A 60948-nucleotide genomic window follows, 5' to 3' on the forward strand; every position below is an offset into this window, starting at 1 on the left:
TTTAACATGATAGTCAGCTTACAATATGGTGAAGCTCAGGGCGAGTTATACTCATCAGCTATAAATTTAAGATGAAAATTTCAAAAACTCCCATAGCAAACCTGCAGTGCCTCTATGAATTTGCCCCAGAAGGTAGCATAACAAGGAAGGTGATGTGATCCTGGTGCATGCTTCAGAAGGAGAGAATGAGGCCTTTGAGGAACACGTAGCCCCTGATAGCTCTTGACCTTCTTGGGGAAAAAAAAAGACTCCTCCCCCCCGGGTCTCATTTATTGGAGGAAATAGCCATTTCCTCATTTCTTTAATTTTCTGTATTAATTTATTTTGCCTTATCTGTAAGAGGACATCCTTAGATTCTGCCTAAAGATAGAAACCTGGATCTGATCATCCCTTGAGGCTCTTCCCAGCACCAAGGTTTTAAGTCATTGTTAGCAGCAGCAGCAGCATTGTTGATACTTACACTGCACCAGGCAATGTGCTCGGCACTTTTACATGTATTGTCTCATTTATTCCTGATAACAATCCTAAAGTGGGTTCTTGTTCCCAGTTTTCAGACCAGGAGTCTAGAAGCTCAGGGAGATTAAGGTCTCACCACTAAAGGTCACACAACTAAAACCTGAGTCGGTATGAATCAAGGTCTTCGTGTTTCTAGAGCCTATGGTTTTCACAGAGCACAAAGGTGTGAGGTCATTGCTTTCCCAAGAGACCTAGAAGGAAGTATCTGAAATGAGTCCCCATTCCTATGAGATACAAGGTGATACTTAAGGGGTAGAAGCAGCACTCATTCTTCACTCCATTAGACGGACAGCTCCCTGAGGAGACGAGGTAAGTCACGAGGTCTCAGAGTTAGAAGGGATCCCGTTGCTCTTTAGGCCCTGGGCAAATTGGATGATTTTTCCAAGGTCAAAGTCATTGACTGAGCCAAGATCAGAACAGTAGGTATTCACATCTCCAGGGGGGCACCTTGACTTGTTTGCATTCACTGTTTCTTCTGCATAGTTCTTAGAGCCACTCACCCAGTCTCAGAAGTCCTATACAAAGAGACTGCTGTGAGGGGCTGGTGTTGGTGGCAATGGCTTTATTGTCATCATAGGATGATTAGCCCTTGTGTCTTCTTTCTAAAGGCGGTGGGAGAGAATTTACAAAAATAATATTCACTGGTGATAGCCCCGTAATCCCCAATTAAAGATAATCTACACGGCAGTTCTCATTAGTTTAATTTTTTTGTTCTTCTGAGAATTAGAATACATCTTTATTTTATTTTATTGCGGTACGCGGGCCTCTCACTGTTGTGGCCTCTCCCGTGTGGAGCACAGGCTCCAGACGCACAGGCTCAGTGGCCATGGCTCACGGGCCTAGCCGCTCCGCGGCATGTGGGATCTTCCCGGACCAGGGCATGAACCCGTGTCCCCTGCATCGGCAGGCAGACTCTCAACCACCGCGCCACCAGGGAAGCCCTCTTTTTTATTTATTTTTTAATTGCCTACTCTGACCCCCGGCAATGAAGCTGCACTTCTTTATGAATTCAGGGGACATCCAGCCCTAGAGATGCAGGAAAGTTAGCCGTGATCAGAGGCCACTCCTGGCTCCACTCCTTCCTTCACCCGTGGCTCTGAGTGTCTGAGGTTCTAGTTCTGCTACCTCGGTTATGTTTGTCCTAGAGTGCTAGACTTATCCCAAGTTTTTGACTTTGACCACAGACTTCTCTATCACACATGAGAAAAAGAAAGGATAATTGAGGATTTCTTTACTTCTATTGATAAATAGGTTCTGTTTGGTGCACATTTGAGCGGTTTATGCCAGTGTAATTCTGACTCTGCAGACCAGTCATCTGAGACATCAATCACTGAGCTTCCTTCCAGGGTCTCATTCTAAGGGAATTTGCCCCAACTTCACGAGCAACATTAGCTGCTTACTAAATGCCAAGTGCACAGTGGTTAAGAATCCGCCTGCCAATGCAGGAGACACAGGTTTGAGCCCTGGCCCGGGAAGATTCCACATGCCGCGGAGCAATTAAGCCCGTGTGCCACAACTACTGAGCCTGCATGCCACAACTACTGAAGCCCAGGTGCCTAGAGCCTGTGCTCCGCAGCAAGAGAAGCCACCGCAATGAGAAGCCCGCGCACCGCAATGACGAGTAGCCCCTGCTCGCCACAGCTAGAGAAAGCCCGCGTGCAGCAACGAAGACCCAACACAGCCAAAAATAAAATAAATAAATAAATGTATTAAAATATATATATATATATATATATATATATATATATATTTGGTCATTCAGATGTATTTCTCATATACGTTTGGTCTTCGTACACAGTTTCTGGCTCACAGCTCCCTAAACCCTCAGAATTTCCTGAAGGATAAAAACAATGGTAGCATCTTTTGTTATAATATTTGATCTTTTGTCCTTAGTTCCTGAAAATGCTTCAGAGCCATAACGGTGAAATGGGTGGCTTGTTATGAATAACAAGTGGCTTTATGTTAATGAGGTGACTTTTGGAAATCAACTAAGGATTGGGGCTGGTTGCCAGGGAAACCAACCAGGAAAAGGGGTGGAACTTTCAGTCTCTTCCCCTGATTTCCAGGGAGGGGAGAGGGCCTAGAGGTTGAATCAATCACCAATGGGCAGCGAGTTAATCAATTGTGCCTGTGTGATGAAGCCTTCATAAAAACCCAAAAGGGAGGGAGTTCGGAGAGCTTCCAGGTGGGTAACAAGAATGCTTCCATGTGCCACTGTGCTGGGCCCCAAACTCCATAAGAACAGAAGCCCCTTTGTCTGAGACCTCACCCTATGTATCTCTTCATCTGGATATTGATTCATGCCCTTTAATATCCTTGGTAATAAATCAGTAATCCAGTGAGTGAGCAGATTTCCTGGGTTCTGTGAGCCACACTAGAACGTTGATTGAACCCAAGGATGGGGTCGTGGGAACCTCTGATTTATAGCCAGTAGGTCAGATGTACAAGTAACAACCTGGACTTGCAACTGGCCTCTGAAGTGGAGGATGGTCCTGTGGGACTGAATCCCTAACCTGTGGAATCTGACGCTATCTCCAGGTAGATAGTGTCAGAATTGAGCTGACTTGTGGGACACGTGGCTGGTGTCCAGAGAATTGCTGGTGATGTGGGGAAACCATCCCATCCCCCCGCTGCTGCCCCACATTGGAATTGGGTTCCAGAACCATAGTAAGTTGATAATCCATTTAAAACTCATAATAATCTGATAGAACAGGTTTTTTGGGGTTTTTTAAATCTCTTTTTCACTTGAGGAGACTAAGATTCAGACGCATTAAGTAACTTACCAGGTATATTGGCCACAACGATTGGCCCTGAGATGGACATCTTATCAAGTGTCATCCAGACACACTGGCTAGTGACTTGCAATCTGGCACAAAAATTAGCACTGAGCCAATCAAAAGCCTTTCTCTGGAATTTGGAGTTGGAATAGCTACGGTAGGTTCTGAAGGGTGAGAGTTGTGATCTTGTGATGGTGAAAAAGACCTTAAAAACATAAATCACAAAGTGAAAATTTATGAAATTTATTACAAAATTCGAGATTTTAACCTAATGAATAACACCATTATCACAGTTAACAAATGAGTCGTATTTTCAAGTCTAAAATGAGCAGATTAATGTCTAAATATGCAAGAAATTCCTGGAAGTCAACAAAAGGAAGATGGAAAACTGAATAATGAGTAAAAGACAGATAGAAAATTCCAGAAGATATGCACCCTCACGGGAAGTCAGAAAAAGACAAAAATAAAACAGTAGTGAGAGATCACTTTACAGTCAGCAGGTTTCCAGAAATTAGCAAGTTTGATAGTACCTATTGTTGAGGTGAGGTGGGGTGTTATAGAGTCCAAGCTCCCGCTCACCACCCCACTACAGGCCGAGGAATCAGGAGGTGAAGTGTTGAGGCAAAGAATACAACTATTCGGAAAGCCAGCAGACTGAGAAGATGGCAGACTAGTGTCTCTGAAAAACCATCTTATCGGGGTCTGGATGCCAGTTTCTTTTATAGAATCAGAGAGGGAAGTAAAGCAAAAAGGCAAAATATAGAGGGAGAGGCAGTGGAGGAAGTAAAGTAAAAAGGGGCATCAGTCTTGCGAAACCTGTCCTGCAATGGCCAGCCTAGGTGAGGGGATGTGTTAATTACATCCATTTACAGGTGGGCAGGGTCAGATTGTCTCCTTGTGAGCTGAACAAAGGCACTTTAGTTCAACAGTCAGGCAGAGGAGCAGGGTTCCCTGAGTCAGGCCATTATGTGTGAAAGTCAAAGAAACAGATCCAACATGGAGTCTGATTTAGCTCTTCCCTGTTACAGGGGAGCAGAAATCTCAGAGCCCCTCTGGTGGAAGTGTAAATGGATATAGCCATTCTGGGGAGCAATTTGGTGGTAATTAAGGAAATTAAGTGTGTAAATACCAGCCATCCTCTCCTGGGCTGTATCTTAGGCTTTTACACGGGGAAGAGTATTAGGCTGTTCATCACAGCATTGCTTTTTTTTCCCCCCTCCACACTGCGCAGCATGTGGGAATTTAGTTCCCTGACCAGGGATCCAACCCGTGCCCCCTGCAGTGGAAGTGCGGAGGCTTAACCACTGGGCCACCAGGGAAGTCCATCACAGCATTGCTTGTTGTCATAGGCAGATGGAGGTAACCCAGAAGCCCTTTGCCAAAAGAAAATATAATAAAATGCGGTGATGTGTATTGTAGAATACGATTCTGCAATTAGAAGCTATAAACTAGATGTATATACAGCAACACAATTAGATCTTAAAAATCGTGGTACTGGGTTTTAAAAAGTAAGAAACAGATCTAGTGCCGTACTATTTATATATTCAAAGATCCCTCTGTATCCAAGGATACATGGAAAACACTAGAGAGTAGCTGCCTGCAGGGGTGAGGACAATGTGAATGAGAATTGGAGATAAAGGAGAAAATATAAATAAAACAAGAAGACCTTGCATGGGCTGATGATTATGTACCTAGAATGAAGGAGTATTATTGAGTTATCTCTAAACTGGAAGCCAGAATAAAAGAAAGAACTGAAGTGAGCAGGAAAATAAAGGACACGAGTAAAGCCAGCAAGTCCGCCCATAGACTGAAAAATGCGCCCCACACGCAGAGCCAAGCAAGTGGACCAGAGATGATGCATTGCCACAGCTCCAGTTCCCATCACACCCAGCCTGCTTTAATCACCGTTCTTGGGCTTCGGAGGGATGCCCCTCAAGTTCCCTATAATCACCCCCTCTGGTCCTCTAAGCCACCTCAAGTGTATGTAATCCAGCAGACTGGCAGCTCTTATGAGGGCTCTCTCTCTCTGTCACTTTTTTTTTTTGTTGTTGTTGTTGTATGCGGGCCTCTCACTGTTGTGGTCTCTCCCGTTGCGGAGCACAGGCTCTGGACGCACAGGCTCAGCGGCCATGGCTCACAGGACTAGCCGCTCCGCAGCATGTGGGATCTTCCTGGACCGGGGCACGAACCCGTGTCCCCTGCAATGGCAGACGGACTCTCAACCACTGCACCACCAGGGAAGCCCTGTCATTTTTTTTTATCCCAATCTCCCAATTCATCAACCCCCCTACACACACACACCCCTTTCCCCCTTGGTATCCATACATTTGTTCTCTACATCTATGTCTTTATTTCTGCTTTGCAAATAAGCTCATCTTTACCATTTTTCTAGATTCCACATATATGCATTAATATATGATATTTGTTTTTCTCTTCCTGACTTACCTCACTCTGTATGACAGTCTCTAGGTCCATCCACGTCTCTGCAAATGATACAATTTCGTTCCTTTTTATGGCCAAGTAATATTCCATTGTATATATGTACCACATCTTCAGAATGACCATCATCAAAAAATCTACAGACAGTAAATGCTGGAGAGGGTGTGGAGAAAACGGAACCCTCTTACACTGTTGGTGGGAACGTAAATTGATACAGCCACTATGGAGAACAGTATGGAGGTTCCCTAAGAAACTAAAAATAGAACTACCGTATGACCCAGCAATCCCACTCCTGGGCATATACCCAGAGAAAACACAATTCAAAAGCCTAATTCAAAAATATACATACACCCTAATGTTCATTGCAGCACTATTTACAACAGCCAGGACATGGAAGCAACCTAAATGTCCACCAACAGCGGAGTGGATAAAGAAGATGTGGCATCTCTTTTTGCCTCCTGCCCAGTAGTGGACAGAACACATCACTCTCACGTTCCCAGAAAACAGCAGTGCTAACGGAAGTATTGAGATCAATGGAGATTGTGCTGAGGAACCTGTAGAGGAGATACAAGGGCGGATTTACAGCACAAACACTCAGACCCTCCAGGGGGGCCACCAAATGGATTATTTTCCTCCAGGCAGCTCTCGGTCCTCATCCTTGGGTCTTGGCTACCCCTAAACCTTCTCCTCAGGCTTCTAAATTCTTTTTTCTTTATACAGGGCAATTTTATTTTGGCCCAGAGCCTCTAAATATGCATATCCATGTCCCTACGTTTCCTGGACCACCCTAAAATAAGTACTAGAGGCTTGGAAATACAGTGTAAGTCGTTCATTTGTTTTTTTCTCTTTCATACTCAACCAAAAAGTCTTGTCTGACAAAAACACTAGTTCAGGGCAGAAAAAATGAAACAAAGCCCCATCATGACCTGTTTGGAAAGTCTGAGCTTCTTCCTAAGGTCACTGGACTGAGGCACCAAGGACCAGGACCTTCGGATTCCACTTCCTGAAGATTACAAAGACCAGCTGGGAAACCTGTCAGACAAGTTCCTTTAACTTGTGCCAGTTTTCTCAACCACAGAACGAGAAAAACAAAGTAAGTCCTCTGTATTTCACAGGTTTGTTAAAAGGTTCAAAGGAAGATGTGTATTTTTGAAAAATAACTTTTGACTTGGGTAATGTTTGACAAGTGTTACAATGAGGCATGTGCTGCATATGGTTTTTCTTTGAGGGGGAGGATTGCGAAGAATATTTATGGTATAATCTCATATCTGTTAAGAAAAAAAAAAGCTAAATACACTTGTCTACAAAACTGGCAGGATAAACAAAAATGTTTTACCAGTGGTTTTCTACAAGATGTGATAAGAGTAAGTGAATTGGAGAGAGGGACTTTTAACTCTTTGAAAATGTTTGAATCTTTTTAAAACCAGGAGTACAGTATATACTACTTTTATAATAAACATTAGGCAATACTACTACTGTTACTACTACTGCTAGGTTGGACTACCAAACAATTTGAGACTTTTCTGGGTTAAACACAGCGTGGTTCTGCCTGTCACACAAGGTGACAGAAGAAATCCCAATACCTCTGGCTTCTTTTGTATCAAGGACTTCTATTTGCTCAGTTAAATTAGGGGTAATTATTCACATCCCAGTGATTCGTATTACAATTTTGTAATGAAATTCACATATGGTACCAGCGCTTAGAGTATCTTTAAGCCATCTGACCCCACACTTCAGGAGCAGGGCTCATACTATACAAAAGGTAATCTTGCACATAGATCTATACTAGAGGGAACCTGACTGGGGATGAATGTAGATTTTTTTGGAGCTTGGGGTGGGAGGGTGGGAATGTAAGTGTTAAACTTGAAAGGGAGCTAGAATCAGAAAGGGTGGAGGTGGTGTGAGAATCATCATTACAGAGATTCATACTTTGTGAAGGTATTTTAATGTGTGGTTAGTTTCTGTGTCCAATAATAGTAACAACAGTAACATTAATACATATTTAAGAGGTTAGTTAAGAAATGAACACAAGCCTCGTTTTATTGAAGAATGGGATCTGGCTAGACTGCCCTCAGGCAAGTCCTGAGTAAAAGAACCAGCAGGATGTATCTGGGTCACAGAGATTCCACTGGCTTTAAGCCTTTCCTTCAGCCCCATGAGCACTGATTAGACACATGAAACGCAGGGGTCTGGGTGGGTGGCCCACTTAATTAGAACATTCTCTATGAGAAAGAGAAACGAGCAGAAAGGAAGGTGACCTGGGTCCACCCGGGGCTGGATGAAGAGGCCCTAAGGTCTGTAAAGGCGGAAGTATCTCCATGTGTAAGCCCAAATAAAAACAGGCAACTGAAAAAATTAGTGCAAACTCCACAAAATTCTGCTTTTTCCCATGACGGTTATTCTGAAGCTTTAAACAGTTTTATTTTAGATTTTTTTTCCCCTTAAAGACCCACTGGCTTCCCAGCTTTGCTGGTGTCCTGGGCACAGCCCCGCCTGCCTCTGGTTCTCCACTCGGAGGTGCACAGAAGGCAGGAGCGTCAGCAGAGGGGACCAGGAACGTCAGGGAGTTGAAGGACATAAGATAAATAAAGTGAAAAAATTACAAAGCCACAGGGACTCGGAGATCCCGTGTCCTCCCGCCGTCTTGGGCACGACGACTCGCCCAGGGCTTGGAGCTGGATCCCCGGGCGCTGCACCGCCCTTCGGACGCTCAGCCTCAGCCTTTCAAAGTAAGGCAAGAACCTTTTCTCCAGACAGCGAAGAAAGGATAGACTTTGCCGGAGAAGGAGGCGGTGAAGGTGAAGATGGGCGCCTGGGTCTCGGCGTTGAGCAGGGCCAAGCGCCCCGCCTCGTAGTCCAGGGAGACGCCCACGAAGCGCGGGATCTCTCTCAGCGGCAGGTCGGTGCCCGGCGAGGTGCTGGCCCAGCACTGCTGGTGGCAGAGGATCACCGCCCAGACACCCTCCTCGGCGCTCAGACCCTGCTTCCCTTTCCTCCTCACCTCCTCCCCGACCACCCCCACCGTGCAGCCGCCGCCGTCCCCCAGCTGCACCTCCACCTGCCAGCGGTGGCGCCCCGAGGAGAAGCCGGGGGAGCCCAGCACCACCGGGAGACCCTCGAAGCGCAGGCGGCTGTCGGGCAGGTTCTGCTTCCGCAGGGTGTACTTCACAGACTTCCTGTCCTCGGAGAGGACCAGGCTCTGGCTGGCGGTCTGAGGGTCCAGAGTGACAACCCCTATTGGGAGGAAGGCGTGGCCATCAACAGAGCTGGCGGCACAAAAAATGCCCCTAGAGCACGTGTGCTGTGAGTGCAAGGCAGAAGGAGCACCGGCCTTGTGCAGCCTGCCATTGTCCCGGCTTCTCAGAACATCAGTTCCCCCTTTTGTTCCAGGAGGCAGAGGATGACAGCTCTACCTGACCCTCAAGTGGTGCTGTGCTATAATGCTTTGCTTCTCAAAGTGGGGTCCATGGACCAGGGGCATCCGCTGTGCCTGGGAGCTTGTTAGAAATGCAGAATCTTGGGCCCCATCCCAGGCCTAGTGAATCAGAATCCGCATTTTAACAAATCCCCAGGTGAGTTTTCTGCACATTAATTTGAGAAGCAGAATGAGGTGATGTTTTGGGAATAGTTTCTAAATTAAGCACCAATTTAAAAGTAAATGCTATTTTAAAAATTGTTCAATATTTGTCCAAGTCAATAAAGAGTCCAGCACAATGTTGGACAAAAAAACCCCAAGCACTTGATAAATATTTTTGAATAAATAATATCTATACAAGTAACTAATATTAATTGAGCACTTACTATGTGCCAGGTATCATACTAAGCTTTTTGCATACATGAATTCATTTATCTTCAGCTACTTGTGGGGTGGTACTATTACATTTTCTATTTTATAGATAAAGAAACTGGGACAAAGAGGCTTAATGACTTGTTAGTGTCTCATAACGAGCAAAAGCTGGAATAGAGAACCCAAGCAATCGGGCTCCAGAGTTCATATCTTTAATTGTTCTGTTTGCTGCCTTGGATTGAAAGGATGAATTCACAAACGGATAAAGGAAAGAACAGCCCCCGAAGCCCCCAAGTGTTTACCTGTATCTGTTTCCAGATGATGCACCAAGTTTTCTGAGGGAAGCAAAAATAGAAAGATCTGTGACTTATTATTTCTTATAGGCACCCAAAAGGGTGGTGTGGCCTGGGAACAATGTGAGATCAGGGACAGGAGAAGACTCGGCTTCTGCTATGAAAGAGATGCAGTCCTCACCTTCCTGCCTCTCAGTGCAGTGCCAGTCCTTGGGGAGAGGAGATGCTCGAGGGAATGGTCTCCCTGGGCAGAGTGGGATCACTAAAGGAGGGCCTAAGGGATGGAAGATGTCTTGAGCCAGGTTTGGAAGGTGGGGAAAGATGGAACTGGATGGAAGGCAGATGGGCAACTGATGGGAATGGGGAAAGCTGCTGCCCCTTCGGGTTTACCTGAGAATGCCCTCATCATCTCTGGGAGGGTGAGTATTTTCCTGTGGAGATCGCGGATCTTTTTGACAAGGTCAGGAGAAATGGCCTCTGGACTCACAAAAGTCTTCATCTCATACCTGCAGACAAGTTGGTAACCAGTTAGGTTCTAATTCCAAAAATAATGTTTGGGTCATCCAGACCCAATGAGGCTAAAATCAGACTAAAGAATCTTGGCATCTGTGGTGAATAATTAGATTGAGTATCATCCCTTTATCTTTGCTGGAAATGTGTAGCTACTAAAGCAAGAGCATTTCAGCTAGACCTAAGAGGAACAAATGGTAACCTCTCCTCAAGAATTAGAGGTAGGTGCTTTAAGAGAATGGACCTGTGGGGACCAAAAGGGAAGAGATCACTAGCCGCTAGAGGGCGGTACAGTACCATTTGAAAAACAGCCTTACACAGTCTAATTTGTGTGCCGTTTAGTACAAAGGGAAAGGGATTGAAAAAAGGAGATGAAAGAAATCCTATACTGCAGTGAAAAAGCCCTCAATTCTGGTTCCAGCTCAGTCTTTGCTTGTCAGTCTGTGTGACCTGGAGCAAGCACTTCCCCTCTAGGTTTTAGCTTCTTCATCAGACCAGAAGACCTTGAAGGCCCTTCTAGATCTAAATCTCTGACACTCTTTGAAAGTATGTTTAGAGAACTTCCTGATTCATGGACAGCTGAGTTCAGCCCCCCTACACATACATGGGCACACAGTATATGAGAAGTCTTCCCCAGCTGCTGTGTCTCTGCTCAGCCCACGGCAGACTGCTGATGCTTAGAAAGGAAAGGAGCCCTGCTATTAGTAATGCCTCTCAGCTGCTGGTTGCTGTCCTTTTATTGTAACATTTGCAATTTTGAAGAAATGGGAAAGTTGAGTGGGAAAAATGATTGAAAGAACAGACTGGTCCTCCCAAGTTTTGTGCTTATCATATTCTATACAAAATATTTCCCCTTAGGTTATTTATTTATTTATTTATTTTTTTAGACTGACATTTTAAACAGTGTTAAATACTGACTTAAGGGCTTCCTGGTGGCGCAGTGGTTGAGAGTCCACCTGTCGATGCAGGGGACACGGGTTCGTGCCCCGGTCTGGGAGGATCCCACATGCCGCGGAACGGCTGGGCCGGTGAGCCATGGCCGCTGAACCTGTGCATCTGGAGCCTGTGCTCCGCAGCGGGAGAGGCCACAACAGTGAGAGGCCCACGTACCGCAAAAAAAAAAAAAAAAAACAAACCTGACTTAAGCACTAATAATTTCAGGGATTAAATAAAATATTCCTGGATCAGCCTAATGTAATTATTATTTATAACTTCACTTCCCAGGGAAAAATGTGAGTCCCCAATACCAAACAATCAGTTTTAAAAGGAACCTTAGAATACAAACCTTAGTAAATTGGGGCTGTTTATGTGTGAGTGGATGAAAGTGTATGTGTCGGAGTGCTTTTGCTTTTCTGAGTAGCCACCTGTGGGGGCGGGGTGGGGGCAGTCAGTGAGTGCCCCTCCCCCTTCAGTCTCAATGTCAAGTGTAAAGCAGGTGGGACTGGGCAGTGGGCCCTACCTGCTCTGGTTGACTCTGACATCCTACAAAAGAAAAAGATACACTTAGTTTCCACACATCCTTCCCATCAGGGATTCTGTACATCCTTTCTTCCTTAGCATATCAGCTCAAAACTCGCCTCCTCCAGAGAGGTGATCTTTCTAATTACCTACTCATCAGACTGTTCATTCACATCATGCTTCCATACTTATGTGGGACTGTGTTGTCAGTTCATCTGAGCTGCTTCCTCTGTCTCAGCCTCATCCTAGGAGTGTGTTCTGCCTCCAACAATTAGGAGATGGTGGTTAGCAGGGACCAGGCCTTCAGTTATCAGACAGACCTGATGTGAAACAGGATAATATAATGATAATCACAACAGGCACTGTTTACTGAGTCCTTTCAGTGAGCCAGGGACTACGCTAAACATTTTGCATGAATTTTTTTTTTTTACAGTCTTTGCAACAACCCTGTGAGGGAGGTGCTATGACTATCCCCATGTTTAGAGAGGTTACAAGATTTGCCAATGTCACACAGCTAGATGAGCTGACGCTCAAGCCCTTGACTACAAAGTTCACTCCAAAGCCCTTGGCGTGACCATGGTGTGTGACACGGGAAAGTCATCCAACCTTTTTGGGACTACATCTCCGTAACCTCTCTGGGCCGAAGGAACCCAATAACCATCAGTCCCTCTCATTAGAAGTCATCTCCGCTTCCCTTTCCTGTCTTTCTCCAGCATCTTCCAGCCCCCAATATGGCGTCCCCTTCCTGTGGACTCCCTCTCCTTTCCCACGAGCTGGTGGGCGGTCTCTCACTTGTAGAAGCTCACTTGCTGGTTGCTGACATTTCTCCTCCAGCTCTTTGACCTGGGCTCCAAGCCGGGCAACTTCCTCAGAGAGCTTCGCGATATACTCGTCCCTCTCCTTCCAGATCTGCTGCTCCAGCTCCATCAGCCTGGCCAGCAGGAGATGCTGATGTTCCCCCAGCTCCTGCTGCAACCTCTCAAAAGCCGCTTCCACCTGCTGCTTCTTGCTTTCAATCTGAGTCTACGAGGGGTAGAAAGACAGGCATGATTAGGGAGAAGCTCACAGAGCTGGGCTCCCAGAGGATCATCTATGAACTTGATTAAAAGGGATAAGGAGTAACTAGTTCCAAGATTCATTCTCCCAAATAATACTGTGGTACAAGGAGGTAGGTGTCAGGATAAACTTACCAACGATGAGGGCGATGCTCTTGTCTCACCTAGAGATTCTAATAATAATGCACATTATACTCTCAGAGCCATGTTGAACTTTTCAAACATCCTTCCACATCTGCAATACCATCCTAACCCTCCCATACCATCCCTAGAGTCAGGTGGAGATGATCTCTTAGAGAGCAATTGAAGCGAAAAGGGCATTTTATTTTTTTTTGCGGTACGTGGGCCTCTCACTGTCGTGGCCTCTCCCGTTGCGGAGCACAGGCTCTGGACGCGCAGGCTCAGCTGCCATGGCTCATGGGCCCAGCCGCTCCGCGGCATGTGGGATCTTCCCGGACCGGGGCACGAACCCGTGTCCCCTGCATCGGCAGGCGGACTCTCAACCACTGCGCCACCAGGGAAGCCCTACAGGGCATATTTTGATGGGAGTTGAGGGATGCTGGAGACACCTTCCTGTCCCCAAACTCTGTCTCCTTGGTCAAGGGACCAGAAATTCCCACACTGTGGATTTCCTCCCGGAAAATTTTGTAGCACGAGAGAAGAGATGGGAGGGAGGCAGATATCACCTCACCATCAGCCTACTGTCCTCGGGGTCAGCCTTGTGGTCAGTACTGGAATGTGACACTGATATACACTTTCTGGCCCCAAGCTTCCTACATGCAGGCAATGCTTTCAGGCAGACAGACTGTAATGGGAAGAGCAATGGACTAAGGGTCAAGAGACCCAGGCTCTAGCCATTTCATTATGAGACGGCTTTGCCGTCTGACCTTGGGAGCAGCACTTTTCTGGACATCAATTTTCTGCTCTGAAAAATAATGGCTGGCAAGACGGATCCGGGAGTAGAAGATGTCAGAACCACTTCCAGCTCTCATGTTCTGGGATTCCATAACCTTGACCCCAAATGCCCTTCTGCAGAGGCAGGGAGGTGAATAAGAACAGTCGACACGTTCTTCCCAGCTAGGCAATGGATACTAGACAACAAGCTTCCCCAGAGTCTGTTAAGAAAATCCCTAAATGGGGATTTCCAAGTGGGAGAAATGGGTAAATTGTTTTTGTTTAAATAAAGTGAATTTTAAAAACAAATAAATAAAGTGTCAAATAACTTTATTCTGAAGTTTGACTAGTCAGGTAGACTTATGAAACGTGTTTTTGAGCACTAAATGGAATATGGACATAATTTTCAAATACTATTTGAAAATTATTATTTTCAAATAAATCAAGTTATTAAATTAAATTATTATTTTCAAATAATATTATTTAACATTTAATATTTCAGAAAATATTATTTAACATTGCAAGGTTTTAGGCCTAAAAAATGTGCCATTAACTTTATGAAATCCTACAGGTCATATTTTCTCAGCACTGGGAATAATAATTTTAAAAACCATCAGTTAATGTATAACCAATAAGTACTACCTAGCTGTATGAAAATTGAACTTAGGATCATTTTAAATAGCTACTGTTTTAGACAGAAAATCCAAACTGAGATTACTTTTACAGAGTCAAAGAAATGCAAAGGAGGAAGCATTGAAACTAGAGACAAAAGACTAAATTCACCTAATTCCACCAAAACTACCTTAATGTTACAGAAAACAATGTATACATATGTCAAAACATCATGTTGCACACCTTAAGCATATGCATTTTTATTTCTCAATTATACCTTAATAAAACTGGGGTTGGGGGAGAAAAATGCACCCTTACAAGAAAGAAAAGAAAAACAGTAATTCTGGCCATGTACATGTGTTATTCATTAGAGTGGAGGATTATCACTTCAGAAATTTGTGCAAAACATAAAAACACTTTCAAGAATTAAGAAAATAGTTACACTCTACAAATAACAACGTTATCATATGATATATGGGGGGGAGCAGTGTTCTAAATGAAGAAAATCAGGATTTCTTACAAGACACTGTTCTGTCACAAATGTCTGTGTGAAATATTTTACTCATGGATGCTAGGTGGATATTTGATGTTTTAGAACAAAATTATATATATTCCCAAAAGTCATTTAATGCAGACAACTGAAAATTCTCAAAAGTTACAAGAATCCTTAAAATGTCCAACAGAGCTGATGGGAAAATTTGGGAACTTCTTAGGACCAGAAGTAAACAAGAGAAGGATCCAGAGGAGTGATCAAACTGAGAAGCCAGTGCTCCTTCCAGATACTGGCTGATCACATGGCCCTCACTCCTATGTGGACCATCCACCCTGCCCCCTCGGAACAAAGAAAGAAAGGTGCTGACTGGAGACACCCCAGATGTGGGATCCCCAAATGTGAGAACCGCAAGGAAAGCTCACAAGAAAATAAGCTAACAGGATGAAGGGTCAGAAGAAATTAAATATCACATAAACTTCACATATTAGAAATATGTTTAAAAGGTTTAAAGACAATGGGAATAATAGGAAAAATCATTAATTTGAAAGAGAGAAAAAAAAAAGAAAACTGAAAAAGCATATTTGGAAAACAACCAAATAGAAATCAAACAGTTGAAATTAATTAAAAAGAAAAGAAAAAAAAAAGAAAACCCCCAAAGGAGAAGGCGGCCAGTGATGTGGCCTTTACCAGGAGCACTTGGAGCTTCCGGTCTTCCTGGCTTTTCATGTCTTCAATGTCATCTCTCTCCATTCTCAGAGCTTCCAGCCGACTCCTGAGACGGTCCTGTGGAGAGAAGAATGGGCAGAAAGAGGTGGCTTAATTCATAATTCAACTCACAGGTATTAATTGTCTACCATGTTCCAGGCACACCATTAAGTGCTGAGGAATTCAAAGGTGGAAAAGGCCCAGCTCCTGTCCCTACAAGACCACCATCGGGACTTCCCTGTCGGTCCAGTGGTTAGGACATGGTGCTCTCACTGCCCGGGCCCTGGGGTCAATCCCTGGTTGGGGAACTAAGATCTCACAAGCTGCACAGCACGGCCCAAAACTAAAATAAATAAACAAATAAAAATAAATATATTAGGAAAAAAAGACCACCCTCTAGAGATGGAGTCGGTCACAAGTGATTAAAATACAGACAGGGCTTCCCTGGTGGCGCAGTGGTTGAGAATCTGCCTGCCAATGCAGGGGACACGGTTCGAGCCCTGGTCTGGGAAGGTCCCACATGCCGCGGAGCAAGTAGGCCTGTGAGCCACAACTACTGAGCCTGTGCTCCGCAACAAGAGAGGCCGCGACAGTGAGAGGCCCGCGTACGACGATGAAGAGTAGCTCCCGCTCGCCGCAACTAGAGAAAGCCCTCGCACAGAAGTGAAGACCCAACACAGCCAAAAATAAATAAATAAATTAATTAAATTAAAAAAAAAAAAAAAAGAGGGCTTCCCTGGTGGCGCAGTGGTTGAGAGTCCGCCTGCCGATGCAGGGGACACGGGTTCGTGCCCCGGTCCGGGAAGATCCCACATGCCGCGGAGCGGCTGGGTCCGTGAGCCATGGCCGCTGAGCCTGCGCGTCCGGGGCCTGTGCTCTGCAACGGGAGAGGCCACAACAGTGAGAGGCCCGCGTACCGCAAAAAAATTTAAAAAAAGAAAAAAAAAAAAAAGAAACTTGTTTAAAAAAAATACAAATGGACAAATGCAATAATCAAGGTGTGCACACAGTGAGATGGGAGCACAGTGGAGGGGACAATTCTGCCTGTAGGGACAAGGGAAGTTTGTCGAAAGCAGAAGCCGGCTACAGTGGGCCTTGAAAGATAAATTTCCAGTTGGGTAAGAGAGGGGGAGGAGAGTACTTAATGCTTCTGAACTGTACACTTAAATATTGGTAAAATGGCTTTAAAAAAAAAGAGTCAGGGGAGAGGAGAGCTTTCCAGGAGGAAAGCTTTTCACATTCAGAATAGTATTAGAAGCAGGAAAGAGTGTTAATTCAGCAAACAGCAGGTACATAACGGTCAGTTTGTCTGGACACACGGTGCCTGGGCAGGGTGGCTGACAGATAAAGGCAGGATCCCGACACCAAGTGGCCTTGAATGACTTGCTAAAGACTTGAGATTTCTTTGGGCACTAGGGATACACAGAATGATTGTGAGCAGGGCAATGACATTATGGGCTTTGTGTTTTGGGAAGCTCTGCCTCGCAGCAGTTTGGAGGGTGAGGGGAAAGGTAAGAATGCAGATAGGGACCTTGTTGGAGCCTCTGGGTGGCAGATGGTGAGAGCCTGAATTCGGCAGTGGGGGAAATGCAGAGGGAAAGATGAGAGATATTTCTGAGGAGGCCACTTCCAGACCTGGTGACTGAGTGACAAGAGAGAGATCTGAGGGGCAGACAGGAGTGCATAATGTCCCCAAGACCAGATGGGCTGCTGTACTGCCACACCTCCCTTTCTCAAAAAGAAGAGCAGTGCTTGTTGGATGCCTTCCCCATCCCTGTCTTCCCTCTGAGCTCCAGCAGTCAGGGCCTTGCTAGACCCCATATCCAGTCTGGATCTAGGGAGACAAAGGCCACCCTGCCCGTGACCTGCAGGACAGCCTGCTCTCCTTCCTTCCCTAGAGAGTGAAGCCATGGCTACAATTCCCTGTGCTCCATCACCGCGAGGTCTTCTCAGAGCTGGAGCTGAATTTCCCCAAGACGTGAAAGGCCACGCATCCAAGTGGAAGGAACCACATCCCCCTCAGTCTGAAACTGCCCCAGGGTCCCAACAGCCAGGGGTCCCCTGATGTGGAAGCTGTGCCCTTCATGAAGATCCCCGCCCTATTCCCTTCACCACCTTGGGGTACTGTCCTGCCTCAAACAGCCCCAAGCTGACCCTACCCTTCTTACCCGGTAGGGCTGGATGGCCTCGTCCAGGAGGTCCACGACGTGGGCCTGGTGGGAGGGACCCTCCCGGCAGAACACACAGAGGAATTTGGCATCATTCTCACAGAAGAAGTAGATCTTCTCACCATGCTCCTCGCAGTAAGTCTCCCCCGGAGGGCCCAGGGGCACGGGGACCAAGAGGGTCTCGGTCTGCTTCTTCTCCTTGCAGAGGGGACAGAGCAGGACCCTGCCGGAGGGCTGGGCACCCATCGGGGAGGGTGGGGGGAGACAGTGCCAGCAGAAGGTGTGTCCACAGGTGGCGGTCACTGCATCCTCCAGGGGCCCTTTGCACTCAGAACAGGCGGCCCCTTTGTGGGAGGGGGTGGAGGGCATCATGGTGCCTTCCCCAGCCCGTCCACTGAGGCTTCTGCCTCAGTCCACACGAATCCTCTTTCCCTGAAATGGAGTCACTTTTACGAGTCACAGAGGGAAAGGAATGGGAGGCTGAGAGAGGGGAAGGCAGGAGTGTCCGGACAGAGAAGCCACCTGGCTCCACCTCTTGTGCTTCCCAGAGTCCTGCCCACCACCTATTAGCTGAGCGGGTCCAAACTCCAGGGCATCTCAAATTACCCAGCATTTCCCAACAGTGGCCCCGTCAGCCAGTTCTCCACTCCTTCTGGTCCTTCCGGCTCCTGGGGTGGGGAGCAGAACGCGCCATGAGGTCACAGGGAGATGGGGTTTCCTGGAACCCCGCCCTTGACCACAGTGGGGTGGGGGGAATTGGGGAGGAGACGCTGCTTCCTGTCCGGCTGAGCAGGTGGGAGCCATAAACTTCTGGCTTTGAGGTGTGCACACAGCGGCAAAGTCCAGCCGGAGTGGGAGATGCTGACTTCCGGGGGGGACTCTGTTCCGGGGGCTCTGCTCAGATGCCACAGGTGTGATGATCACTCACCGGGTCCCTTCCTCCACCCTCCTTTCCCTATCTCAGCTCCTCGACTCTGGCTGGTCTCTCCTAAACTCCTACCCCCCACCACCTTCCAGTGCCAGTGTCCCCACTGGAGTTTGGGTAACATTGTACTTCAATTTTAGTTTTTAACTGCAGCGGGGAGAAGGCAAGAAAGCATAACACAATGTTGATATAATTTAGAAAACTCAGTTAATCAAAAAGATAAACAGGTTCAACCACATTTATCTAAGGCTTAGTATTTTCATATTATTACATCCAATCTGAAAACAGTGCTTGGGGGCAGGTGATGATTACAGGAAATGTAAACTGAAAGGTAAAGTGACTTCCCCAAGGTCACAGAGCTAGAAACTTGCAAGGCTAGGGTCAATCCAAGTCTCCTGGCTTCCAGCCCGTGCCCTTCCTGAACTGCCAGCCAAGACAATGATCAAACAGCCATGGTTCTTCATCCACTCACCTTCATCTGTGGATAAAATCAAGGAAATCTCCTTCCGTTCTCCCACTGGATGATCAGCACCCCACCGTGTTTCGCTCCCTTTCCACTCCAACTATTTTGTACATCACCTTCCCTCTGCCCCAAAGAGTAAAGCCCCTGGAGCTGCACTGTCCAGCACAAGAGCCTCCAACTGCATGAGGCTGCTGAGCATTGAGATGTGGCTGGTCCCGTATGTGTAAAATATGCCCCTTCTTAAAGACTTAACAACAAATAAAAATGATGTAAAATGTCTCATGACTAATTTTTTCTACTGACTACATGTTGATACTATTTGGGGCGAAATAAAATATTAGTTAATTTCACTTTTTACTTTTTAAAATATGGCTACTGGGAATCTTTTAATTGTACACGTGGCTTACATTGTATTTCTGTTGGACAGCACGGCTCTGAGACTCACAGATCTGAGTGTAAATTATGGCCTCCCACCTCCCTACCTGTGTGCCTTGAGCAAGCTAAGTAACCTGGCTGAGCCCAGCTAATATCTTAATAGCGCCAACGTTACAGAGCAGACAGGAGGAATAAATAAGATCGTATGTTTAAATTGCTTACGTTAGCGTGAGGAATATGGCCATCGTAAATAAATGATGGCTGTTGTTATTTTTCTTTCTCCTCCCCCAGACAGAGTACATTCCAACCCCTTTGGAAGCCTATGGCAGGCCGGTTGGTGAAGTTGCTTGTGCCCTGTCTCACCACCCCTGCCCTGGGCACAGCGCCTTATCTGGGTCCCCACACTCCCCTGGGTTGGCTGATACCTCCAATCTCCCTGGAGACAGCTGGTCATACTTCAGGGAGGCTGGGGTGGCATTACTGCTCTGTGACCCAGTCTCCCTCCTGCTCCCAAAAGAAGAACAGTCTCTTCCAACTGTGGATGGTTAAGATACGACCACTTTCCTTCCACTGCGAGTGTCTCTGGATGGACGGGAAAGAGCAGCAGCCCCCAGGTCATGGGCACCAGTCCAGAGAGTAACAGGTCATCTCTGGAATGCTGTGACTGCTTCTTCTGCCCCTCCTCTGCTATTTCTCTGTCTCTGCTGTTGGAGGGTGTGTGTCTGTTCTTTTAGGAGGGGGACAGCAGAACCCTGGCTGCCAGAGATGCAAGTGGGTACCTTGCCCTGTGTGCACACGTATGTGTGTATGACCATGAGGGTGTCACTGGGTATGTCAGATGCCCCTGTGTCTGGCCATGTGCACATGTAGGTGTGTGAGTGTGAGGTGTGTGTCCTCGTTGTTCTCCCAGCCCTTCTCCCCAAGCTGAGCAGAGAGGGTGACCTTGAAGAGGCCACAAGCGCAGCAGCACTATGGCCTCGGCTGCCTCTGTGACCAGCCTGGCAGATGAGGTCAACTGCCCCATCTGCCAAGGGACACTCAGGGAGCCGGTCACCATTGACTGTGGCCACAACTTCTGCCACATCTGCCTCACCCGCTACCTTGAGATCCCCAGCCCGGACCCCGAGGAACCCCCAACCTGCCCACTCTGCAAGGAGCCTTTCCGCCCAGGGTGCTTCCGGCCCAATTGGCAGCTGGCCAGCGTGGTGGAGAACATTGAGCGTCTCAAGCTGGTGTCCCGGCTGGACATAGAAGAGGAGGACATCTGCCCCGAGCACGGGGAGAAAGTCTACTTCTTCTGCGAGGATGATGAGATGCAGCTGTGCGTGGTGTGCCGGGAGGCCTGGGAGCACCGTGCCCACACTGTGCGCTTCCTGGAGGATGCGGCTGGGCCCTACAGGGTAGGAAAGGGGAAACTGAGAGGTTCCCAGGGTGGGTCTGGGATTGGACTGGACCGAAAGAATCAGAGCAGAGTTGTGGATTATTTGGGCCACTCTGAAACTTAATTCCATCTCCCTGATTCTGTGATGACCCAGGCAAGAGACCCAGGCATGGAAGATCATGTGTTTGTGTTTTAAGTATGCCCTATGTTGTTTACTTATGGCCAATACATAATAGTAGCTCAATAAATACATGTTGAATGAATGAGTCACCAAAACATGAACGTATGTGTCTGAGCCATGGATCAGTCAGGTGTGTCTGAGGATGTCTGGGTTTGCACTCGAGGAAATGATTGCACAGTGTGTATGTGTATTAATGTTTGCATGTTTACCAGCGTATGCAATGTGTTTTGGGGGGATCTGGCTACTTGAGTGTGTATGTGTAATTGTGCGCTCGTGTTTGTAGGTACATTAGTGTTTACATATATGCAGGTTGGGTAAATATATATGGTGCATAATTTTATCTGTCATTAAATGAGTGTGTGCTGATTTTAGCTGTTTATGCATTGTGTTTTATTACAAGTGGGAGTCTATGTATATGTGTCAATTAGTTAATTAGCATGTATTGTTAAGAGTTCTAAATATATTTTGCAATGTGCTTATATGGACATTTATGTGTGTATACCTGTTCTTTATTCTACAGCAAGCAATTTTTGTTGTTGTTGTTTGTTTGTTTTTGGTGGGGGGGTTGGCCACACCTTGCGGCATGCAAGATCTTGTTCCCCAACCAGGGATCGAACCTGTGCCCCCTGCAGTGGAAGCTTGAAGTCTTAACCACTGGACCATCAGGGAAGTCCCCTAGAGCAAGCAATTTTTAAAACAATTCATTGGTTATTTTTTGCATTATCCAAGTTTCTTGTTCCCTCTGGAATCATACCCAGAAAGTTGATTCCATTTATAAGAGAGCTTGTTTGGATGTATTCTGTTTGGGATATGTGAGAAAGTTGGGATAATTTCGAAGAAGGGCATATCAAGCTCAGGACAGATCCTAGATACCATTCATTAAAGGCAAAAGAAGTTAGGGTGTTTAGCCTGAAGACAGGAAAGCTCAGGTGAGAACAGAGTCATAGCTTATGATGGCACAGAGATAAAAGCGGAAAGCCCTAATCAAAATTCTTGGAGGACAAAACAAGAGGAAGAAGACCCAAAGAGAGTGAGCTGTCAAGGCCCATAAAGGCCCAGGCTTTGTCAGCTAAGAGAATGACTCCTTCCCTTGGGTCATTCCTTTCCTGGAGGCAGAGATGACATCTCTTAACAAATCACTGTTTCCGTCTTAAATATTTTTTAAAAATTAATTGAAGTATAGTTGATTTACAATGTTGTATTAGTTTCTAGAGTACAGCAAAGTGATTCATATTTTTCAGATTCTTTTCCATTACAGTTTATTACAAGATATTGAATTTAGTTCCCTGTTCTGTACAGTAGGTCCTTGTTGTTTATCTATTTTATATATAGTAGTTTGTATCTGCTAATCCCTAACTACTAATTTATCCCTTCCCCCATCTTAAATATTTTATGCTCCTTCTTCCCAGGAACAAATACAGAAGTGTCTTGAGTGTCTAAGAAAGGAGAGAGAGGAGATTCAAGGAATTCAGTCAAGAGAAAATCGAAGGATACAAGTCCTCCTGGTAAGTCATCATCCCTTCCCTGAGTCCTCTTCCCTTCCTCAGGGTCCAGTGCCTTTCTGAAACCAAGGCAACATAGCATATAGGGCTCTGAAGTCATTCTGCGTTTTTGTTTTATTATTTAATTATTTATTTTTGGCTGCATTGGGTCTTCGTTGCTCTGCGTGCAGGCCTTCTCTAGTTGTGGTGAGCGGGGGCTACTCTTCGTTGTGGTGCGCGGGCTTCTCATTGCGGTGGTTTCTCTTGTTGCGGAGCACGGGCTCTAGGCTCATGGGCTTCAGCAGCTGTGGCATGCAGGCTTCACTAGTTGTGGCTCACGGGCTCTAGAGCGCAGGCTCAGTAGTTATGGCACACGGATCTTCCCGGAACAGGGCTTGAACCCTTGCCCCCTGCATTGGCAGGCGGATTCTTAACCACTGCGCCACCACGGAAGCCCCATTCTGGGTTTGAATCCTGAAATGAATTAGCTCTATGACCTCAAACAGCTCTCTATGCTCAGTTTATTTTTCTGTGAAGTGGAGATTAAAAATCATCACTATCTCACTGAATTGCTGTAAGGACAGTAATGTACCTTAGTGCCCCGCCCATTGCGTGCACTTTGTAAATGGCAGGAGGTGGGGTGTTCTCACCACCTCCCCTATACCTCCTCCTGGAAATGGCATGGCAGATGTAAAGGAAACTATGCCATGGTTCCAAGTCTATCTGGGGACCCGGGGAGTGGGGGGCTCTGACTTTACCACCAAACCTTGGAGAATGTGGATCTGGAGGGAGATGGGAGTGAATTAAGGAAAAAGAAGGAAAAGGAAGTGGAGGAAGAGGAGGAATAACTTCCTGCCCTCTCCTCCTGCCCCCTCAGACTCAGGTGGCCACCAAGAAACAAAAAGTGATTTCTGAGTTTGCACATCTGAGCCAGTTCCTGGAGGAACAGCAGAGCATCCTCTTAGCCCAGTTGGAGAGGCTGGATGGGGACATCTTAAAGCATCGGGATGAGTTTGATGTCCTGGTCACCGGGGAAATCTGCCGGTTTAGCAACCTCATTGAAGAACTGGAGGAGAAGAAGGAGAGGCCGGCAAGGGGGCTCCTGATGGTGAGATCTGAGCCCCACCCCTGTCCACCTGTGCTCACCTATGATTTGTTGCATCTTTACCTGTCTAAGCCATCTCTTCTTCACTCACACATCCTTGTATCCCAAGTGAAAGATGGGTCACAGGACCAGAAGTTCAAGAGTCCTTGCTTCCCCAAGAGCTCCCTGGTTGCTTTGCTCTCTGGTCTTGGTCTCTTCATCCTACCATCCATCAAATAGGGGAGATACTTTGTTTATTTATCTCAAAAATACTTTATTTGTGAGGATCCAACAGTAAAATGCAAGTGAAAGTAGCACTCTGAAAAGCATCAAGCACTATGCAAACAAATGTCAGGTGCTATTTCCGAGGCAAACTATTCTCTGTGTCACCACCCACCAGCCAGGAAGTTCTTGTTCTGTTTCTCTTCCTCACACTGGAGGAGAGATACTGGGGTCCCAATTAGGCATCAGAAAGGCAGCATGATTTAGGCAGACACGTTGGGGACTGAGAAGCTGGAGACCTTGGGATGGGACTTGCCTTTGCCTCTAAGGGGCAGGTCACTTCACTGTCTGGATCTTATAAAATGAAGGGGTTGGGCTCTAAGATCCCTGAAGCCTCGTAAACCCCAAAACGCTGTGACTCCATGGATCTGGTGTCCTTTTTCTATCTAGGGCTGAGAATATGGTATTTTGTCTTTTCTTGTGGGAGGGAGAAATGGAAACTGAATCCCTGCTTTCTCTCTCTTTCTCCTAGGATATCAGAAGCACTCTAATAAGGTAAGATTTTCTCTTCTCTTTTCCCACATACATAAACATACACGCACCACATGCCTGGTTATTACCACACAAATATACATTCTCACATTAAGGATAACAACTCACATGTAAACTTCCACATACTCAAATGCATTCCCATGTACAACCAGCTGTAGATACACACCCCTGCATGACACTGCCCAAGAAGGGACAGTGCGGGGAGGGAGTGGGTCCATCCCAGAGGAATCATGTCTGTCCGTGGGAACTGGCACCTCCAAGACAATTAGAAGGCGACCAGCTGAGTCTGGAGGCATCACTAAGAAGGATAATTCCCAGACCCCGCCATTTCTGTGCCCCTAGATGTGAAACCAGAAGATGCCGGAAACCAGAGGCTGTATCCCCTGAGCTGGGCCAGAGGATTCGGGACTTCCCGCAGCAGGCCCTCCCGCTGCGAAAGGAGATGAAGATGTTTCTGGGTAAGAGGACCCCACGAAGCACAGGTGGCTGTGAAGCCTGGGTTTAGGAATGGCCTCCATGCCCTGCTGCCCGACGTTTGTGTGACCTTTGACAAGGCTTGCACTCTCCCAGTGCCTTGGTTTCCTTATTTGCAGATCTTTATAAAATCTGCTTATCAGGATGTGACAATGAAGTGAGATAATAAAGGTGAGGATTTCCGGAAAAAAATGTAACTGGTTTGAAAAATAATGAAACAAATAGATCTAATCGTTTGTCATGAAGTGATATATAAGATAATGATTAACAAAATCTGTCATTGTCAATAATTTTAAAAATCCATAGGGACATTTGTAATACATGATAAGTTTTTGATGATGAACACTGTTAATTAATAACCAGCAAGGGTCTTTCTCTGTGCCCTGTGGTAGCTGACTTCCCTCCCTCCTCTTTTCCTTGGCTTCCCCGCCCTTGTTAGTTTGGTCCTCAGAGTTGAATTGCCCCTGTGCGGACCATGACCCCCTTTTCCGGGACAGGGAGTGGTGGTAGGAGAGGGTGTGGAGGGTTTGAAATGAGAGTCAGGAATGTGGCTCCTCGCCAACACTTCCCCCTCCTCCTACGTGACATCACAAATGATGCCACCTAGTTCTAAATGACCCACCCACAAAAATGTCACCTTAGACAAGCTTTCCCCCAAGTCCACTTTCTACAAGTAAATGGCCTGGCAGTGAAGGAAATTTTACTCTAATTAAAGGCTGACCTTTGACTATCCCCAAAATTATTTCCAAGCAGAACGAGAAATAAATTAACCCACTTATCTGTTCATTAAGTAGATGTTTCTTGAGCATTTACTGTGTCTTAGGCTCCGTGCAAGGCACTGAAGGTACACATGGTCTCTGCCCACTCAGAGCTAGGCAGTGCGGCTCAAAGTGGGGATTCCAGCCGGCAGCATCAGCATCCCCTGGTAACTTGCCAGAAATGCGAATCTCAGCCCCACCCCAGGCCACCTGAATCAAAAACATGTGTGTTTTAGCAAGTGTTCTGGGGACTCTGATACAAGTTCAAGTTCAGAACCACTGGTCTAGAGGATTCCAGCTTCCATTCCTCTCTTTGTCCCTTCCCTTTTGGGGCCTCAGTTTCCTCATCATTAAATGTTCTATGGTTTGGTAAGACTAATGAAATCGCATCCTGTTTTATTTCCTCTTTACAGAAAAACTCTGCTTTGAGTTGGATTATGAGCCAGGTAAGCAGCCTATGTCAGGATGGGAGGGAGTGAGGATTCTAATCTTGAAATGGGCAGATAATTTTGCAGGGTTCTACACTGGACACTGTAATAGTCATATACATATATATCACATATATAAATGTACATATACACATAATGTCACACATGACACTGATATGTGTCACTGCCTTTGTAATGCTTGTGGGAGAACCATGAAGAAGGGACAGGCACACACACATACCACATCCCTGGCAGGAAGCTCATGTTCTGATCTGCACGTGATGATGGGATAGAAAGATTAAATCAGAATGGGACAAGGTCTATCGGGAAGGGCTTCCTGGATGAGCGGAATTTGATCTGGGTTTAGAATCACATTCTTAGAATTGTCAGGACCCCCTACTCTCTCTCAGGTGTTATTATATTTCATAGATGATAGGAGTGCAGCCTGTAGGTGGGAAAGGAATGAAGAGTGGACCGCACTCAAAGGCACTGTGCCCAGTCTATCAGCCGAAGACCCTGGGAAGTCACAGAGCTCTTGGCAGGGACTCCTAACTCATGGACATATCTGAATTTATGAATTTGTCCCAATTTATGGATACTAAAAGTAACACTATGCAGGGGTCTGCAGAATTTTTTTGGTTAAAAAGTGATCCTCAGACTCTGCCTGATTTCAGAATTAGTGAGGCAGAATGAATAACCGGTGGGCGAGCCAGAGAGTCTGGGGGGAGTGAAGACTATGTAAATGAGTCATGAGTGCCCAGGGAGTGATCATGAAGTTTGGACTGAGGGGAGAATGTTTCCACCCTCCGAGATACAGGAGGGGGAGGACGTGCTGTGTCAGCAGCAGGAGAAGATCAGAGCAGGCATGCACAGCTTTGGGAGTCAGCCAGTTTGCAGGGAGAAGAGGTGCTTTCCAGGGGATGACACAGAACCAGATGAGAGCCCGGATGTCTGAACTAACGAACTAACCAACTAACTAACGCATCCTCTGAAGCAGGCATTAACAAGCACAGGAATCAGTTGCAGATCTTGCTAAAATGCAGGTTCCATCTCAGGTGGTTTGGGGTGGAACCTGAGAGTCTGTTACAAACAAGTTCCCAGGTGATACCCATGTGCAGGTCTTTGTAGGCACTCTATACATTGTTGGTAGTAATGCTAACGCGGGTGTCAAGGGGAGTGTTTAGGCCTTTCCTGAAGGTGATAGCATGTCTGCTGACATCTGTGGCCCTTTTGGTTTTCCCCACAGCTCACATCTCTCTAGACCCCTGGACTTCCCACCCGAAGCTCCTCTTGTCTGAGGACCACCAGCAGGCTCGCTTCTCCTATAAATGGCAGAAGTCACCAGACAGCCCCCAGCGTTTCGACCGGGCCACCTGTGTCCTGGCCCATGGTGGCTTCACTGGGGGGAGACACACATGGGTGGTGAGTGTGGACTTGGCTCCCGGGGGCAGCTGCACCCTGGGTGTGGTCAGTAAGGACATCCGGCGGAAGGGGGAGCTTCGGCTGCGGCCAGAGGAGGGGGTGTGGGCGGTGAGACTGGCTTGGGGCTTCGTCTCGGCCCTGGGCTCCTTCCCCACCCGCCTGGCCCTGGAGGAGCAGCCCCAGCAGGTGCGGGTGTCTGTTGACTACGAGGTGGGCTGGGTGACCTTTGCCAATGCCGCCACTCAGGAACCCATCTACACTTTCACTGCCTCCTTCACCCAGAAGATCTTTCCCTTCTTTGGGCTCTGGGGACGAGGGTCCAAGTTCTCCCTGAGCTCCCGAGAGGGTGCAGCTAACCTCCCCTAAGCACAGGGTCCAAAGAGAGGACCCAAGGACTTGACCCTGGCTGGGTCGCCTGTAAGATTCAGAACAGTAGTTACTGCTTTAGATGTTGTGATAGAGTCAGGACTTTGGCAAGGGACAGGTGGGATGACCTTCAGTCTGCTGATCAAGCCCTTTCCTCAATGCCCAGTGGATGGGACTCAGACCACTGCCAGCCCTCCTCACCACCATCCCCACCAGGCACAGAAGTAGCTGTGTAGAGGAAGGAATACCGGATTTGGGGCCAGAAGACTTGGGTTCTAGATCCAGCCTTGTAATCAACTAATTATATGATCTTAAACTAGGCATCTCACCTCTCTTCATCTTGTTTTCTCCCCCCCAAATATTAGCGTTCGTTTACTCATATCCTTAAGAAATATTTACTGTGTGTTAATTATGTGCCAAGCAGTATGGTAGCCACTGGTGATATGAAAAGGAAAAGAAAAAAAATTCTGTCCTGTATCTAAAGGAGCTCAAGAGAAGAGACAGAGACATAAGGAGGAAATGACAACACAGTGTGATGGGTGCTGTGAGAGGGGTCTGACCTGGATACTAGGGAAGCCAAGAGGAGGGGCATAACCCATCTTGGAGGTAGCAGGAGGTGAGTTGGAGAGGGCTTTCTGGAAAGGATGAGTCTAAAAGATGAGTATAGTGAATGAGGGAAGGAGGGGGATAAGCCTCTTAGAAAAAAGGGACAGCAGAGAACTAGCTGGATGATCTGTGACCCCTGGGACACTGGGTCACCTCCACTGCCCTCACAAACAGATGTGCTGCCACCCCCACTCTTGACACCACTCAATGCCTCCTTCTGGCTGAGATGAAAATGCAGGGCCTTGGTGGGAAGGGCACAGGGGAAGTATCGCCATAAGCCATAACCCAAGGACCACGCTCAACCCCTGGGGAAAAGTGTCTTCCTGATCACCATCTGAGGTTGAGAAGTGAGATGAAAGGAATGAGATGGTGGAAAGGACTGAGTCTCAAATACCTCAGCTGTGGGAGCAGAAATAGCACCATCATAAGCTCTGTGCTGGGTAAAGAATCCCAGGTGGAGGCAGGGGGTGAACTGCATGACCTGTGACTTTTAGCCCAAAGCGCTGGGACTGCTCTAGGGCTGGACACGAAGTGCCATCTGAGGGATAGGGCAGGAGAAGGGAGAGAATTAGGGATTTGTAGAAGATGTGTGGATTTGGGTGGTGAGCCGCAGGGGAGCAGGTCACATTGGCAGAAGCTGTGGCCACGGGTGGTGTGAAGAAGCTGATTATCCATGACTCCAGAAATCCCCCTGCCTGGTGTGATTCTGGGACAGGAACAAGCACTAACACGTGGCTGCCTAGAATTTGTAACATGACTTCCCTCGTCCCAAGGAATTTAAAATCCTATGCATAATAAAAGCATTGTCTTAACATATTTTATTTTCTAGTTCTTATTGGAGGTGTCATTTATTCTGCTTAAACATACCCTTTACTGTCAATCTTTTTAATACTATGTCTGTGGAATCTGCTTGGATGTAAACTAAAATGTTCTATCATCTCCCCACTGAGGTCCCTGGGAGGAGCGAACCATCCAGGTGCAACCTCTAAGGGGGTGAGCACAATGTATTGAGGCCCAGGGTTTGAGGTCACCACAAAAGTTCTGTTGTTCATCCTCAGTTTAGCAGGTAGGAAAGACGTGGAGACCAGGAGCCAAGGATCGGAGGGAGGTTCAATTGCTTTCCCTGGGAGTGTCCAGTATTTCATATAAAACGTATATTTAAGAAAAAGACACACACAAGTCCCTAAATAATGCTAAAACATACCCAAAGCCCCCAGACTTGGGACTCCAACAAAGAGTGGATTGTATTTTTCTGTTGATTTTTCGTAGGTTTTAGCTGGGTCATTTTAAATGACTATTAGCCTCTAGGGTATATATGTATGAAGATCCTGGCCTGTTGGAGGACTTTACATGTGTTATGTCACTTTGTCTTGGTAACCCCCCACGTAGCTCCTATTATTATCCACATTTTAAAGTTAAAAAGCTGAGGCCAGGTGAATTTGGTTTACTTCCTCAGCCAGATCAGGCAGCCAGGATTTTGATCCATGTCGGACTTAAGAGTTCTTAACTACTGTGCTGCCTTGTTCAGAAATGTGTGCCTTGGTGTGAATATTTTACTACTGGCCACACTTCCCATGAGGGGCTTGGATTCAGGAAAAAATTTTATATTTCTTACACTGAGAAGTAAAACCGCTAGTGAGTGAAAATATTCATGTTGACTAACAGCACTTGCTCCCCTCCCAGGGTAACTTTACTTGAAATTCACTTGTTTGGATTGTGGACTCAGCGCAGAGGAAGTGGATAGATCCTAAAACATGATGACTTCAAGATAAGGCAGCTCTGTGAGCCTCCATGCTCTGCTTGTCACAGAGTCTGAACTTGGGGTTCCCTCCCCCAGGGAAGTGCTGGAGTCCAGAACCCCAAGCTCCCAGTCGCCCTCTCCAAGACTCCAAAGGAAACGTGCACACCTGTTGGGATATCCACAGGTTTACCTGACTTTTTCACAGCTTACACTGTAGCAGCTTCTACTACAGGGAATGGAGACTCACTCAAGTTAGTTCAAATATTAAGAAAGTTTATTATAAGATCGGACATGCAAATAAGGGAAATGGGATTTTTCCACTGTTAGGACTCAAGCCTTGTGGGAAGCTCTGGTGGGGTGGTGGGAGTGGTGGGAGATACAAGTAGTTCCCAAAGGAAGAACTGGAGATTTAAAAATGCTAATAATAATAATCAACACATAGAGAGTTCACTCTGGCCAGTCACTGGAGTAAGTATTATTTTATATATTAACTCATTTAATCCTCACAACAACCCTATGAGGTAGGTACTATTATTAATAGCCCCATTTTGTTTTTTAACAGCCCCGTTTTATACATCAGAGAAGTGAGATGTATGGAGGCTGGGTAACTGGTCTCACATGAGCAGCTAGTAAATAGCACAGCGATAATACACATTAGACACTGGACATTAGACAGATGGTTTGGCTCCCAAGTCTGTGCTCATGACCATTAAGTCATACTGCCTCTGTACATCCAAGAACGGTGGGAAGGGGACTTGAGGCCCAAGGCAGCTTAGAGACTGGACTAGCCTGTGGCCACTGAGTAAGGTGGTCAATGACACTTGCTCCAGGACACGGTCACGTGTGCGACTCTGATCCCCTATGTTGCTGCTCTTCCTGCCAGCCAATGATGCCTTCATCATAGATCCATTTTGAATTTCTTAGAGAACCTAAATATCATTGTCTCTCTTTGATAAGACCTTTCTCTGCAGGCCACCTTATAGGCTCCATTGGCCAACCATCTGCTGGTCAGATGCCCACCTGGCCTGATCATCCGCAGTCACATCAGAAGAGGACAGAGGGCCTGGCAGGCACCTGCAGGGTAACTGACTCTCCAGTGGAGACAGACCCTCGGAGCTTGTCAGTCTCCTCCCAGTGCTGGTAGGATGCTTCTGGACAAATTCTCTGTTTGACGTTAACCACAGGAATTGTTAGCTGTCACATCAGGGGTGCTCTTTCCTTGGCTAATGCCTTATGCTTAGATTTGGGGTCTCACGTTTCTCGGAGACATACAGCTTCCTGCCTAGTAACTATATCGTTCTTTTTCTGAACATCCACACTAGGCTCTTTCTCCTTCCCCTGCCTTAACCCCCTGACTTCCTGCCCCCAATCCATCTGGCAACAAGAGTCCAGACCGGTTTTCCTTAACCACCACTTGTTCCTTTCACTCCTGACTCAAAACCCTTTGATGGCTGCCTATGTTTCGGTGTCACTCATCTAACCCTCTGCTTGACTTCTGGTCTTCCCCATTCCCGAATATTCCAGACTAACTGGGTCAGTCTTTTCGTACTCCTACAAACGTGCTGAGGCTTTTTCCTACCTCCGCGCTTTCATCCGTGGAGCTGTCCTGACCTGGATGCTCTCCACCTTTCTCTCCTGCCTGTCCAATTCCACCCCCACGAAGCCAACACCAACTTTGCCAGCCTCACTCATGTCTCTCCTCTGAATCCCCACTGCCCTTAGCAACTAGGACACTTAATAACCCATCACACACTCTCTTGTTATTCCATCTGTGTTTATTCTGGTTCCATAGCTAGATTATAAGCTTTTGGCTGGAGACGTAGAATAAGAAGATGGAATTAACACATTTAAATGTTTCCAACGTGTTAGGCACTGCAGTGGGCATATATAATAACATTTAATTCTTACAACAATCCCAGGCCATGAGTACCATTATCCTCATTTTAGAGGGGGTAGGACTGAGGTGCAGGGAGGCTAAGTAACTTGTACAGGGTTACAGAGGTATTAGGTGTCAGGAGTGGGATTGAACTCAAGTCTGACTTGTGAGTTTTTAGTCTTTACACCACAATGCAGCATCTCCTTGTAGCCATGTTTTATTCTTTGTATCCTTCAGTGCCAAGTATACTATTGACTATTTCTGCAAGGGCTTAGTAATACTAGTTAAAGGTCCCCTTTGTTAATCATGGAGCATCAAGAAGGGTCCTTAGGACTTCCCTGGTGGCGCAGTAGTTAAGAATCCGCCTGCCAATGCAGGGGACACAGGTTCGAGCCCTGGTCTGGGAAGATCCCACATGCCGCGGAGCAACTAAGCCCGTGCGCCACAACTACTGAGCCTGCGCTCTAGAGCCTGAGAGCCACAACTACTGAAGCCCGCGTGCCTAGAGCCCGTGCTCTGCAACAAGAGAAGCCACCGCAATGAGAAGCCCGCACACCACAACGAAAAGTAGCCCCCACTTGACACAACTAGAGAAAGCCCGCGCGCAACAACGAAGACCCAACGTAGCCATAAATAAATAAATTTATAAAAAAAGAAGGGTCCTTATACTTTTTATTAATTTATTCATGCATCCACTTAATAAATTTCACTGGACACCAACTATGAGCCCGGCACTGTCCTAAACCCTGGGGATACAAAGACAGTGTACTCTCTTTACTCACCCAAAGAAGTGATGCACAAATAATTAATATACAAAGGTATTATTCATTGCTCCATAAAAATTACCACAAATTTAGTGTCTTAAAACAACACAGATTTATTATATCATGGTTTCTATGACACCTATTGCCTCACAGTTTCTGTGGGTCAGACATTTGGGTTCTCTGCTTAGGGTCTTACAAGGCTGCAATCAAGATGTCAGTTGGGCTGGGTTCTCCTCTTGAGGCTCGAGTGGGGAAAAGTCCATTTCCAAGTTCACTTAGGCAGTTGGCAGAATTAATTTTCTTGCAGCTGCAAGACTGAGGGCCTCTGCTTCTTGTTGGCTGAAGGCTGGAGGTTGCTCTCAGCTCCTAGAGGCTGCCTGCTGGCCACAGGGCTACCCACGTCATGAATCCAGCAAGGAGAGTTTCAAGAGTGGGCGTGTTAGCAAGGAGGCATTCCGTCCATGTAATACAGTCTGTGAAGGGACAGCCCATCCCCTTTGCCACATTCCATTGATTAGAAGCAAGTCACAGGTTCTGCTCACACTCAAAGAGAGGGGATCATACAAAGGCATGAACACCACGAGGGGAGCATCATGGGAGGTCCCTGTAGAGTCTGTCCACCACAAAAGTAATGTAAGCTCCAGGTGCATTGTACAGCCAACAGGTGCTACAGGAGCTCAGAAGGAATATTTCTGCCAACAGATGTGCCAGCTCCATAGGCAGAGGTGGCCTCACCACTGTGAACTCATGCCATCCAGGTACCTAGGTACTCCCATTTTCATATGAGATTGTGAGAGATGGGTGCTACCGTCAGTTCACAGGCAAAACGGAGGTCTTGGATCCTGACTTCTGCAGTGGGAGCCTGGTTCAGGAAACAGGCTGTGATTATTGTCCAGGTATCAGAGGATCAGGCATCTGATCATGGCTGTGGCATGTTCAGGAGGTGGCAGGCCTGAGGGTGCACTGGGCAGACCTAGTGGGAGCCTGGACAGGTTGGGGGAAGGAGAGCCAGGAGGCTGAGGTGCGTCTGAGACGAGGTGGTCCAGGAATGAACTGGTCAGAGCTGCTGAGGATGGCTGGTTAAGTGATTCATTGATTCTTTTCTCTAACTTGGGATAAATAGCCTCTAACTGCTCTGGAGCACTCCTAGAAACAAAGAAATCCTTCAGTATATTCTGTTCAATCTTCCACTTTACATGTAGCCTGAAGATGCAAGTTAATGGAGCAGTGGAGCTCCTTGACCGTGAGAAAGCCCATACACACATCTATGTTTGCGTGGGTTTGTGCTGTGTAAGCACATGTGGGAAGGGAGATGGGACGGCTCATACCTGTTCAATAGGTCGCTGGCGTCCTAGGAGAGAGAATAGAGAGTGAGAGTCACAACCAGTTCTCAGGTTCCTGTCCTCTCCAATTCCCTCCCCAACCAACTAGTGGATGGCACTCTGGGCTGTCACCTTGAGAACTGGAGAGGGTAGCACCCCTTCTGTGTACCCACCTCTGCTGCAGCAGCATTGTGCAGCCTTGGACAAGCCACCACCACGTGTCACAGAGAAGACTCTCCTTCTTACACCTCCCAGAGGGATGCTACAGGTAGGCTGCCCACTATTTGGGGAGAATCCCAGGCTTCGGGAGGCACCTCAGGGTGTGCACCTTCAGCAGGCTGGCATCCAGTTTCTTAGCCATCCCCTCCAGTTCAGTGACCAGGCTTCTGAGTTGAATCATTGCCCTGGAGATGCCAGGGATTCTGGACACCTCTGCTGGCATGTCCTCCAGCTGGCCTGGCCGCTGCTGAGGGAGGGCATCCAACTGTCTCCCGGCTCAGTGTTGACGCTCCAGTTCAGCCTCCATCCTGTGGGTCCTACAGTCTGCCTGAAACTCCAGAAAAGGGGCTCCCTAAGATTCAATGTCAGATGGCTCCCTCTGGACCTTCAGTCTCTGAATGTTCTGAGCGAGAATGCTGATTTCTCGGTCCTCCTCCCCTCATGGCATTGCCTCTGCATGTCATGGGTATTACAAGGGTAGCCATGTTCCTCAAAAATGAAGGGACACCCCCCCCCACCTCACACCCTTGTGAACATCCACAGATGCCATGTCTCACACACACACACACACACACACACACACACACATCCCACTCGGCTATATCCTTCCACTGACTTTTAACCCCCTTCACGTCATAGGGTGAGGAGAGACCCCACATCGAAGTGAGCAAGCAACAGAAAGGTAGATGGTCAGAGACAGAGAAAGAGACCTATGGTTTGTGGAGTAGTTTTCAGTTGATGGGCTGCTTGTCTCCTTTGATCTTCACCGAGAACCAGGTGGAGCAGGACTGGCTTTCACTGAACATATAAACCACATGAAGGTCAGAGGGCTTGACTTATCCCAGGTCACTCAGCCAGCAAACCCCGAGGCCGAGCCCAGCACTTGTGCTTCCAGCCTCCAGGCCCTCCCCCTACAGCAGGCTGCTCCAGACAGACAGATAATCAGACCGGAGTCCTTCCTGGGACTATGCGAAGCCCACCTGCATAGCCTGCAGTCTCTCCTCCTCCTGAGCCCTGAGCCGCTGGAGTTCACAGATGTCCTTTCTGAGCTTCCTGATCCTGCGGTTGAGTCGTTCCTAGAGAGACAGACACACTTGCTGCTGGTCAGACTGGGGGTGAGGGTGGTGCCCGTGGAGCACACGGCGGGGAGGGGGTGTCCTGATCCCAGGATGAGGCTAAAGTAAAATTTTGCCTAAAAAGAGGCAGCTTGGGATAAGGAACACAAGAGTTTATTTAATGGATAATGATGGCAAAAAGCAATAGGTAATTTTAAAAAAGACTTAACTACATAAAAATAACAGATAGTAAGAGAAACTTTTCTACTTGACTTCAGGGTGTTTTTCTCCCGACATCTATAAGTTATGTGCTGATCACTGGCAACCCTCACTACTTCTCATCAACAAGTGAAGCCAATCTAGAGAGGACTGACTTACAGAGTAGGTGAAAAACCTCTGGTACCACTCCCCTACCCTGGCTGGGATGGGCAAGGACTCTCTATTAGAACAAACCCACAGCCCAGGAAGGCATGGAACCTCTCTCTAAATCTTATATCAGTGTCTGGATGGGTCACGGTGTCCTGGAATCTAAGGATATAATGAATCATTTCAGTTTCTAAAACATTTACTTTCAGATTTTGGGTAAACTATGTAGGAAGCAAATATAAACATAGCTGATACTGATATCAACATAAGCCCTTTAATGAATCAAAATGGAAGAAAGGCGCAGGGTGGGGGGTGTCAGCAAAAGAGTATGGAAACGTTCTTCTTGTAACCCTTGTTACCTTAGTTACGAAATATATTTGCGTACCAGATAAAAGGGTGTACAAAGCCATAGTAATAAAACAGTGTGGTACTGGGACAAGGACAAATAGAAAATGGAAGAAGAGAGAGCTCAGGGACAGACCCATGTTTACAAAAGAATTAAAAAAGAAAAAAAAAGTAAAAAGAAACGAGTCACAGGTCCGAAATGTGCAATGTGGAGAATATAGTCAAAAACTGTGTAATATCTTTGTGTAGTGACATATTGTAAGTAAACTTATCGTGGTGATCATTTTGAAAGGTATAGAAATACTAAATCACTACGTTGTGTAAGAGGAACTCTCATAATATTGCAGGTCAATTATGCTTCCAAAACAAACAAACGAACAAACAGAAAAAGAGATCAGATTTGTGGTTACCAGAGGCGGGGAGTGGGAGGACGGGGAATTGGATAAAGGCAGTCACAAGATACAAACTTCCAGTTATAAGATAAATAAGTAATGTACAACATGATAAATATAATTCCCACTGCTGTATGTTATATATGAAAGCTGGTAAGAGAGTAAATCTTGAGTTCTCATCACAATAAAAAATTTTTTCTATTTGTTTAATTTCTTATCTAGATGAGATAATGGGTGTTCATTAAACTTACTGTAATAATCGTTTCATTATGTATGTAAGTCAAATCATTATGCTGTACACCTTAAACTTACATACTACTGTATGTCAATTATAACTCAATAAAACAGGGAGAAAATAAAATAAAATAAAAATAAAAAGCAATACACAGATCACTAAGAGAAGGGACAAAATCTGTAGGAGGCAGTGTTGAGAAAACTGGCTTACAACAACAGGGAAAAATAAAGCCAGATCCCTATCCAGAACCATATGTGAAGGCAGACTCTAGCTGGATTAAAGACAGTGTGAAAGGAAAACTATAAAGTTAATAGAAAATAATGTTAAAGAATAAAGTTGTGACCTGGGGGTAGGGGAAAATGTCTTAAATAAACCCCCAAAAGCACAAACCATGAGAGAATGATTTAATTTGATTATCTCAAAATTAAATATCTCTGTTCAATGACAATTCTATGGACAAACCTAACAGAGAAATGACAGACTAAGAGATAATATCTGCAATGTCTAAAACCAACAAGAGACTTATATATAGAATATAAAAGGAAAGCCTAGGGAATTCCCCGGTGGTCCAGTGGTTAGGACTCAGCGTTTTCACTGCCATGGACCATTTCAATCTCTGGTTGGGGAACTGAGATCCCTCAAGCCATGAGGCGCGGCCTAAATAAATAAATAAATACATAAATAAAAGGAAAGCCTAGACATCAATAAGAAGACAGGAACCCAAGAGAAAAATTGGCAAAGAATATGGACAGTTAATTCACAGACGAGGGGATGCCCAAACTCACCCGTGATTAGAGAAATGGAAATTAATACAATGAAACATTATTTGACCCCCATCAGAGTAATAAAAATTAGACAACTGGATAACACCTGGGGGAGGTGGGATGTGTGTGGTTATAAGGACCACACTGTGGGCTGGTGAGATATGCACTGGCACAGCCATTATGGCAACGGTTCCGGCCACCTAGGTGTGATTTCCTCTGTGATCCAGTGATCCTGTTTCTGAGTAAAAATCCCAGAGAATTCCTAGGTTCTAAGAGAACATGTACACTACAGCATTGGTTGTGGTAACAGAGAATTGGAATCACATCAAGTCCATTCCTGGGAAATGGATGGGTAAAATATGGCAGGTGCCCACTATGGAACACAGTGCATGTGTCAGAAAAAATGGACTATGTGACCCACAAAACATGGACTGATCTCAAAAACATGGTAGAGTGAAAAGCAAGAAATAGCACGAAGCCCATCATATAATTTTGTTAATTCAATGTACAAGCACACAGTGCAGCAATGTGTGTTTTACCAAACTGTCTACAAATAAAAATACAACAAACCCTTTAAGTGGTTGTCCATGGAAGAGGGAGGAATGATGATTCAATGGAACAAACAAAACATGAACAGGATTTGTGGACTAAAGATAAGAGTGTGCTATTAACTGAAGAGTGTGTGTTTCATTAAGTAAATCCTTCTCAGCTCAGGTCAAAAAAAATTGGGGGGAGTGGATTTTGTTGTTGTTGTTGGCTGTTTATGGGGAATATTTCTTCTTTTTGTCATTTTGCCTCATTTTCTCTTATAAACTCTTAAAATGTATTGCTTTTGGAAAAGAAGAGTCCCACATCACTGGAGATGTACAGGCAAGGCTGGGGGTGGACGAGATGACTGTGAAAGTTCTTTCTGGTCCTGAGGTTCAGAGGGTGAAACCAAGGTCAAGGGGCTGTGGGTGAGACTTCAGCGAGGACATTCAAGCAAATAAACAGTAAACAGAGGAGACAATGATGTCACTAGGAAATTATTATAAAATGTTTCATGTCACTGGTGTTACCTGCAGGCATTTCCGAGCAGACAAGGAATAAAACAGTCATAGAAGGAGGGGCAGGAAGTAAATGGGCGTCTTGGATTTCACTCAGGGGCCTCAACGGTGAAGGCGGAGGCTGAAGTGCGGTGGGGAATTGTCTGTGTGAGCACGAAAGTTCAGGTCTCAGAAAGCTCAACAAACAAGCAACCTTCACCTTGCTACCCCTTCCATCTACTCTCTCTGTTCTCACAACTACATTTCTTGAAGTAGTTGGTTCTTGCTGTCTTCACGTCCTCGTGGCCCCTTTGCTCCTCAGCAACTGCTTTTGCTTCTCATCATTCTTTTGGAACTGCTCTCTCCAAGGTCACAGTGATCCCCAGGAAGGAAACCCAGAGGTGCCTTCTTCTCAGGCCTCCTCTTCTTGGATGTGATTCTACCCACCCCACTCTCCCGACCTCCCACCCCCGTCCTTCCTTGACCTTCCTGAGGTTGTTTCTTTAACCCTCTTCTTTCTCTAAATGATGTCCTTAATTTTAGGCTTCAGATTTTATCATAATTCCCAAAAGCTCTTTGTCCTAACAGTCAATCCCATGTTTCCAGCTGAGACTTAAATATCTCCTACTGCCCTATTGACAGCTCAAACTCAGTTTGGAGTAATCAAACTTATCTTCCTCTTCCCCAACCTCTTCCACAATTCACTACTCTTGACCACCATATTTCTGTCCTTGGACCCACCCTTCTGTCTGTCATCCAGCTTGAAACCTCAGTCATATTTTATTTTTTACCTGTGCTACTACTGTCTTCAAAAGGGTTTCTCATTATCAAAGATAAGCCCGAACTCCTTAACCCAATATACAAGGCCCTCTGTAACCCAATTTACATTTCCTGTGTTACTTCTCTCTACTCCCTCCCTGTTCTCCACACTAGCCAAACAGAGCTGCTTGCGGTTTCCTGGACACACCCCACACAGCCATGCCTCGTCATGGCTTTTCTTTTACTTCCTTCTGCCAGGAATGCTATTTATTGCTGCTTGTCAAAGTCAGGTCTGTTCTTAAGATCCAGTTCAAAATGTCAGAGTCCTGTCTTCTGGAGTAGTTTAAAATTTAATGAAGAGTTTAAAGTCAACTACGAAGATTGTGTAAATGAAAAAAGGAAGCAAAGATAACAGCAATAAAGATAATGCATGAAAAAATGAGAATAATTCAGATCTCTCATTTAAAATATTCAAAATGAGTAAGGTAAAGTCCCTCGTTTTTCAAAAAATATTTATTCATCCATTTTTACATTAAGGTAATATTTGTGTAAATAAGGTACTCATTAGAATTAGAAAGCAAAATTCTACAAACTTTTATCTTCCCAAAATATTCCTCAGGGGGAAAAAAAGACAAATTGAAATATAGGGAATAGTGCAAGACCTGTTTTGTCTTGATAAATATTTTTTTAAAGTCTGTGATCCTATCAGATATCAGATAAAATGTGATTTCACAGTAAAAAAATTGACCAAAAAGGACATTAAGTAGTGAGGAAACATGAGAACATAGCAACACTTAAAATCCTTCTCAAATGGCTTACTAGGACTTCCCTTGTGGTGCAGTGATTAAGAATCCACCTGCCAATGCAGGGGACACAGGTACGATCCCCGGTTGGGGAAGATCCCACATGCCGCGGAGCAACTAAGCCCGTGCGCCACAACTACTGAGCCTGCACTCTAGAACCCGCGAGCCACAACTACTGAAGCCCGCGCCTACAGCCCGTGCTCTGCAGCAAAGAGAAGCCACCATAATGAGAAGCCCGTGCACCACAACGAAGAGTAGCTCCCGCTGGCTGCAACTAGAGAAAGCCCACGCGCAGCAATGAAGACCCAATGCAGCCAATAACTAAATTAATTATTTAAATTAAAAAAAAAAAAGCCTTACAAAACGCATCAAAGAAAAAGTGGTTAACAGGCAAAAAGGTACCTTTCCCCCGATACAGTCACACACACACAAAAAAAGACCAACTTTCAAAATACATGCTCCTTACAGAACAAAAAGTGCCCCAAAATATGGATAAGAATGATATCACCCATTATATTTTATGAGGAAAAACGGTGTTGATGACTAAACCTGACAATGTCCACATGATCGTGCATCTAGAAAATGTCAAGAAATTAAGTTAAAGGATATATGAACTCAGCAAAGACTCTCATTTGAATCTACCAGTACCAATTGTCAAAAAAGTGATCCTTATAAAATATATAGCTACTCTCAATATGAGATTTAAATAAAGAAATGTAACATCTAATTCAGAAACATAAAGGAAAATGCTTAGTGATATATCCTGCTATTGGTCAAGAAGACCAAGTAGACTCACAAAAGTCATAATTCTTAATGTAATCAACAAATTTAATGCAATGCCAATTAAAATTTCAGCGATTCTCCATAAAACTTAGAAACATTATATAAGAAAATCCTTCTGGAGACTTCCCTGGTGGTCTGGTGGTTAAGACTCCTCATCCCTAATGCAGGGGGCCTGGGTTCAATCCCTGGTCAGGGAACTAGATTCTGCATGCCGCAACTAAGAGCCTGCATGCCGCAAGTAAAGATCCCACATGCCACAACAAAGATCCTGCACGCAGCAACAAAGATCCCGCGTGCTGCAAGTAATACCCGGCAGAGCCAATTAAATTAAATTAAATTAAATTAAATTAAATTTAGAAAAAAGAAAATCCTTCTGAAAAGACAGTCAGCAAGACCATCAGGTTACAAAAAATTATTATTTGACAAAGATGCTACTAAATTTAAAAATAAACCATAAAGCAATAAGTATCAAAACTATGTAATAACTTTAGAACAGAAAAAATAATCAATGGACTAGAGTAAAATAAATGCCACTATTATAAGAATTTAATTTATGTCAAACCAGAAAGAACATATAGATGTGAAACGGACTCACAGAAATGTCTGAGGGACAACTGTATACCAGAATAAAGAAAAAATAACTTTATTGTTTGATAAAGGAGTCATCCTTCACACAACACAGTATATTAAATTCCAAATAAGCCAGGAATTACTTAATCTTTAAAAATGACACAGACCTAATATCTATCTATCTATCATCATACTAGATAAATTTCTGAGTAAGACATGGAGATTTTATTTCTTAAAAAGAATAGAACTGATTCAAGTACAAATTCTTAAAATTTTTGCCCCCAAAATGAAATAAAAAGAAAAGAAATATTGGAATAGGAAAAATGAAGGCTAAACATAATTAGTATAGCTTATTATCCAAAAGATAAACTACTCTGATGCACTCATGTAGAATTTATGCCCTGCTTCGAAGGGGAAATGTAGACAGTGAGTCTCCATGTGGAGAGAAACCTCACCGCCAGCATTCATAACCAAGCAAAGTAAAACAACTTCAATCATTGTCACACACTTGGAAAACCAGCAAAGCACGTTGAAAAAACTGATTGACAACAACATGAGTTGGGCAGTAAGGAAACAGGTGTACAAAAAAGACATTGCAAATTTTTCAGTCTTCTGGAGTGCAGTCAGGTAATACATAATTCCTTTAAAAAGGACACAATTTACAATATTTACAATTTAAAATATTTAATTTACAAAATTTAATTCAAAGGAATAGAGGCATGGTGAGAAATTGTAAGAAATCTTTATTTCAAAACTATGCTGTCAACATCTACAAACACACTCAGGGTCTCCCATTGTAATCAGTCCTTGGAAAATACCTTCAACTCCCCAGACTTTGGCTGTCCTCAGGCAGCCTCATGAAACTCACTAAATCCCTAGTTTCAAAACTCAAGCTGGTGCTCTATGCTGCCTGCCAGTTTCACTCAGTTTCACTCGTAGGTTCACTTTTCCAAACTCTACCGCGGCTTCTCCTCTCTTTTCAAACCTCTCACACCTCCACCTCTACCCACACTGCTGATGTTCTTCCCTCACATATTATTGAGGAAATATACCCGAACACTCGGGTCCTCTCCCAAACTGCAAGACTCCCTCCCCTTGCAGAGGCCTTCTTTTGTTCCCCACTGTTACAATGGAAGAAGTGTGCCTCCTCCCGGCCCAGCATCCACTTCTCTGCTGCCCATCTTACTGGATGGCTCAGCATCATTCAATGCACTCCACCATTGCTTCTTCTTCTTCTTCTTTTTTTTTTTTTAATATTTATTTATTTGGCTGCGTCGGGTCTTAGTTGCGGCACGTGGGATCTTCCTTGCAGCATGTAGTGTCTTTCGTTGCAGTGGGCTCAGTAGTTGCAGCTCACGGCCTTAGTTGTCCCTCAGCATGTGGGATCTTAGTTCCCTGACCAGGGATCGAACCCTCGTCCCTTGTATTGGAAGGCGGATTCTTAACCACTGGACCACCAGGGAAGTCCCTCTACTGTCACTGCTTAACAGATTCTTCTCTCTTAGCATCTGGAACACCACTCCCCTTGCTTTTCTCCTGGCTTGCTAGTGGCTTGCTTTAAGTCTCCTTCGCTGGGTCCCCCTCCACCTTACATCTAAATGATGGCCTTTCTAAGGACCTTGCCCTGGAACTTCTTTTCTCTCTAGACTCTCTCCTGAGGATATTGTATCAATTCCCTTGGATTTAAATATTATCTTTATTCTGATGGAACCCTGTCCTAAGTTCTGGGAATACTAACCCAGACTCTCTTTGGAGATCCAGATTTCAAAGCCAGCCACTTAACTAAGATCCTACTTTGATGTGTCTCAAATTGGACTTGACTTGTCCTAAATGAAACTTGATGTTTCTTTCAAACCTATTCTCCCCAGTCCTTATTGTTCCATCATTCATCCAGTTTCTCAAATCAGAAACTCATGAAGTCATCTTTGATTCCCTTCATTCCCTCACCCCACTTTAATCTGTCAGTAAATCCTGGCAATTCACACTCTAATTATAAACTCTTCAAATATAACAAGGCTTTTCCAGATCTGGGGTTCCCAGATCTGTGCTTCCCTTCTGCCCAGTCTTTACATTGGCCGCCTTCTCTTTTTCCTGATCTCAGCACTGGTGCCACCTCCTCCATGAGGCCCTCACCAACCACAGGTGTCACCCATTACTCTCCATCTCAGACTCTTGTTTGTTTTCTTCTTAGCTCATACGAGACTTATAGTTTGTTTGATTTCTTGTCTGTCTTTCTTATTAAACTGCAAAGTCCCTGGCAGGAGGGATGGCATCTGACTTGTTCATCATTGTACTCCTAGCATGTATAGTAGTTCCTAATACACTACAGGAACTTAAGTCTTTCTTAAATGAACAAATATTGTTATTTATTTATTTTAGTTTTCCTGTCATAATTTAAAGGTAAACTTCAGGACAAAGATTATGAATCATATTTATACTTCCTACAATACCTAGCATGACATCCTGTACAAAGCACAGACCTGAATAAATCACTGAGTGAGTGAATAGATTTTTCCATCTATTCACTGGCCCATCAGCAGGTGGGAGAGCTCTCCCTGCCCTCCTGTGGTACCCTGCACTTAGAGGGAATGATGTTAGAACGAGAGAACTTTGCCTCTTTGGCTTTCTGAGTTATTTCCCTACCTTCACATAGTCACCCTCAATCTGGACTCCCCAGTTTCTCATTCTGTATTATAACATGTTCAAAAAATCAAGTATCTAAAAGAAGACTTGGAAATCCATCCTTCATTATTGGATAGAAAGACACCATGGTGAAAATATGTCAATTGCCAATCCAATCAAATACTAACTGAATTAGGGATGAGGGTAGAGGATAGTTGGGAAAAAAATGCTAAAGCTAACTGGCAAAATAAATATATCTGAATATCCATAAAAATTCTGAAAAATAAGAATATTGTGAGGGTTCTAAGAGCTACCTGACATTAAAACACATTGCAGAGGTAAAGTGCTTAAAATGGTTTGACACACAAGCAGGAATGGATAGAAGAATAGAACAGAATGGAGAGTCAAGAAAATGTGCAAGTCTATATGTACCCATGGCAGATTAAGAAGTCGGCATTCAAATCAGTGGGGGAACTATGGATTATTCAGTAAATAGTGATAGGAAAAATTGATCAAAACTTGGAAGTTAGTTATTCTTTCACCAAAATACAGCTTGGATATTCTAAGTCCTCCAAAATATATGTTGAAGGATACTCATTACAATATTCCATGAGACCTCAAAACAAAACAATAACCTGGAAATAGCTCAATATCTGCCAATTTATAGTACATTCATAGAATTGAATACCATTCAGTTGTTGAAAAGAATTCATAAGATCTAGATGTACTGATGGGAAAATGGGATAATGTCCAAGATGTATTTTTAGATGATAAAAACGAGTTACAGAAAAATATATAGAGAATCTGTGTGTGTGTGTGTGTGTGTGTGTGTGTTTTAGAGACTGCATTCATACACACACACACACAATTTTCTGGAAGAATGATACACAAAAATCTAACAGTGGTTACCTCTGGGGACTGAGAATGAGGGAAAGCAGGAAGAAAGATTTTTAGTTTTGACTTTATACCTTACAGTGTTATCTGAATGTACTAGTTTTATGATAAAAAAATTTAAAAATAGGATAAAAATAATCACTATAGAAAGGAAGGAAAGAAAAGACGAAGAAGGGAGAGAGAGAATCATGTACTAATTTCCAGGTTTCAATGTATTTACAGGTTAATCATTAGGATAATGATTAAATGTAAAACCTGATTACATTTCTAGCCAATTTTCTAGTACTATCAAACAGGGGAACCATACAGTCTTAGTACTAAAAGAGTTTTGCTTTATTTAGTCCAACTCCTTTGTGCTACAGATGAGCAAAATGCGAGGAGCTCATGCTTCCTGGGAATCTGACATCATGTGACCGTATCTCCTCTTAGACTCCTATTAATGCATTGAAACTTTAACATTAGTAGCAAGATAAACACAGAAAAGTGAAGACAAGGGTCCAAAACGGGATAAAGCAGAAGAAACAAAGAAAAGTGTCAGTTACCGAGCCTCTATGATACGCCAGGCATCAAGGACAGGGAGTAGGAAGGAGTAACTCAGGGAGGTGGTGGCAGAGGGATGGCTGTGATGACCCCGCCTTACCTTGTAGTGGCTGATGGCATTTTCAATGGCCAGTTCACAGTGAAACTTGTGTTCAGGGGACACCCGGCATTCCACACACAGAAGGCGTCTGCTCTCCTCACAGAACCAGCACACCTTCTTCTGGTGGCTGTCGCAGGTATAGCCGGCCCCCAGGACCCCCTCGGAACAGGGCTTCCGGCAGAGGGGACAGCTGAGGACCCCAGAGGCTGAGGCCTTCTCCAGGTGCTGGGCCAGGCACTCTTGACAGAAGAGGTGTCTGCAGTCAGTGCGCACTGCCTCCTTCAGGCACTCCTGGCAGATGGGGCAGATGCCCTCTTCCCGGCTGTCCTCCCGCAGAGGGAGCATGGCCGCCACCTCACACTGCCAGCCTCCCATCTATATGCCTCCTTCCCCACTGGAGCTTTGGACAGCCTGCCACCCTAGACAGTCCAGGTAAGATGGCCCAGCTGGAAGGAGGTGGCCCTGGAGCAGCTCAGAGGACCTGATTCAGCCCTCCAACGGGCAGCTGCCCGCTCTCCATCAATAGAGCTGTAGCACGGACAACAGAAACCACCATTCTGCAACAAGTTTCAGAAATCAATCATCAACTTTGACACACACCCTCTGGTTTCCTTGTCTTTACTAAACTTGAAATCACTCCTTTTCACACACCTGGAGGAAGCAAGTGATTCGAAGACCAGTTTTCCTCTTCAGAGCTTTCTGTGCATATTTTTACAGCTCAAAGTTAAAAGGCCAGAGTATCCTGGTCAGAAGCCAGAGATTCATAAACTTAAAAGTTGAAAGTCTTCTCTGATTTGCCCTCAGTTGAGAGAAGCTGGCAGGAGTTTATCAAGTACCACACTGTGATACTTGCAGGCTCATGGTCACACTCTAAGAATTTGGCTACTGCTGTCAATTATTACCCGACTATTTGCATCAGCATCTCTGTCAGCTGCTCATTCTCCCAACCAGCATCCCTCTTAGGGTTATACAGATTCTGCAATGAAAGGGAAAGAGAAGGAGAACAGGACATAGAGCAGTTTGGAGACCTTTTCCCTTCATTTCAAGCCATCTCCAAAGAAGACCCAAAGAAGAAATTACTCGCCCGTCCCCACTTCACTTAAACACTGCATTCAACACTCATTCCCTAAGCCTCTTGCCTAGTCCTCCTCCAGAAAAGCTCCCCTGGTATCCTACCTCAACTTCTCCTGCCATGACATCAGGTCATGGTCTCATGCTCCAAATCTGGAGAGATGGCCAGCAGGTGAGTGGTTTTTAGACCGTGCCGATTATATATGCTCACGCATTAGTAAACATGGGGGAGAGGTGACAAGGCCCATCTTCCCATGGCTGCGTGACTAATCTAGGGGAGGTGGAAGGTGAGATGGACTTTGGCTGGTGAAAGGTGTGGCTTGTTTGCACATGGGGAGGAGGAAAGTCTTGGTGCCTCTGATGTAAGTATGACATGAAGTGAGAGTCAACGCACAGAATGAAGACCTCCCAGAGCCTCCGCTTAGGTACCTCGGGATCCAGGCATCAGAGAACCATGGCATCTGCTCAGGATACCAGAATACCAAGTGCCCAGCCACTGTCTTCCAACTTCCCTCCAGTCAGGCAGGTTTCAGCACCGACACTGTGGTCCCACAGGGGATAACACTAATGAGAGTTGCCTGCTGAGGCTTTATTAAGAGGTCCAACATTCTTGTTCAAATCTCACTCCATACTATCCTTCCTTAATCCCACTTGACCACTGTCTGCTGTAGGGTTTCTATTAAAAAGTCACTTATCCCATAGTCATAGTCCCTTGGCCTTTTTACTAAACGGGATGGCTCCCTCGAATCTCAGGGTCACGGGTGGGGTGAGCACCTTCCTCACTCCATACACCACCTCCTAAGCGTGAGGTCCCCAGAGCCAGAAAAAAGCCCCTGTGTGTGGAGCTCTGGTCGCCCACGTTCTCCCTCTGCCTTGCTGTCCTCCACAGAGCCAATTCCCTTGATTCGCTGAGGATGAGCCATTGAGCCTTGTGAACCAGCCATGTCCTGCCACCATCTTGGGTGATTTCAAGGACAATGTAGATGACCATCAACACTGAGGCCTTTCAGCTCATTGACATGATCACATCCAATGACCTTTACTTTTGCTGCCCACACTAGTGACCATTCTCTGGTCCTTGTCAGAACAGACTTCACCACCTGACATCACAAATCTAGGCATCGGACTCATCTTACATCTCCCTCCCTAAGCTTCTCACTAACACAACTGTTCATCAGTCTCTAATCCTTGACCCCTCCACATTCCTCATTTGTCACATCTCATGAGATAATATGAGAAACAAAAATGAGGAGAGATTACGTAACCTGCCCAAGGCCACAGAGGGGTAAACAGAGAGTTGGGATTCAGATCTGGATCTCTGTCATTTTAGCCCACATGCCTCATCACCACAAAATGTCATCTGTTCACACCTTTCCTTGCCCTTAGAAGGAGTTAAGTAAAGCCTTAATAAATGGAGAGGTGAATTTTCAGATAGATTGATAACTGGATTCTGGATAGACAGATGAAGAAATTTAGAGTACTGAAATTTAGAGTTCTTTTATAGTTATTTAAGTACTTTTCTTGATTTTCCTACTTTCTTATTGAGCAAGTTGAAGGCAAAGACCCACTGTACTTAACACCAATTTAAGAATGATTCAAATATAGGGACTTCCCTGGCGATCCAGTGGTTAGGAGTCGTGCTTTCATTGCCGAGGGCCCCGGATTCAATCCCTGGTTGGGAAACTAAGATCCCACAAGCTGCGCAGCATGGCCAAGAAAACAAAACAAAACAAAATGAAAAAAAAAGAATGATTCAAATATAGAAATCATACAAGGATAGACAGATACATTCAATCATATTTTAAAAGATCTGCATGGGGGAAAAATCTACAAAAACAATGTCAAGAGACAAATGACCAAATGAAAGAGTAAAAAGAAAACATATTAACAGCTACCATCAAAATCAAAGGGCTAAAAAAAAAAAAAATCAAAAGGCGAATTCCCCTAATGCATAGAGAGCTCTTACAAAAGAAAAAACAAAATTAACTACCAAGGATGAAACTGGACAGAGGAAATGAACAGACACTTCATAGGAAAAAATGTCTCTAAAGCATATGAAAAGATGCTCAGTCTCTCTCACATGAAGAAAACACACATTAAAATGCACTAAAATTAGATGTCTGGATGGCTGGAGAACTGGGGTTGGAGGTTCCCATTGTACCTTTTAAATTTGGAACCAAGTAAGGGTATCATCTAGTTAAACAATTACTTACATTTAAAGAAGAATAATAATCAGTGGTTAGAATGAAAGGAATTCTGAACTACCCCAAAGGTCTGGATTATGATCCTAATTCTGAGATTTGGAGCTTCATGTCTGAGACAACCACGACCACAGCCTCCTTGCCAGGAAAGTGGATCAAATGTCACAGCTGGGAATGGAGGTTCTTTATAAATTACAAACCAATGCACAATTGTTAGGGGTTATTATTATTCCCCTGCCTCACAACCTATTCAGCATAGCTCCTTGCATATAGCAGGCCATTGATAGTTTTTGAATGAGTGATTTTACCTAATTTTGTCTACTTCAAAATATTGGAGCCAGAGGCCCAGTGATTTGCATCTTTTCCCTCTCCTTCATCACTTCTTTCCTGGCTCTGCTCGACACTTTCCAGCAGAGAAGTCCTCCTACCTCTTCTTGCAGCTGCTCTAAATTCTCACATCAGTTTAAGCCCAGCTCAATGTCCCAGTTTCCTGCATGAACCTTCCTAACTACTCAGTCATCATCCTTCCAGGGCCGCCACTTACAGTGGGCAGGTTGTTCACTGTTACAAGAGCAGCCAGGAGAGAGGATGAGTCGGGACTGGGACCCAGCCCACAGTCTACTTACCAAGCCGTGGGCCTCTGCAGCCAAGAGCATAATTGGCCCTGAGGAAGGGGAGAGGCTTATTCTAATTTGCACAAAGCTGTCAGAGGGACTTGCAGGTCTATATACACCTCTCTCCCTTTTATGAACCTCCTCCTAATTTATTACCATTACATTTTTTGCCAACTTCCCTGACTTAGCTCCGTGAGGGATGGGACTATATCTTCCCACCTTTGCTTACCCTCTGATGCCTTGCCCAATGCTGGGCATCTTAAGTCACTCTTTCAAGTCTCCAACTAAATCCTAGTGATGCTTTCTCAGCCCACATCCAAACTGATGACTCTGAAACATGAGATCATCAGCAGTCCCTTCCTTGAAATTCTCAGCTCTGCTGGCTGTTGGGTTCCCTATCACCTCTCTTACCATTCATTACCAGAGATCCTCTCCCTCCTAGCACAATGAGGTGGAGCTACATGGACTTTGAAGGTGGATGGGCCAGATTCAGATCTCCACTCCACCACTTTGCAGCTGTTAACCTTAAGCAGGTCCTGTAACCTCCCTGAGCCCCAGGACCATCCAGATCCTTATCTATGGTCTTGATGTACTTACCAAGTTTAAATTCCTGTGCATCCTTGAATATCTCATCACCACCTCAACTTCAATTCTAAATTATTCTTACCTGGATTATTTGCAACCTTACCCAGAACAGGCAATAAAAAGCGTCCTTCAGCTGTGTGTGTGGCAGCTCTCAGTGGGCAGTAGGTGGCGTTGTCTCCCAAGACAGGACCTTATTTTCACCTCTCTGGGAGGGAGAATGACTCAGGGCACTGGGACATTTCATTAAAAAATGATAGTTTCAAATCTGGCCTTGACATTCCTCAGAGCAAGGAATACCTGGCGGTGGAAAGTTAGCTCTGAAATATGCAGATCCAGGAGGAGGGAGGGAGGAAGGAGAAAGGGCCTTCAAACTATGTAAGAGGAAGAGGGGTATAGCCCAGGAGAGACAGCCTGCAGAGCAGCAGAAGGCAGGGACCAAGGAAGAAAGTTCGCCAGTGAAAGATGTCCTGTGGCAGAAATAGCCAAGAATTTTAAAACGCAAAATGTAATATTGAACCTTTATCTGCCCCACGATTATGAAAAAGGAGGTAGGGGTGGGGGGAACAGGAGCTCAAGATCTGAAACTCAGGAGACATGGAGAATTCAGCAGAAGCCTTAGGAGCTGCTAATGAAAGTAACACTTTCTTGGTGGGACCTCCTGGATTCTACCCAATGGCATGGAGGAAAGTACAGCCTGAAATGTACTGAGGCTATTAGTCATTCACCAGGTTGATAGAGTCCTTATTTTGAGTCCTATAGAACAGCTTCTCCTGAGAAGCACAGCCAAATGGACCTGTATGGATGCTTTGGTTGTGGAGGTTGCAGAAAGGGCTGAATCCACCCTGAGTGGAAAGTGTACAAGTGGCTGACTTACCATCAGTACTTGGTTGGACACACCTATTTTCAACAAAAGGATGGAGCTATACAATTAGAGAAATAGGGGAAGTTATGAAATTCCAAGCTCACTGAGGCAGGGAGAAGAATGAAAAGGAGCTAGCAAGAGCAGAGTGTGACATTAGGTGAGGTGGAGAGTGAGGGGCAGAGAGAAGCGAGACCCCAGCAGAGAGAAGACTTCAGAGACAATCTTGCTGTGGTAGCAGGATACACAGAGGAAGATCGACCCTGAAGCTCCTCACTTGTTCTGGCCCTTTCTAATACCCTGGGATAGGCCCTAGCTATGTGTTTACATGGCCATGCTCTTCTGTAAAATTGCAAAAGTAATATATTTTAACCATAGGTAAGATTTCTGTCTCTTTCCACTCCAACTTTCCTCTGTCACGTCTTCCCTTGTACCAAGTGACTTTTGGGGGTGAGATCTAGCTAAGGAGAAATTAAGGTGGGCTTCCATTGTTTGGGTTTACTAAGATTCATAAGTTATTGCTTAATAAGTTAATAAGTTATTGCTGGGTATTTCCGTGTAGAAGTGGCTTCCAGGGACACTTCTACCACCCACTGAGACAACCCACCTGACATCAAAGACTAAAGTGCAGGGTCAGAGGATGTGTCACGAAAAGAACGTGTCCTGTGATACAAGGCACCAGATGTCTGTGGACAGTGGAGCCAATAAATCCCTTCAACCCCCAGATGTAGAAAATTGTTAAGTGTAGGATTTAGTCTCATCAAGGTCTAGTCAAAATGGAAGTTCCTCTCATCAGGAATATATTTAACAATGTAACATATACAAATATGTATACATGACAAAATAAAATTATTTTAAAACATATTTCTACATGAAATCAATCGAGGTTATTCTGACATCAAAAAGTGAATTGGAAGAAAAAAATTTCAGATCAAATCAAGATCAATAATTGAGGGGAAGAGATAAATATTAAATAGAAGTAAAGAATAGACTCCTAGATTTTTTGTTAATCAATTGGCAAAGAATAAACCTATAAACACATTACATTAAAAAAATTTTCCTGTTGATTTGGTGTGAAATATTAGCACCTGCAAAGATAATCTAGAACTCATAATACCCTTTTTTTTTTTTTTTTTTTGCGGTATGCGGGCCTCTCACTGTTGCGATCTCTCCCGCTGCGGAGCACAGGCTCCGGACGCGCAGGCCCAGCGGCCATGGCCCACGGGCCCAGCCGCTCCGCGGCATATGGGATCCTCCCGGACCGGGGCACGAACCCGTATCCCCTGCATCGGCAGGCGGACTCTCAACCACTGCGCCACCAGGGAGGCCCGCATAATACCCTTTTATAACAAGGAATTAGCAATAAACAGGTCAATGACCTTTAGCAATTTAAAGAGTTATTTAAGATTAGTCAGTGCCCAAGAAAATTTGAAATGTCCTGAAATCTTAGAGCTCACAGAAGAAACTCTTAACAGAAGTTTCCCCAAAGTTAACAAACTAAAAATTGGCACATTATTACCAATAATAATAGTGAAACAGAAATAAACGTTTCTAAACTTTCAATTAAAAAAAAATTAACCACGCTAGAGGAAATACCAAATGAGTCATTCTCCTCAGAGAAAATTTATTACAAAATTGTTGTCAAATGAAGAAGGAGACAAAAAACATACAGCTAAAAGTATAGGGAAAATAGAGTGGGGAGTCAAGCAGTTAATTTAAAATATTTTTTCTGGATTTTTTTGTTTGTTTGTTTTGTTTTTTTGCGGTACGAGGGCCTCTCACTGCTGTGGCCTCTCCCGTTGCGGAACACAGGCTCCGGACGCGCAGGCTCAGCGGCCATGGCTCACGGGCCCAGCCGCTCCGCGGCATGTGGGATCTTCCCGGACCGGGGCACGAACCCGTGTCCCCTGCATCGGCAGGCGGACTCTCAACCACTGCGCCACCAGGGAAGCCCTTTTTCTAGATTTTTTGATGTTTATTTGTCAGCTTTTTAAAATTTGTAATTTGCCGTCCTTGTTTTTCTCTTTCTAAGTAAATATTCACTTTGGTTCCTTATTTTATATTTCTATTTTTGTGTCCTTTTTCTTGAAGAGGGCCCAACAATATGTGAGCTTCAGACCCCACAAATATGTGCTTGGGATTAAAAAAAAAAAGAAAGTCCACCTCAACTGGGGCAATATAATCAGGACATCCCCAAATCGGTTGCTTTAAGAGCTGTCACTCATTTCGGCCTGGGGGCGCGCGCCCGGCTCGTTCCCGAGCGCGCTCACCGAGTGGTCCTCGCCCCAGCAACCCTAACGGCTCCCAGCGGCCACCCGAGCCGCCCCACTCGGCACTCCCGGTCCAGCCCCTGCCGGGGGAGGCGGCCCGTCCAGCCTCTCCCCTCACTAAGCGGATGACCGCAGCTGAGCCCGCAGCCAGCGCCAACTGCCTCCTCCCCATCACCAGCCTGTGGTCTGAGTCTCCGCGCCGCCTCCTCTTGGCCCTTCCTGACCTTGTGGACTTCAGGGTACCGGCGTGGGTGCCCCACTTCCGTCCTGCGGGCCTCTGACCTCTTGCCGAGTAGCCATCTCTATTATGCAGGTGGAGAAACGGAAGCCCGGAGCACTGAAAAGCGGGTCCCAAAGACCCCTGAGAGTGGTCACCAAAAGCAAGTACTGTAAGTGACTCTGGGAAGATTAGCACTTGATTTCCTACAACTGAGGCAGCCTCAGAAAACCAGCCTCGGAACTTTTTTCCCTACGGGACCCTCAGTCCTTCAAGTCACCCCTATACTGACCCATTTAGCAAGAGCTCTAGGAACAGCTCACCCCAAACCAATGGAATGAAAAAGCTTTGTTTAGAAATGAGGCCTGTGGAAATCGTAGCTGGCTTACAGGTTTTTAATGCATCATTAGCACCACGGAATGTGCAGTGTTTTCTTTTTGGCTTCTCTTTCTGCCTCTAGAGCTGGCTGCAGCTCCAATCTCCTTGTCACATCCTGGTCTACAAACTGAGACCTATCAGGGACCCTTATGCCACAGGGCAACTCCTTATGCTGGTGTTGCACTGAAGCTAGAATTCTCACAGCCACCCTGTGAGTGCCTGCATTTTCGAGGCACCAACCTGAATATGTGCACAAACAGGCCTGGTAAGGAGGACTGCTGTGACTCCAGCTCTTCTGGAACATTAGGTGTGTAGGATGCAAGATTCTATTTCAGCTCTATCTGGGGGTAAAGGGGCAATGTGTGCGTGTGTGTGTGTGCGCGTGCACGTGTGCATGCACAGCACACCGAAGAAAAGTCCATATAGATTTTACTACTAAAGGGAATAGAAGAGAAGAGGAAAATACATTTTCTGAAAGCTAACATCCAGAGAAGAGCAAACCACTGAAAAAACTGAGGCCTGGATCAGAAGGGTTTCTGCTCTCATTAGTGGACTGAGTAATTCAGACTTCTCCCATGTGAAGACAACTTAAAAAGCTGGATAAAATATTCTTAAATATCTTAAAAATTCAAAGGGCCAGTGAAGAATTGTTGGGCCAAAGTTTGGGAAAGGAAAGGAATCTGTAGAGGTGAGCCTAGAACTTGGGGTTGCCTCTGTCTGGGGACATTTGTTGATACTGCAGGTTGCTGAGATTCCAAACTGCTTTTTTGGCAGCTTTTAAAGGCTTAAGGAACTAGAAATAGAGTCCCAAGCCCCCAAAATATCAAGTGTTGTACTTGTTTAAGGTGACTCTAGACTGCAATGACAAAAAAGAAAATCCTTATGGGAAGAAGCTAACATAATCCTAGGCTTTGAAATATTTCTGCAAATACTTCTTCAAATATATCTAGCACACAAGTGAAAATAACCAGGCACCAGAGAGACAAGAAACCACCAGTAAGAACAGCAGAGGGCTTCCCTGGTGGTGCAGTGGTTGAGAGTCCGCCTGCCAATGCAGGGGACATGGGTTCATGCCCTGGTCCGGGAAGATCCCACATGCTGCGGAGTGGCTGGGCCCGTGAGCCATGGCCGCTGAGCCTGCGCGTCTGGAGCCTGTGCTCCACAATGGGAGAGGCCACAACAGTGAGAGGCCCGCGTACCGCAAAAAAAAAAAAAAAGATCATCACAGCATTCAGAGAGCTGCATCAGGTGCTTCAGGAGGAGAAGAACTTCCTCCTGTCACGGATCGACTGGTTGGGTCAGGAGATTGCCAAGTGGAAGAAATTCTATGTCATTTACATCAAGTCGCAGCTGAACTCTCCTGGGAAGCTTAAGGATTCCCTGAAGGCCAGGCAGTGTGCCTCCGGGCCAGCTGCTCCAGGTGAGGAGAGTCCCTTGGGGGCCAAGTTGTAAAAAGGTAGCAGTCCATCCCCAGTCACAGGTCAGAACACTGACCACCCGGCAGAATACCAGAGTTACCCCCTCTCCTCCTTCCCCTAGCCCAGTGCTGTGCAGTAGAAATACAATGTGAGCCACATGTGTAATTTACAAGCATATTGCCAGCCCCATATGCAATGTCAACTTTTTTTCTCATAGCCACATTAAAAAGATAAAAAGAAACAGGTAAAATTAATTTAAATAAAATATTTTTATTTAAATATATATCCAGAATATTATCATTTCAATCTGTTAACCAATATTTTTAAAGTATTAACGAAATATTTTATGAACCTCCCCCTTTTTAAAAATTGAGTCTTTGAAATCTGGTATATGTTTGTCAGATCCCAACTCAGACACCACATTTTCAATGGGTGAAGTAAAATGTAGTCCGACCAAATCGATATAGTTGTGTTTAATGGAAAAATATTTTACACTATGTCAGCTTTTTAATTTAAATTTGGACTAGTGAAACTTCAATACAATTTGGTTCCTCATCATACTGGCCACATTTCAAGTGTTCAGTAGCCACGTGTGGCTGGTGGCTGCCATATTGGACAGTGCGGGTCTAGTCGATGCACAAAATAAGCTGAGATCCTTCCTAAATCCATCTCCCACTCCCACCAGTTCAGAAATCCATTTCTTTCCTTCAAGAAAGACCATGCAAAGCCATTCCAATCCTTCTCCTGTCCCCCGGCTCCTGTCTCTGGTTTAGTCTCAGAGATAAACGTATCTTCAAACAACTCAGTTCCTCTCCCGGTCTAACCATTTTCCTGGCATATGGGACGCTTCTTGGAGGAGCCCTTTATGGAGGGTGGGAAGAGAGAGGTGTTCTCACTCCACCTGTTCTACCCCCACGCCCAGCAGGGTCAGCACTTCCTCCTTGGCTCCTGTGAATCAGCCAAGTGCTGAGGCCGTGCCGTTTCTCTTTCTCTTCTAGGACATCAAAATTGTCTTGTGCAGGTATGATGGGCCACCCCAAGTGTATTTTGCCTACTGATTCATTCATCGTACAATGCTCAACATGCATTCAAACACACTCAACATTCCTCCCTCCCAAATTCCTGTCTACTCTGTCTAACTGCAGTCAGGTACTTAGGCTGTAGAGAGCAAAGGCCTGAGCTGAGCATATTAGCTCATAGTTTGGTTACTAAAGAGAAGAGCTGTTTTCTTTAGGTTCCTATTTCTTCATCACAGATTCTCCTGTTTTCTTGCACCTCCTGCATGACCCCTTGCTCAACTAGATGGCCCCTGGGTCCCCTACGCCATCTCCCTGCCCCCTTCTTCTCTGCTTCTCTCTGGCTTCATCTCCCATCTGCATTTCCATATCCCACTATGCCCCACCTCACCCTGACCCCATATCCCCAGCCCTGGCTCCTGACTCCCAGCTCACTATCCTCTGATTTCCTTCCCCAACCTCAGGGCTCCGTCACCTCATCCCCATCTCTTTATCACAGCTCCTCCTCCCCTGCATCCCACCCTTTGATCTCACCATCCAGTTGAGCCATATCTTCCTAGGAGTGAAGGATTTTGCTTTCTCAACCCAACCCCTGTTTCAATGGACCTGGAGAAAAAACTCAGTGAAGCCAAGTCACGGCATGATTCCTTCACAGAGAGCCTGAAGAAATTCAAAGGTAAGGAAGAGGCTGTCACCGTCTCGGCTCACCTACCTCTAGGGGATTCTTCTCCCATTCTTTTCCTGGAGGAAATGGGACTGTAACTCATCCATGCCAATAGTAATCACAGGACCTTTCCAATGCCAGGCTCTCTGCTGGGCACTTTCCATGCATCCTTATGCTTCTTTTCAGGCATTTCTTGCACTCTGTCTTCATCATGTTTCACTTATCTTCCTCCCTACTCCTGTGAAAGCCACAAGAGGTCCCCTTGCCTAGCACAGTGACTGTCAGGAAGTTGGTTCTCGGTTGTCTGGTGGACCAGAGAAGAGGCAGAAACTGTGTGATCTCCTGCAAGTCGCTTTTACTTCTCTGGTTCACACTGGAGCTCCATCTATTCCTGACTACAGAAGAAGAGAAAACAGATTCAAGGTCAATGACATTCTGCGGAAGTCCCTCTTCCAGCCTTGCAGGCAAACTGAGATCAGACAGAAGTGGATGACTTGGGCTTTAGATATTTGGTCAGATACTTTTCAAAAACATGTCTGGGTTTGCAACTAGGAAGCCCGCTGGGTATTTGTAAGGACTCCCTTCACTGCAAAGGTTGTACTTGTCTAAACCAGGAGTAGCGACAGCTGGATGGAGTTTTCTCCCAGGAAATATCACAAGAGCCCCCCACGTCCCCATACACCCCTCCCATGTGCCTATGGAAAAGGACCAGGACAATGCCCCCAAGAACACCACTCATTCAGCTAAGAATCTCCGCTCGCCAGACACAGCGTTTTTTTCTTAATTTTGTTTTTTGAGCTCTTCTTTTCCCCAGTAACTGCTCTGCTTTGTCCAGCTCTCCCATCCCACTGGGTGTAATCTCATCTGGCCCAACAATTTCACAGTCATTTCAGGTTTAAAATAGTTTGGTTCTGGCGTTCCCTGGTGGCCTAATGGTTAGGATTCTGGGCTTTTGCTGCCTTGGCCTGGGTTCAGTCTCTGGTCCGGGAATTAAGATCCAAAAAATAAAAGATAAAATAAAATAGTTTGGTTCCAGTTTAGAATTTCAGTGAAGGGATCCACTACCCTTTCACTTCAGCACAGGCTGGAGTTGGGCATGGAGGAGGGAGCTACAAAGATGCACCTTGTGGTAGAGATGAACGTGGTCTGTTCTGTCTTCCCTATACACACACACACACACACACACACACACGTACACACACACACACAGAGTCCCCAAACTCCCACCTGGCCCTATTAAAGCCCAGGGGGTGGAGTGGGTGCTGGGGAGTCTACTCAGAACACTGGTCCAATCTCTATAGTTCCTAGTCTGAGGGTCGTTGCCTCCTGTTGGGGAATTACTGGGTCTTGGAACCCAGGGGTGGAGGGGTGTGGTGGCTGGACCCTGAAGGCCCTGTAGGCATAGCACTCCAGGGCAGTGTTTGCTTTGGCTCCAGGTATGCGGACCCCTCATAAGAGGGTCGCTGAGTGTTCCCCACGGCTGGCTTGTTGCTCTCGGAGGAGATGCCCACGTGTCTCCCTCCACCTCTCCCCAGGGCTGGTTCTATACTCTCCTGGAGCTACAGATCACTAGAAAGGTGCAGGGGCCCAGAGGAAGCCCCTTATCTAGGGGTCCCACCCTACAGCTCTTCACCTAGTCCAGCATCCCTACAGGAAATTCAGGTTGGACATGGACCATCATCCCCATGTTCTGGGCTCATCCTCCAACCACACAAAGTCTTCTGTCCTCTGCCTCTATTTCCGTCAGGGTACACAGAAGTCGACAGCCCTCCATGTCTGGGAGACAGGAGACGTGGGGTACGAAGCTCCCTCCTTGGAGAGAACCAGGGTAGAAGGGCTCTAAGCTCTTTCATCAGCAGCTCCGTCTGCTTTCTTCTCTCGAGTCCTCTCTTAGGGGGAGGAGAGAGGGATTGCCTTCCGGGCTTTAAGAGGGTGAGACCACCCTTTACCACACCCTGCTCCTGAGTGGCTGGTACCACAGCAGGCTTTCTTTTGAAGCTAAAGGGTGAGGCCAAAAAGCACCTTTTGTCCTGCAGCCCTTTCTCCTCGGTTCTCCTCACTAGGAAGGGACTAGATTTGCTCTGCCCAGTATGGTGGCTGCTAGCCATACGTGCACTTGGGCATTTGAAATGTGGCTAGTCCAAAGTCAAGTGTGCTGTCAGTGAAGGAAACACGTCAGATTTCACAAGACTTAGTATGAAAATAGAATGTAAGATATAGCAGTAATTTCTTATATGTTGAAAGGGCAATAGCTTAAAAATAATGGGTTAAATAGAAAATATAATTAAAATTAATTGTATCTGTTTCTTTTTACTTTTTTGTAATGGGACTACTAGAAAATTTAAAATGTTATTTGTGGTTCAGAGTATATTTCTACTGGACAGTGCTCGGCTGGAGAGACACTTCAGGGAAGCAGAAAGGGCATCTCTCAGTGTTTTACACCTTCTTGGTCCACTAAGAGTATGAGAGACAAATCCAAGGCATTTGAAATCAGTGCCCTGCTGTCTGAGTGGTGCTGGGTTCCTTGCTCAACCTCTCTGGACTCCCTCCATCTCATTCTGTTCTCTCTCCACAGACAGCCTCCAGGCTGAGAGCAAGAAAGATAAAAGCAAATTCTTCAAAGGCATGACTGAAGAACACATAAAGAGCTGTAAGTGATGATTGCTCCTGCCATTTGGGGAAAGTGAAAAAAGCAAAGGGGAAGAATTCTGTCTCTCTGACTACATGAAGGCCAAATATAAGTGAATACCCATTCCTCCTCAATTGAGAAGAACAGGCATATGGATATGCTTTATTATTTTAAACTCAGGTACTGTTTAAACTCAGTGACTAATCCCAAAATTTAAAAGTATTCAAAAGTAATCGAAAATTGTAAATTTATTTCTTCATTCCTCAGAGTAAGGGAGGAAAAGGTAAGACAAGGAGAAGATAAAGGCAGCTCAGTCTCTGTAGTATTAGCTGCCCTCAGCTATAGGCTGGGTTTCTGGTTATAAGTCAAGTCAGGACAGCTCAGGGGAGGAAGACCCACTGTAACAGCAGCCTATGCCAAAGTCATCAGAGATGGCTCTGCCATCTGAGATGGTAACACTAGAGGTACCATTTCTTAAAGGCCCACCATGTGCTAAGCACCCCACATCTAATAGTTCAAAATCCCACAACTATCCTGCAAGGTAGGTGTTATTATCAGCAATTTACAGTAAGGCCCCTGCAGCTCCAGAGAGGTGAGGTAAATTATATCCAAGTCATGTGACTATTAAGTGGAAAAAACAACATTAGAAATCATTTTGCCAAAGCCAGAAACGAAATACATAATGCCTTCCAAAGCTGAGAGCAGGACTTAGGGATTCCGTTCCACCAGCAGTTTCTCCCCCAGGGGAGCTATCGGTATTTGCAGATGGTAAGTCTCCATTGTGCTCTCTGCTTTGTGTCCTGCTGAATGTTTCTCATCCCAGGCCCCAGGAAACACTCTAGGCCAGTAAAGAACCTCCCCCAACTCCTGCAGGCACCGGGACAACCTGAAAGGTTTCCCCACTTCCCCGTGAGTTGGGGGCAGTCCTCACTGAGAACCGCCTATTCTTGTTCTTATTGATGGTGGCAGGGCGTTTGGTTTGGTTTTTAGTTTGCAGCTTCTGGTTATCAAGACCAAAATAGGTTTTCTCGCCTCAGTTCCTAGGGTACCTGTCAAACAAAAACAATCCTAAAATGAACAAAACCTTGGAGCCTGAGTCGACCCCTCCAGGTAGGAGTCCTGCCCCTGACCACTAGTGACTTCCAGTGGTGGAGTCAGGGAACCTCCAAGTCTACAGGGGGTCAAAATGCTGTCTCCACCCCCAGCATAGATGGGAATGCACTGGACTGGCACTGCAGAGGAAGGAAAGAGAGTAGACTGTAGAAAGAACTTCCTAACATACAAGATCACCCTCCCTGACCAGAGTTAGGAGGGAATGAATAATCGCTCTCAGTTCCAGCTTGGGTTGGAGGGGAATAGAGACAGAGCAGAAAGAGGAATTTAGAGAGACTGTAAGAGGGCCTGGATGTTGGGAGAGGAAGAGGGA

At 45.5% G+C, this 60948-nt stretch overlaps 4 protein-coding genes across 5 annotated transcripts; 2 read left to right on the plus strand and 2 right to left on the minus strand.

Moving 5' to 3' along the window:
• Positions 1-8448: 8448 nt before the first annotated feature.
• On the minus strand, positions 8449-18076 carry TRIM15 (tripartite motif containing 15; the record flags this gene model as incomplete). Its single annotated transcript, XM_081245938.1, has 7 exons — positions 8449-8966; positions 9822-9854; positions 10203-10318; positions 11782-11804; positions 12573-12803; positions 15522-15617; positions 17708-18076. 7 exons carry the CDS (start codon positions 18074-18076, stop codon positions 8449-8451), a joined length of 1386 nt encoding a protein of 461 aa, XP_081102064.1.
• A 2344-nt stretch (positions 18077-20420) lies between these two features.
• LOC308623479 (tripartite motif-containing protein 10) lies at positions 20421-29184 on the plus strand. Of its 2 annotated transcripts, none has more exons than XM_081245925.1 (7): positions 20421-20870; positions 22442-22537; positions 23391-23621; positions 24352-24374; positions 24690-24829; positions 26017-26049; positions 27278-29184. In XM_081245925.1, exons 1-7 carry the CDS (start codon positions 20442-20444, stop codon positions 27817-27819), a joined length of 1494 nt encoding a protein of 497 aa, XP_081102051.1. In that variant the 5' UTR covers positions 20421-20441; the 3' UTR covers positions 27820-29184. The 2 variants fall into 2 exon arrangements, with proteins under 2 accessions (XP_081102051.1, XP_081102052.1); XM_081245926.1 differs by having other exon boundaries at positions 24714-24829.
• A 4521-nt stretch (positions 29185-33705) lies between these two features.
• On the minus strand, positions 33706-45963 carry TRIM40 (tripartite motif containing 40; the record flags this gene model as incomplete). Its single annotated transcript, XM_081247404.1, is given in 6 exon segments — positions 33706-33952; positions 34135-34157; positions 34457-34624; positions 34628-34675; positions 35328-35423; positions 45601-45963. Coding segments are annotated over 6 exon segments (927 nt in total). The 5' UTR covers positions 45946-45963.
• Positions 45964-46832: 869 nt separating this feature from the next.
• LOC308624316 (E3 ubiquitin-protein ligase TRIM31-like) lies at positions 46833-60732 on the plus strand (the record flags this gene model as incomplete). Its single annotated transcript, XM_081247405.1, is given in 9 exon segments — positions 46833-46843; positions 53220-53439; positions 55014-55192; positions 55194-55215; positions 56212-56234; positions 56790-56905; positions 59469-59543; positions 60567-60632; positions 60728-60732. Coding segments are annotated over 9 exon segments (717 nt in total).
• Positions 60733-60948: the final 216 nt, after the last annotated feature.

The sequence above is a fragment of the Mesoplodon bidens genome, assembly GCF_964165515.1.
Source record: "Mesoplodon bidens genome assembly, chromosome: 10".
Lineage (NCBI taxonomy): Eukaryota > Metazoa > Chordata > Mammalia > Artiodactyla > Ziphiidae > Mesoplodon > Mesoplodon bidens.

Bases quoted from the DNA above. Each gene is read 5' to 3' on its own strand.
- LOC308623479 (XM_081245925.1), top strand. From the start codon at position 20,442: ATGGCCTCGGCTGCCTCTGTGACCAGCCTGGCAGATGAGGTCAACTGC. The intron at 22,538-23,390 runs GTAAGTCATCAT...CTGCCCCCTCAG, and splicing joins GAAGGATACAAGTCCTCCTG to ACTCAGGTGGCCACCAAGAA. The intron at 24,830-26,016 runs GTAAGAGGACCC...TCCTCTTTACAG, and splicing joins GGAGATGAAGATGTTTCTGG to AAAAACTCTGCTTTGAGTTG.